Consider the following 72,089-nt stretch of genomic DNA (forward strand, 5'->3'; position numbering starts at 1 on the left):
GAGCCTACTTGGGATTTTTCTATATCTCCCTCTCTCTCTGCTTCTCCCCCACTTACACTCCCTCTGTCTCTCTCTGTCAAAATAAATAAATAAAGTTAAAAAATAAAATAAACACAAACATTTACAAGGAGGAGAGTTCCCAAGAACTATCATATGGGTCTATCTTAGGGATCCTGGAAGACCAGATTACTTACAGCCCATATCCCTTGGCCAGCCAGAGATCTAAAAATTCTGGTATACAATGTTCCTAAAACGTAAAATGACCTTGCAAAATTTTCAGGAAGACTGGAAAGCTACCTTCTAAGTTGTAGGATTTCAATTAGAATTGAGCTCTCTTTACAACAAACAGAAAGAAAAACAAAAAAGGTGAATGCTGTGAGTTTTCAGAGAAAACAGTCTCTTGAGAAAAGAATCAGTCCCTTTGAGCAGTAACCTCAAAATAACACCAGGAGGAAAGAAACACAGCAGCTCCACTTATCTGAACGTAAGACTTGAGGAATCCTGCCGAGGAAACCCTGAATCAGGACTACCCAGATTCCAGTTGAGGTGAGGAAGGAGAAAGGATCTCTGAAGAAATCTGAGGATATAGATTTGCTCACTCTAGAATCGTGGAATTCTTGACCTTGATGAGAAGAGGCATCAGTTATGCTGCTTGGGTTTTGTAAAGACCTCAAACCATTCCAGGGACAGTATGGAGATTTGTTTAAACCCTACATACTTACTTTTCCAAACGAATTCATATAAGACTGAAACTTCTCTCTTCCTCTGCTCTGTCTCTATTTCCAATGCTGAACTCACTGCAAAAGGTGAGTTAGCCAGGTGCAAAGGAAAGTAGAGCTAGCACTCCAGAGATCATGAGAAAACTGACCACAAAGAGCTAGAATTGAATCAAGGCAGGAGGCATCTTACAAGTTCTTGAGAAGTCACCCCCTCAGCTGCCAGGCCCCATACATCACCTTTGCCCCCACTTCTTCTTTTCATTGCCAAGACCATCAACTCCAGCAGTGAGGGGCTATATGATAGTATGGCACAACTGGAGGCCTGAGATGGGGCTGAAGTTCGCTGAAGACACTAGACTACAAATAAATGATAAAACATGAAAGGCCAGGCTCCAGGAAAGCACTCCTCATAAATCCTCTCGATCTGGATTGCTCCATCTAGAAACAGATTAAGTGTAAAATACTGATTTTGAATGGGGTCCAGCCAAAAGTTATACAACTTGAGGGCTTTCTGGAAGAGCTGTGTACTTTGAAAGGAAGTGGGTTAGGAAATACAGTGCTGGTGAAGGACCCTAGAGGAGCAGGGGATGCAATTTCATCAACCAAGTGGAATATTTCAAATCTACCTGTAAAAGGGTATCCTTCTGTTACAGAGTGGATGCTAATTCTTATGGTTCAGATGGTGTATTCATTGTAGGGGACCGTGATATCATAGGTCTGCTGTAATGGGTAGATGTTTGTTTTTTGTTTTTTTTTTCAAGACAGTGTATTTTGTGAGATGAGAGGGAGAACAATTTAGGGTTGCAAAATACAAAGTGGTTTAAAGTTTGGAGGCAGAAAGAATTATATATGACTTTGGCCATTTCACGGAGTCACTCAAGTCTCAGATTCTCTCCTCTGTGAAATGGGGATAATTATAGGATCAATGTCCAAGGACATTGTGAGGATTAAATGGGATGATGCATGTAAAGTTCTTAGCATGATGCCTAGAAGATACTAATTGGTCTATAAATGTTAGTTATCCATCATCCCAAGGATCATAATCACCATCGTTATTCACCAGGGTCAACAATATAATCTGTAGTGTTCTGGGGGTAAAGAAGGTAATGCAAGCTGTGAATGGATTTGTTCATTTGATGAAACTTGGTAAGTTTATCAAGAGCTAATAAGTTACCTAGAAACCAGTATTAAGAAGAAGGATTCTGGGGTCTGAATAATGAGTTTCAGATGAACGTTGTATCTGTCCTTGGGTAGCAGGGCAAATGGACTGACAGACCAGCTCTTGAGTGCTGAGGAGAATGTGATGTCACTAAGAGATCACTCAATCGTTCTTTCATCCAATAAATATTTATGAGCACCTACTCTCAGCTCCAAGCACTAAGCTCTATTCTTGGCCATACAGCTACAGTGCTGAATAAGCAAACAAAGCCCTTATCCCCATGAACTCACTGAGAAAGAGGCAGGAGCTGAGGGAGGCAGGCAAAGACCTAAAAATGTGCCTGCAACCAGGGGTAAAGTGTAGTTATCATGGGACATGCAGGAACCTATAAACGCTCTCTGCTCTTTCAGTGGAGTTCTTTGAATGGGAAATCCTGGAGCAGTATGAAAGGAAAAGTAAAGAAAGACTTTAGAGCCCGTCGAACTAGATTTGAGTCTTGGTTTAGCCTAGCTGTGTGCCTAAGGTCTCTGAGCAGCAGTTCCCTTGATTTTAAAAAAGTACAGCAATAATTTCTTTCCAGACTATAGCAAGAGTTAAAAATGACATGTCAAGCACTTAGTTTTATGGCTAATATATAGTATGAGTTCAATAAAGTAAAGCTACTTTTTTACTTATGAAACTTGTATTTTTGGTCATTATTTCCTCATTTATTTCTTTTACTTTTTAGAAATGTTCCTTTGAAAATATCAGCCTGTCTCAGCTGAGGAAGGGGAAGGCATGGACATTTGCCCAAGCTTCAGGGGTGCAGGGAGCCATGAGGGTAAGTGTCTAAGAGTTAGCATGTGCTGACAGTGAGGTGCTAGGCAGAACCCTGGAGGAAATTTTCAGCCTTGGAGGAGGTTGTATTTTGAGGAGGAGAGGACTCCTCATGAGCCCCAGGAACAATGCTGGACAGAACAATTGGTCACAGGCACAGATGCACCATGATAGCCTTCAACAGAGGACTTGCCCACACAAGTTTCACTTGATCCTGCAGCTCAACTTGAGAGGGAGATCTTTTATCCCCTATGATGCTGCTTGCACATAAGAATTACTACTTTGTTCTTGCTGCTGTTGTTGCTTAGTACTTTGCTGTTCATGTTGCCAGTTTGTCTTTTTAATTGTTGTGAAATATACATAAAATATACCATCTGAACCATTTTTAAATGTGCAGTTTAGTGATATTAAGTACATTCACATTGCCATGCAATTATTGCCTCTTTTGAGCCTCAATGTCCCATGACTGGTGGAAGCTGGACCCCAGTGTCAGCACTCTTGCTGCCCTTCCCTGCAACCTAACTCCTAGCCCCAAGGATGACTCTACATTCTGTTCTGAAACTTTGTGGTGTGTTTCTGTCTGCATAACAGAAATTGGTTTGGGCACAAAGGTAAAGCTGGGACTGCTATGCTCCTCACCTTTCATCTGGTGCACAGTCTGTGAAATTTAACATCTTTCACCTGCTTCTGACACACATTTACCAGGATATGACTCAAATCAAGCTCCACTTGGCTAACATCTGCCTTTCCAATCCTGCCTAACTCGACAGGGAAGCTAGTATCTGGCAGAGGGAGCATTGTTGGGTTGCTGTTCCTGGCGAAGGAAAGCAGGGTTTGCTGCCTAACATAGCAAGAGACAAGGCAGGGCTCCTAGTTCTTTTCCCAAGGCTTTTGCTAACGCTCTGTGGGGTTTTTCAGGAAGTCACTTTGTGCTTAGCTATCTGTCAGAAATAAGAATAACAAAATCATTTTCTGTATAGTTCCTCTGTGGTGATTCATGCAACCCAAAATACTTTCAGGTCCTCCAGATTCAAAATGTTTGAGAATGGTTAACCCTATTTTAGAAAACTGAGCTGATTTTTAATTATGATAGTGTTCATGTGGATTTAGTGCCTGGTAGGTGCCAGCCACTGTGCCAGGAATGGAGGTCTCTGGATGACCCAAAAGATGGTTCTAGGGCCAGGCTTTATCAAGAAAGATGAGAGATGGTGAGGCCTCTTGGACTCTTTCCAAGCACCATGACTGCTAAGTTCCTCAGGGGCCCATTAAATAGGGATGCTCTCAGGACAAATAGATCCCTTAATGTTGCCTAAGACTTTAGCCTCGAAAGCTGGACTAGCCTGCATGTGAAGTTCCCGAGTCCTTTTGTCACTCTTACTTAAGGCTGAGGTCCAGAGAAAATGCTGGGCCACCCCTTCTATGTCCTCTTCCCCTAATGGTATATGCTCCCCAACCTGTCCACTCCAACAGCAGTAAGCAAAATGGAGATACCAAAAAGAGGGGGACAGGGAGGGAGCCACTCTGAGGAGATGTCACCCTTCACCCCTCTCACCCCAGTGCTTTCCCACCAACCCCAGTGGCTCTATTCTACCTTCACTTGTGTTGGATTGCCTCCTACCCTGCGATTAGGAGGAGGTTCCCAGCCCCTTTTTTGAGTTTGTTAACCAAAAAGTCTCCTAAATCTCTGACCATGGAATACCTGGAGGATTATCAGGAGAAATAAGAGTCTCCCCACCTTTAGGAAACTTTAAGGAGGCTTAAGAAATATATTCTATGGTTCTTTTCCTTATAATTTCTCAGTGGTGAGCTGGGATGTTAGCTAAGAACATGTAAGACATTTTTTTTCTGATTGCAACAAATGCTTTCAGTTCAGGGATGAGAATTTATCAAGGTCTATAAATTGTACATTAAATGCTCATGGATTATATAACATCAGCTCAGAAAAGAGGCATCATGTCTAATTTTATCCCATCATATCAACTAATGGAAATACAGCCACTGGATTCCATTCATTCCTGACCATGGATATTCATTCTCTGGCTTCCTTGTCAAATTCTACACTGATCTTCATACCCAATTCAAGTACCCAAGTCTCATGCTTTTAAATATCTAATGAAACAGTAGCCTTTTTTTTCTATTACCTCAGTCCCTTTGCCTTGTTCAAGGGTCCACTCAAGTTCATTCACCAAGTAATTAAGTCAACCTCATGAAAGCATAGAGACCTAAGCCTTCAAACTTCTAATCAGTCATCTGCACAGGTAGTCACAACTCAGAGAATGTCTCTCAGTACTAAAGAAGACCAGTCTGCTTGGTCCACTTACTGTCTTATTATTGGATCATAGAGGATTCAATATGCCTGAATAGCAGCAATAGTAAGAAAAACTTAAGGATTTAATTTCCTGAAAGGTTAACATAGAAGTGAGGCTAAAAAAGAAAAAAACTAAAAGATTCTTAGGATATGAAATACAGAACATAGAAGCCATATCATCTGTGCCACTGTCTCTTACTTAGCATTGCTGGACTACACTTGGAAAATACCTTGATTCACTTTCAGATGTCACCCTTTAAGAGAGTTGCTGATAATACATAGGACTCACTGAAAAACCAAGACATGTAGCCTCAATAAAGAAGGTAGATAATGTCTTGGGATGGCTAATGGGGCAAAAGGCATGAAAGAAATCTTAAAGACTTGTCTGATGAATGAGAGCAGAACTGAGACCTGTGGGTAGATACCACCTTCCTGACCTATAACAAAGTTTCTAACAGAATTGTCTGAAAATTGAGCTGGTTGTTCCTTTTCTCGTAAGATGTTTAAACAGCCACTAGAGACCACTTGACATAAAGATGATTTTCATGTTGGGAGATAGGCCTAACTAAATGAGATCTAAGCTTTACACTAACTCATAGGCTTCCCTCCACCCCCATATTATGGATAAATGGATGGTTGTCCAGTCTTACTCATAAAGCCATTCCTAGAGTAGAAAGTAATATTTACAAAATGGCAGCTCTAGGAAAACAAAGTTTCTTGGGATTAGTAATTGAGATGGGATGGAGGGAGATGAAGAAAGATTGAGGTGGGCTTACTAACAGAAGAGGGAAGAAGATACATTACAGGGGAGGAAATCACAAGGCATGCGGATGGAATGTAAGTTCCCAAGAGTTTGAGTGAGTTTTGATGGTCTGGAGAAGAACTTTATGAGGGAACTTTCTCCAATAAAATGAAAAGACAAACCCCATGGAGGAATTTTCTGCTCATAAACCAAATCCTGAGAATCTTACCATGGAGAGCTAAATCCCCATCTGGCCTGTTATCCCATGTCATTGGGCACTTGCTGGATATTTTTGCCTCTGAGTCAGAGTGACTGGTAGACTCCCCTGAAATATCTTTCAGTTCCACCTCTAAAGGGACTCCCCTCTTCCCTTACCTTCTGTTTATTTTCTGTAGGCCCAGAAACCAAATGAGAACTGAGGAGCAGACCACCACAGAAAACCAAGACTCTGAAGACTGCCACTGCAGCTTGCCTAAGAAGGACATAGACGATGGAGTCTAGGTCCAATGCCTGGGCTTTGCACAATCTGCCCCAAAGGCTGGGCCAACTCTGACTAACCCATGTTACTCACAAAAGGAATCCTCTTGCAAAATTATAATATGGTTTAAGAATTGACAAAATTATAATATGGTTTAAGAATTGATCCTTCCTCCATGATGATAAGCCACCAATCCTACTCTTAGCCTATATCTTACATTATAGTTTAGGAAAGGATGCTCACAATATGCTCAATTCATGATTTCCTATCTTAGAATAAACAAGAGGCAGTGTTGTCTAGTAGTTTAAAAGTGCTGGGTCTGGAGGTATGCTGCCTGGGTTTGAAATCTATCTCTGTCATTTGCTCACTATTGACTTTGAGCAAGATACTTAAATTTCTGTGCCTCGGTGTCTTCATCTGTAAAAAGAAAACAACAATTGTATGTACTTCATAAGACAGTTGTAAAGCTTAAATAACATAATACCAGTACCTTATTCAGCATAATGTCTGACACTCAGGAAGTACTAAAAATATGTTAGCTACTATCACATTATTTTAGAACTTGAGAGATAATAATCACATAGACTTACCCTGCTGACCATGCTTGACTACAGAGGTGGGTGGCTCATCTGTTCCCCTAGTTGAGTTAAAGGCTATCTTGGGTCTCCCTTTTTTTGACCCCAAGCATACTTTACAGGAGAGTAAAATCTGTTATTATTGTTTTTGTTGTTGCTTCCTGACTTTGTAAGAGAGCTTCATCTTCATTTCATGTTGATTTTATTTGATAATAATTATTTTAAAAGGCTTTAGTTTTAATGTTCCTTGCCCCTTATCACCTCTTTCATGTACGTGGGAAAAGGCAGACTCAAAAGCTAGAAATGAAACTTGGACTTCTTCAGATGAGGACCTGAGAGCCAAGACAGGTAAGGCCACATGTCCAAATACCCATACTTAGTGACAGAGCAAGACAAGAAATTGATCCTGTTCTTACATTATTTTAATAAATTTGTTAATTAAAGGTACTCTTAGAAGTATATAAGGAATTATTTGTTAAGTGACACATTTCTCATACACATAAATACATCTTTACATAGAAATACACATTTGATACAGTCTTTAATAACACAGATATACATGGGGCACCTGTGTGGCCCAGTTGGTTAAGCATCTGACTCTTGATTTCACTCAGGTCATGATCTCACTGTCATGAGATCAAGCCCCACATCAGGCTCTATGCTGGGTGTGGAGTCTGCTTAAGATTCTCTCTCTCCCTCGCTTTGTCCCTCCCACTCCCCTCGTCAAAAAAAAAAAAAAAAAAAAAAAAAACAGATATACAAAATCATGCATATACATGTGTGTATTATTGACTGAATACAATCCTTACCATGAACATTTCCATAAAACCCCTCACAGCAATTCCTGGCCAACCCTCTCAACTGCTTGGCTTAGAGACAGAACTGAATCCATGCCTTTTCTACCATTAAGTCAAAAGTCCACCAATAACTGCAAGATCTGCTGTTTCCCTCCTATTGTCTGGCTTAGTCTCCAGGCCACACTGTAGGAGGTGAGGAAAAGGAGATTTCTAGTCTTATGCAGAGCTATGCAGAGGGATGAGGGGCCAGGGCTCAACTTTTCGGTCCAATAGGAGGATCTTGCTTCAAAAGATAAATCTAGCTTTCTTACCTAAGATCTGCAATTTTTCTCAAGCCCCACTTCTCCCCAAAATTACCAAGAAGTCTCAGACAAGCTTCTGAAGTTTTAATCATTCATTTATTAAACAAGTCTCCATTGAGAACTCAGTAGGTACCAGGTACTAGGAATACACTGGGGAGCAAAACCAAACCAGACAGAGTAGGGAGAAAATAGGAGCATCAGGAGACAATCCAGGCAAAAATGTGAAAAGAGGAAACGTGTTAGTAATTGTTTTCCAGGCTTAAGCCTGATCTCCCCACTAACTCCCTATCACCCTTGTCTCCTTTTTATTGTAAAGAGCTTCCTCAAGCTTCCCTTGGCCTTTTGTTTCTTCCTTCATCAAAATGTGATTCCTGGGAAAATAATTTGATTTTTCATTTATTTATTCAACAAATATATGTTGAACACCTATTAGCAATTACTGGGTACTGCAGTAGGTAAAACACTTCTCGTAGGAGTGTTTGCATTTCAAGTCTTCAAAATTTTTTTTATGCTTTGTTTGCTGAGCTGTAATTTGTATACCATAAAAATCATCCCTTCAATGTATACAATTCAGTAGTTGCTTGTATTTCACAAAATTGTGCAACCATGACCATTATCTAATTCCAGAATATTTTCATCACTCCAGAAAAAAATCCAATACCCACTAGCAGTCATTCCCCAATCTTTCCTTCCCACACCCCCTGACATCTACTAAATAATTTTTTTTTCTCTGTGGATTTGCCTATTCTAGACATCTCACTGAATGGAATCATAGACTATATGATCTTTTCTTCATTCTTTATGGCTGAATTATATGGATATATCTATCATACTTTGATTATCTATTCATCAATTTTTGAGCATTTGGGTTGTTCCCATTTTTTGCTATTAGGAGTAATACTAGCATGAACATTTGTGTACACGTTTCTGTGTGAACATATGTTTTCAAGTCTCTTGGCTATATAATTAGAATTGGAATTTGCTGGATTATATGGCAACTCTGTGTTTCACTTTTTGAGGAAATGACAATCTGTTTTCCATAGTCATTGTACCAGTTTACATTTCCACCAAACAGATATGAAAGTTCCAAGTTCTCTAAATCTTCACCAACACTTGTGATTGCCCATTATTTTTATTATGACTAGCCAGCCAGTGGGTTGTAAGTGATGTCTCATTGTGGTTTTGATTTCTATTCCCTAATAACTAATAATGTTGAACATCTTTTCCTGTGCTTGTTAACCATTTATACATCTTTTTTAGAGAAGTATCTATTCAACCCTTTGCCCATTTTTTAATTGGGGTAATTATCTTTTTATTATTGAGTTGTAAGTTTTTTTTTTTTTTAATTCAGGATAGTAGATCCTTATCATATATACAATTTACAAATATATTCTCCCGTTCTGGAGGTTTTCTTTTTCACTTTCTTCATTGTGACTTTTGAAGCACAAAATTTCATGATTTTTATGAAGTCCAATTTTTTCTTTGTTTTTTTTTTTGTGTGTGTGTTCTTGTTTCATATGTAAGGAATCATTATCTAATCCATAGTCATGGGGATTTATGTCTATGTTTTCTCTAGGAGTCTTATGGTTTTAGCACTTACATTTAGGTCCAAGATCCAATTTCAGTTCATTTTTGTATATGAGATAAAGTAAGAATCCAAATTCATTCTTTTGTATGTGGATATCCAGTTGCCTCAGCACCATTTGTTAAAAAGACTACTCATTCCCCATTCAATTGTCTTGGCAATCTTGTTGAAAATCAAACAAATGTAAATTTTTGTTTCTGGATTCTCAACTCTATTCCTTTGATCTATATATCTTTTCTTTTGCAGTCTTCATTACCATAATTTTGTAGTAAGTTTTGAAATTGAAAAGTGTGAATACTCTACTTTTATTCTTCTTTTTCAAGATTGTCTGGGCAATTCTGGGTCCCTTGCATTTACATATAAAGTTTAGGAACAACTTGTCAATTTTTACCAAAAAAAAAAAAAGGCAGCTGAAATTTTGATTGAATCTGTAGACCACTTTGGGAAGTATTATCCTCTTAGCAATATTAAGTCTTCCAATTCACAAATGCTAGATGTCTTTCCATTTATTTAGGTATTATTTAATTTTTTTCAATAACATTTTATACTTTTCAATGTACAAGTCTTCACTCCTTTTGTTAAATTTATTCCTAAGTATTTTATTCTTTTTGATGCATCTATAAATGTAATTGTTTTCTTAACTTTACCTTTGGATCGCTAATTGCTAGTGTATAAAAATATAATAGATTTTTATATCCTACAATCTTGCTGAATTCACTTATAAGCTCTAACAGTTTTTTTGTGCATACTTTAGGATTATCTATATACAAGATCACGTCATCTGCAAATAGAGATAGTCTTGCTTTTTTTCTTTCCATTATGGATACCTTTTCAAATCTTATTTCTTTTTGTGCAGTGGAGCATTTTATCCCTCTATAAACTGAGTTCAGGCATCAAGAATGTATGCTTCATTAGGGCAAGAATTTTGTTGTTCCCTGCTATAGATATAGCACCTAAACTAAGTCCTAGTACTTAATAAGTATTCACTAATATGTGTTGAATAAATGAAACAAGAAGCAGATTGGATACTTTAGTCCAGGGCTTTTCCCCAACCCTGAAATCACACCCAGGGTGTGGCTTATTCTATCTCTTATTTATATACACATATTCAGTTATAATGCCTATCCAATGTCTGGTGATTAATTAACACTCAAAAGTTATTTGTTTAATGGGCAAATAAATAAATAAATAATGTATGGCCTGACATATGGGAGTGTGTAAGACCACATGGTAACACCTGGTATAGGAAACACCATCTGCAGAATAGTTTATTATGCCATCAATTTCATCTTAGTGTATGGCAAATAATGTCCCTAAGATCACAGTGACAGTAAAACTCTGTCACTGAAATTCCAATAATTCTACAGTGGTTACTTGTGCCCACAAAATGATGCTGTTATATAATTCCTTTCATTTATATCATTTCAACAGCAAAGAGTTGGCTTGGGCAGGGCAAGGGATGGCAAGGCATCTAGGCTGTCCACAAGTGCCCCAATATGCTGGCCTTGCTGTCTTGCTTCTTCCACTTTGACTCTTGCCTAGGAAATACTCTAGGTACATCTGGAAACACAATGAAAATACTTGGCATAGACACCATGTGAAATGTCAATGAGGCCCAGGTGGGTGAGGGACACAGTGGGTGGGAGGGTTGGGGGGCTGGTGTTTTGCTTTATGCTCCTACTTACTTTCTCTTCTTTTAATGAGATCTTCATTGTTCCTAATGTCCCACCCCAAAATCCCAGGCTCTCTATGTATTACAGATTGAAATCTATACTCACCAAATATGCATTTAATTCTCTTTTACTCAGGCAATTATTATATAAACAATTGCATTGTTATTGGAAACATATTTTAAGATTTTAATGACCATGAAAGAGATTTATAGCTATTACAGACTTGCTAATCCTCAATAAATATGTTTTTAATCAGGCTAACATTTTATATACTATAACTATCTTATTAATTCGGGGGTGGATTCTGTAGCCTTGATGGAAAGTGCTGCAGTTGATTTGTTTTCCCTGGGGTTCTTTAAGTTACACTTTAAGTTTGGAGATTAAAACAGGCAAATTTTCCACCCTTCAAAAATCAAGACTCAGGAATAAGATTGAGTACAGCAGTGACAAGAAAGAGTAGGCAGCTCAGAGTAGTCAGGAGAAGTCTGGACTGAGAATCAGGAAATCAAGATCTAAGTCTGTTTCTACTACTAATTAGCTCTGTGGCTCTAGCCAAGTCACTTAACCTTTCTTAGTCACAGCTTCCTCATTTGTCAAAAGGGGATAATCACACCTAGTCTGGCCACACATTTTTGTGGTGGGGAATCTGATATGTGGGTGTATGAAAAAAATACTATAAAATATTCCTACAAGTGTGGGGTCTAGAGAATCCAGGCTCAGCTTCCACTTATTAGCAGAACCACCTTGGACACATCATCTAACCGGCTGACTTTCAGTTTCTTCAATTGTACAATATAAGCTCAAATAGTAACGGTAATAGTAGTAGTGCTAGTAGTAGAAGAATAACAGTAATTCCTATTTTTTGAGCATTTGTCAAGTTTAGTAAGATGATATATTTGAGCCTTTTTATAAGACCTAGCACATAATAAGCACCAAAAAAACTATTCCTTTTCCACTGTCTATCCATCAGGAATGTACACACTTCCCTGAGATGAAATACCTGAGAAACTTCAGAATCACAGAGTCACCCCATATTCCAACAGAGAGAAATAGGCGTGCTATGGTAAAGACACCACCAACAACGTTTTCCTGAGACTCAAAGCCCATTCCCCTGACATTGCATCATTTCCAACACCTCTGGTCTCTCTACACCTTTCCAGAGTTTTCAAACTTCACAGCAAACTTGAGACAAGCCACCTCACCAAGCTCCCCAGACTGAGCAAGAAGACACAGAGAGTATATGCACATTAACACAGACCCAGCAAAAAGGCAGTGTGGTGAGGAATAAACACCAAAGCACAAGCAGCACTCCAGACTTTATTATGCTTTTAGTTCTCTTGACCGAATAGGGCCCTTGCCCATGGCCATCCCACCCCTCCCTTACCTCCCAACATACACATACATTCCTCTAGGGACAAACAGAAGAGAGATTAGCTACATAAACCAGGCAGGCTTGTAAAACAGCTAAAGAATTAAATACTCGAGAAAGTTTTGGCCAAACTGCTGACCCATTTCCCGCCCTGCAAAGCCCAGGAAAGGAGAGGGAGGTAGAAAGAAAAATAAAGAACAGGGGAAAACAAAACCAAATTATTAAGTTCTTTTCATTAAACAAATAAACTCCATCTGACAGGCCCTCCCCTGGAGTCCTGGGGTGCCATCAGTCCTGGGAAATGACTTGATAAACATACACACACACACACACACACACACACACACACCCCAAAGACTCCTTGGTCTCCACTGTAGTGAGAGGGGCCATTTAGCTCATTTCCTTTACTCCAGACAAATTCACATCAGAACTGGAATCTAGATAGAGAAAGAGGGGAGCTGAGCAGAATTTTGGTACCAATGAGAGCATGGAAGTGGGACCCAGTACATTTTGCTTGGCCCTGACACATATACTTCTAATGTGGTAACACCGAGGCCTCAATGTCAAGCACCCTGCTGGCCCTCTCCTCTTGAAAAAACTGTAGCCCACTCAAATACGGTATCTGTTCCCTCACTCTCCACCCATACCTATTAGTCCATCTGCATTTCTTAATCTAATGGCATCCTCCACCATCAGTGACCAACTCATAAAGCTAAAAGTGTCTGACTTCCTCCTCTCTTCCTTCTTTCTCATCCTCCAGATGCATTTGACTGCCAACTCCTGTCCATTTTACTTAGACATGTCTTCCAAAACATATCCACCTTCTGCAAGTAAGTTACCACCAGATTAATCCAGGGTTACATCAGGATTTATTTTAAGTATCAGTCCTCTTATTAATGTTTCTACTATCCAGCTTTCATCCTCCATGTCATCTGCCACAATATCGTATATGCTATTGTCCTAAAAAAGAAAGAAAGACAGAAAGAAAAAAAGAAAGAAAGAGAAAGAAAAGAAAAAAAAAGAAAAGAAAGCGGAGAAGAGAAAAGAAAAGAAAGGAAAAGAAAAGAAAAAAAAGAAGAGAAAAGAAAAACATCAAATAAGGTCATTTCCTGATAAAAGACCTTCACTGGCTCAATGCCACATTAACAGGGTACCTCTGGCCCTTTGCAATATGACCTCTATCTTCCCCTGTGGCCATAACTCCCATCTGTTTTTGCCAAGGACCCACAAGCTGCAATTTGGAACACTCTTTCATTGCCAAGCATCCCTTTCCATGGTTCTTGGCTTGCTTTGTTTTCCCCCTACCTGGAATGTCCTTGCTTCACCTCTGCCCAGTGACCCCTTGCACATCTTTCAGGACCTAGTTCTAAAGACACCTCTGCCATGAAGTCTTCCTTTGCTCACCAAAACAAAGTTAACCCCTTCCTCCCCATTCTGTTCATGTCACTATTCGGTCATGGGTGGTAATTCTCTATTTCTTTTTTTAATGTTTATTTATTTTTGAGAGAGAGTGAGTGGTGGAGAGACAGAGAGAGAGGGAGACAGAGAATCCCAAGCAGGCTTCATACTGTCAGTGCAAAGCCCAACATGGGGCTCAATCCCACAAACTGTGAGATCATGACCTGAGCTGAAATCAAGAGTCAGATGTTTAACCAACTGAGCCACCCAGGCACCCCGGTAATTCTCTATTTCTAATTTTTCCCCCCACTAGAATGTGACTTTCTGAAGTCTATTCATCATGTTTAATTCATACTTGCTTCAGCATGTGGCCTTTTTGAGCATTTTTACTAAATGAACAAAAGGGAAAATTAATGAGGAATAAGCAAGTCAGCAATGTAGACTTGGGTAAACGACTACCCTCTGTGGGTCTCAGTTTCATCATCTGCGCAGTGACGAGGTTGAGTGAATAAGCTGTAAAAATCCCTTTTAGCCCTCACATTATATGATTTTATGAGTTTTAGCTGAGAGATACTGGATAACTGGACTTTTCTGTGTGAGAACTGAAGCAGAGAGTTGTAAATACATAAAGCAGTCAAGAGTCTTCTGTAAACACAGAGGCACAGGGGCACTCGAGAGCAGACAGGTTTATGCAGAGGTAAGCCAGATGTTTTAATTAAGAGCACAGCAATGTACAGTATCCAAACATTATATTATAACTTGCAATCTGATATGGCTGCATAAATCCAGCTCCAATCCTTCAGAGGAAAAAGGATGGAAGGGGCCAGGAAGAAATAGAAACTGCCTAAAAGCAGGTGGGAAGGTAAGCAAGGCAGCAAGTGTGGGTGAGCAACCATGGAGTTTCTCCAACACAAAAGCCTTCCTTTCCCACCTTATTTTCCAGGACATCCCAACACAAACATAAAACTTCCACTTCAGCCAAACTATTCTACTCTCTCTCCCCAGAACCCAGTGTTCATGCTCCTATTTGTTCTACTCCTCTTGCTTAGAAAGTCTCTGTGGCTTCTCTCTGTCTATATGTCCAAATGCTACACATTCTTAGTGACCACCCTGTTGTCCACTCCTTAACCACTTAACCCAAAGTGATCACTTTCCTCCTTTTCTAAAACCCTATAACAGTTTGAGCTGCTAAGAAAAGCATTCACAGGAATATACCAAACCACAGTGTTGTTGATTTTTTAGTTTTGTTTTGTTTTGGGATTTTGGGATAAAGCTTTCTTATGCACCTATGTTCTCTCCATGAATACTCTGAAAGCTCTTGTGGACAGAAGTGAAGTTTCTCCTTTCTGCCAAGACACCCACCACAATGTCTTGCACATAAACACAAAGTACATATTTATCAGTTGATTTTGTGTATAAAATTAGGATCACTTAAAAGAGAAAAACTGCAGGAAAAGTGAATGGATAAGATTGTGTCTTACAAGAGGATTTACCTGAACTAGGATGATTTGGAGCTTGGTTAAGACTCAAATGTGAGACTACAAGGAAAATAATGAAAGAAAGAAATGGAAAGGAAAGAGGCAAAGAGTGTGGCTCCAAAGAGCAAATAGGAAAATGAAGTGGGGGGAGGATGAATAATAGTTTCAGATAAACTCTGGGACCTAGTTAAGAATGAAAACAATTAGTGTCAATGGTGTCAGGTCACATATTACTAGACACATAATGCATTCCATTTCAGACAAAGTCATTTTTCTATGTGTGGAAGACTGTAATGGGAACCAAAGCAAGTTTTGTCAGAAAATATTCATTTGGTCACTAGAAGAAAGAGAAGCCTTCAGAGGAAAGGAACCTAATCATTATATCCAGAGATGTTTGAGAAGAAGACTAAATGAAAAACATAATTTAGTTCCTATTGCTTGTTCCAGAAATGTTGAAAAGGAGGAAAGAAAGGAACAAGGGAGAAAAGGAGGAAAAGAAGAGGGAGGAAAATAAGGTCTATCTTCTAGTTTTGCTATAAGATCCAGTGGTGGTCATGTCTTCTGTTTCTCCTCACTTCCTTTCCAAAGCTCTGCTCTTAATAGGCACTCAGCAAAAATACTACCCAACATGCCATATGGAAATTTATGAAAAACATGATTATGTAGAGTATAAAACCTAAAGGAAGAATCTTAGGATCTTAAGAACATTGAGTTAATGGTCTTTCTCCAATTTTCTTCACACTGTGGAAAACAACATGCTTTTTTTCAATGAGATTACCCTGTCATATGTCTTGACAGGCCTGGCATTAGGGAAAGCACCATATCACCAGCATGGATTAATGGTCTCCTGTGAAACATTTGAGATGTTTTTCTTTAGATGGAAAACAATACTATTCTATCTTTACTACTTGTCTGGGACATGAGCAGAGGTGTCCTTATAAGGATGAGAAGGGAGGCAAATAACAGAAGCCAAGGTTTTCTTTCTGCCAAAACTTTTAAATTCAGAAATATTGATTAAAGTGAACATCAAAGGCAGAGAAGGGGAAGGAAGTCAGAAAAAGTTCAGTTATATATGGAAGAAGGAAGGGAGTACCCCTAATCACTTTACTTCAGTAATGATGGAAGCACTATGCCTGACTAAGAATGGATGCTTATTGTGTATTTGTTGGATGCATGGATGGATGAAATAGATGAATGGATGGACAGGTAGACAGGAATTGTGGGTGGTTAAGTGGATGGATGGATAGGTGAATGAGTGGATGGATAGATGGGTGGGTAGGTGCATGGATGGATGAATCCATGGGTGGGTAAATGAGTGGAGGGTGGGTGGGTGGACGGGTAGATGGATAGATGGATGGATGGATGGATGGATGAGGAATGGATAGGTTGATGGGTGGACAATTTCTGGGAATTATACCTCTATGTCTTTAAGACACGGGTCACCTTCCTAAATCATTGCCCAGACTACTGGCCATAGGGATAAATGTTAAAGGAATTATTTCAAATAACTGCTTATTCTGTGATACAAGGAAGAGTAGTACTTCAATTACCTTTAGTTGTCTATTTTTGATGGGTATGGATATACACATCTAGTGCCATAAAGATATTTTTACATGTTACTCAGTAACCCCACTTGTAAGAATTTATCTTAAAATTTTTTCTCAAAATAAGAAAAGAACTTATTTATATAAAGGTGATTTTGAAGCATGTTGTATAAAATTTAACAATTATTTAATAATTAACAATTATTACTCCATCTTCACAGCCTCCAACACATTAGCCAAAAAAATATATTGAGCATATTTGTTTTCTCTTGGTGTGTAAGATAATTAGCACAAACTTAGCCATTTAACACAATACACTTCCATTATTTCATAGTCTGCATGTGTTGGAGCACAACTAAGGTCTCACCAGGCTATAATCAAGGCATCATATGGGCTGCATAATCATCTGGGGGCTCACATAGGGAAGAATCTAATTTCAAGGTCATTTAGGTCATTGGCAGAGATTGCTTCCTCAAAGACACAAGACAGGACCTCTACTTCTCACCAGCTGTCACCCAGAGGCTGCCTCTAGACTCTTTCCCACAGAAAGGCACCCTCCAGAGGCAATCTGTGTTGGCCTCTTTCAGACCCCAGCAGAGTCACCCATTCTAGCTGGCATCCCACATTTTGCCTCCTTTATCATAACCACAACTTCACTTAGAACCTTTACTACCTCAAGCTTCTTGGATCTCTGGCTTAGCTTCAAACGCAGCCACTTCTTCCAATTCAAGAAGCCCCAAATATCTCCCTATAGTTCCCTCCTCTGGGAGAGTTCCTCTCCTCTCATGGCCTTTTCTTCTGCCCCTTCTCCCTGTTCCCCAAACTCTCTCACCCCTCTTCACTTGATTAACTCCTACTTGGTCTTAGTTTCAATGGCACTTCCTGATCCCCAAGCTAGGATATCATCATCTAATAAAATAATCTCTTAATATTTATGGGTTTAATATTTATTTCCTCTATGGAGTTACAAACTCTATGAAAGGAAGTAGAAAGTGTCTCTACTGAACTCTCTAGTTCCTTCCCTTGCTTTCCAATTACCCCTTTTGTGTTGCATTCTGAGACTGTCTTCCTTTTAGAATTTCTGCTTCACTTGCATCCAGAGAAATCAAAACCTATAGCCTGTCCTGAGCTCTCTTTTTAACCCGACCTGCTTTTCTAGCTGACAGTTAGATCTTTTCACTTCAATGACTCACCTGCATCTCAAATTCAACTTGTCAAAAAGTGTCCTCTCCTTTCCTCCTTGGTTCTTCATCTCTCTTTCATTTAACTTCACCAAAACCACCCAGGTCCAAAACCTCAGAGTCACCATCAGCTGCTCCCCATCTGTCCCTAAATTGTCTCCTGCACCCAATCCTTCTCATGTAACTCCTAGACAGCCTCCTGCATGACCCCCATCTCCAGACCCTAATGACCACTTACCAGGTATCTTTCTAGAACACAGTTCCCTCTAGCACACGATAATCCATAGTGACCATCATTTGCCTAAAAACAATCAAAACTCCTTAAATGACATTACATGAGCCCCACAACCTGGCTCTCACTTGCTCCCTAGCTCCTTTGTTGTCTTACATTCACCCTCACATTCATTCTTATCTGGTTAATCCGGAGAATAACTATTTCCACAACTGCTCACCTCTGGGCCTTTGCTTATGGAGTTATTCCCTGCTTGGAGTGCTCTCTTCCCTTCACCCCTGCTTATAAAAAAAAAAAAAAACAAATTTAAAAAAACCTGCTGCCCTTCAAAGGCCAATTCAAATCTGAATTCCTTCATGAAGACTGCAGATCCAGAATCTGCTGTTTCCTCTGTGTTCCAGCTACAGCCCTGTGCCTCTCTTAGAGTACCTAGCATGGTTTTTATAGTAACTCCTTGGGCATGTCTAATCCCCATCACCAGACTGTGTGCTCCTTGGAGGTCCTGGTCATCTTCCTCTCTGCTGTGTCTCTCATGCTGAGCAGAGGGCATGGCCCATAACCAATGTGCTACAAAATGTTGTTTTGAAAAACCAAGGTTGGCCTAGTATGAGGCTTACTTTGCCTAGATTCTTGAGAGCTGCTCCTATTAGGTTGGAATGATTCAGACTTGCCTCTACCATGGCTCTACCTCCAAAAGTACAAACAGGAAATCCACAGGGAGGAAAAGCTGTGGTTAATAGAAAAGCAAGCTCCCAGCCCAAACCACCAGCTGCCTTGTTAAAATTAACAAGCAGCAAAGTGAAACATGTGGCTTAGGAGTAGGGTTTCTTATTGTTATTATTCTACACACACACACACACACACACACACACACAGAGTAATACATAGTACAACTTTCCCAGGAATAAGAGGGCTTTAATGAGTGGCTGGATGAACAAATGGAAGCTGAAAGTTGAGTTTGGAGTGCAGAATCAGTGGATTCTCTTTAAAACCCAAAAGAGCAGTATGAGGTGTTATACAGTGTGACCCAACAAAGCCAGACCGTGTCAAAGCCCCCAGAATAAAACGAAGCCTCCCACCCAGGCCCATGCAGAGACAGCACAGCTTAAACAAATCACAGTTTGTCTTCCTGCTTTCTCTTCTTGATATGTGTTCCAATCTCAACCAAATGGTTAGCATAGCAGTTAAAAATGGGAACTGCAGACTAAGAAAGACATTAGTCTTGTGTTGGCATCACAGGTCTGTCATTTCCAGGGGCTGTGTCTCTGTGTCTCAGGGTACAATGGGAATAGAATAATACTACTTGATTCACAGGGCTCTTGGCCTTAAATGAGATAATATATGCAAAGCAAATTGTACAGACCATACCTAAACCCTCAAATTATACTACAGTAAAAATCTTGTTAATGTGTCCACTCTGTGCCATACACTGCTGAGTGAAATTTAAATTACCATTTGGGCCTTACTTCTTCAAATTTGTTCCAGGTACATAAAGGGGAAAGGGTGGAAGGCTGTGGCACAAGCAGGACTAACATGGAAGGGTTGGGCACAATACTGCAAACTGTCCATGGCCTGGGGGCTGCCTTAGCACAGGCTGCTCCTGCCCCTTTCCTTACCTACTTTGCTTCCTTGGAAACTCCGAATGGCTCGGTCCCAAGGCAAGCTCTATCTTTCGAAGCAGGGTTGGCCCCAGAAGGAGTTGTTGCCAAATTCCTGTGCTATAGCACTCAAAACTGAAAATAGAACAATTCTCAGCTGCTTGGGCCTGTGAACACTTTTCCAACTGCATTCAGCAAGCAAAATTCCATTTCCCCAGTGGCGTTTGCACAGACCCCTGACACAACCCCAGGACTTCTTTTTACCCTCTTGCTCACCATCCTCTCTTGTTTCTTGTGGACATCTCCCTTCAGTCAAAATCAGTGGTGCACTGTGAATGTTTAACAAGCAACTCTCTAAGAGAGGAGGGAGGGAGCCTGGGTTTATGGTAGCACAAGCCATTTTCCATGGTGTGAATACTCTCGCCATGGAATTGGGAAAAATTCACCCAATTGGGTCTTGTGGTCTAGCGTGAGCTAGCACTCACACAATCTCCATCTACCCCTGCTGGCCTGCCTCCAGAGAAGACATTATAATTGCCCTTAATCTTCCTACAAACTTAATTTCTTCCAGGCCATTTGGAAATGAATCCTCCTTTGGGAGGTGAGTCCTAGTGTCAAGGACTCTAGGTTGTTCTCAATGCCAGGAGTATCCAGGGCTGCCACATGTGCCTTTCAGGCCATGCAGTCCACAGCTCTGCCAGGCACCACTCACAACCATTTTAATGTAAGTGATGGCCTGGAAATGTGTGCAAAATAAGCAGCCTGGACATGTCTTCTCTGGAGTCATAAGGCTCTCCTGGGTTAGGGGCAGAACAGAAAGGCAAGGCTTCCTAATACCCCCATTCCCAAGCAAATTCACAACCTCAGCAATGTCTCCAGCAGCTGAGAACTTGAAGCATTCCCCAAGAAAAATGATTGAATATGGGGTACCTGCCTGATGGCCTCAGCAAGTCGTAATTTTACTCTGTTCTCCAAAGAGTCAATTCACCTTGTGAGTTGCCCCTCTCCCCCACCTAATTGAATCAGTTCATTATTAATTCATTCAACAAACATTCAGAGAGAATCTCCTAGTTTTCAGGCATTAAGATAAACACTGGAAATGCATTGAACACAACAAGAAATTCACAATCTAGAAAGTGGCACAACCAAGCATGTCAGCAATTGTCTGTAGCATTTACAGAGATAAGTGCACACCAAAAAAGAAGCATCACTATTGGTGAATTTATATTTGTTAATAGCTAACATGTATTTAGTGCTTGTTGTGGCCCATGCCTTTCCTGAGCATTTTCTCATTGTTAATCATTACTGCAACTTTATAAGGCAGATATTATTATTTTCTTTCTTTTTCAAATTGTATTTAAATTCTAGTTAGTTAAGGGACACCTGGGTGGCTCAGTCAGTTAAGCATCTGATTTCAGTTCAGGTCATGATTTCATGGTTCATGAGGTGGAGCTCAGCACTGGGCTCTGTGCTGACAACTCAGAGCCTGGAACTTGCTTCAGATTCTGTGTCTCCCTCCTTCTCTGCCTATCCCCTGCTCACATTCTGTCTCACTCTCTCTTAAAAATATATAATATTTTTTATTTTAAATTCTAGTTAACATACAGTGCAATATTGGTTTCAGAGTAAAATTCAGTGATTCGTCACTTATTTACAACACCCAGTGCTCATCATGACAAGTGCCCTCCTTAATACTCATCACCTATTTAGCCCATCCCCCCCCCACCTCCCTCCATCAACCCACAGTTTGTTCTTTAAGAATCTCTTATGATTGCAGAAGAAGTAAACCTGGACCACGTTCTTACACCATACAGAAAAATAAACTTCAAATGGATGACAGACCTAAGTGTAGTCCAGGAAACCATCAAAATCCTAGAGGAGAAAACAGGCAGCTACCTCTTTGACCTTGATTTCAACAACTTCTTACTAGACATGTCTGTGGAGGCAAGGGAAACAAAAGCAAAAATGAGCTATTGAGACCTCATTAAAATTAAAACCTTCTGCACAACGAAGGAAACAACAAAACTAAAAGGCAACCAACAGAATGGAAGAAAATATTTTCAAATGACATAGCATATAAAGGGTTAGTATTCAAAATCTATAAAAAAAAAACTTATCAAACTCAACACCCAAAAAACAAATAATCCAGTGAAGAAGTGGGCAAAAGACATAAACAGACACTTTTCCAAAGAAGACATACAGATGATTAACAGATACATGAAAAGATGCTCAACATTACTCATCATCGGGGAAATTCAAATTAAAACCACAATGACAAACAACCTCACACCTGTTGGAATAGCTAAAATTAACAACTCAGGAAACAACAGACATTGGCAAGGATGCAGAGAAAGGGAAATGCTTTTGCACTGCTGGTGGGAAGGCAAACTGGTGCAGCCATTCTGGAAACCAGTTTGGAAGTTCCTCAAAAAATTAAAAATAGAGTTACCCTATTACCCAGCAATTGCACTATTTATCCAAAGGATACAAAAATGCTGATTCAAAGGGGCACAGCCACTCTAATGTTTATAGCAGCACTATCAATAATAGCCAAATTATGGAAAGACCCCAAATGGATAAAGAAGATGGGGGGGGGGGGAGGGTGTGATGGAATATTACTCAGTGATCAAAAAGAATGAAATCTGGCCATTTACAACAAAGTGGATGGAACCAGAATGTATTATGCTAAGCAAAATAAGTCAATCAGAGAAAGATAAATATCATAAGATTTCACTCATATGTGGAATTTAAGAAACAAAACAGATGAACATAGGGGAAGGAAAGCAAAAATAAGATAGAAACAGAAAGGGAGACAACCATAAGAGACCCTTAAATACAGAGAACAAACAGAGGATTCCTGGAGGGGAGGTGGGTGGAGGGATGGGCTAAATGGGCAAGGAGCATTAAGGAGGGCATTTGTTGGAATGAGCACTGCATGTTATATGTAAGTGATAAATCACTAAATTCTACTCCTGAAACCATTATTACACTATATGTTAACTAACTTGGATTTAAATAAAAAAAATTTTTAAAAAGAATTCCATGGTTTGTTTCCCCTTCTCTCTTTTCCTCCTTTGTTTTGTTCTTAAGTTCCACATATGCATGAAATCATATGGTATTTGTCTTTAAGACTGATTTATTTCACTTATCATAATACACTCTAGTTCCATCCATGTCATTGCAAATGGCAAGATTTCATTCTTTTTTATCGCTGAGTAATATTCCACCACACACACACACACACACACACACACACACACACATATATATATATATATATATATATATATATATATCTCACATCTTCCTTATCCATTCAGCAGTTGATGGACATTTGGGGTCTCTCCATAGTTTGGCTATGGTTGATAATGCTGCTATAAACATTGGGGTGCATGTACCTCTTAGAATCTGTATTTTTATATGCTTTGGATAAATATCTAGTAGTGCAATTGCTGGCTCATAGGGTAGTTCTATTTTTTTAACATTTTTTATTTATTTTTGAGAGACAGAGACAGAGCATGAGCAGAGGAGGGGCAGAGAGAGAAAGGAGACACATAACCCAATGTGGGGCTTGAACCCACAAACTGAGATCATGACCTGAGCCAGTCGGATGCTTAACCAACTGAGCCACCCAGGCTCCTCTAAGATAGTACTATTTTTAAGTTTTTTTAGAAAACTACATCCAGTTTTCCAGAGTGGCTGCACTAGTTTTCATTCCCACCAACAGTACCTGAGTGTTCCCTTTTCTTTGCATACTCACCAGTACCTTTGTCTCTTGTGTTCTTAATTTTAGCCCTTCTTACAGGTGTAAAGTGGTATCTCATCATGGTTTTGATTTGTATTTCCCTCATGATGAATGATGTTGAGCATCTTCATGCATCTATTAGCCATCTGAACGTCTTCTTTGAAAAAGTGTCTATTCATGTCTTCTGGACATTTCTTAACTAGATTATTTGGTTTTGGGGTGTTGAGTTTAGTAAGTTTTTTATGGATTTTGGATACTAATCCTTTACCCATGTGTTGTATGCAATTATCTTCTCCTAGTCCATAGGCTGCCTTTTATATCATTGATGGTTTCCTTCACTGTGAAGTTTTTTTTTTTATCTTGATTAAGTCCCAACAGTTCATTTTTGCTTTTGTTTCCCTAAGACATATATTATTATCCTTCACTTATGTATGAGGACATCAAGGCTTGAAGACATTAAAAACTTCCCCAAGGTCACATGGGTACAAAGCCTAGAGGTGGGTCTGGCTGCACAGAACTTGCTCTTAAACTCTGGGCTACACCAGATCTCTAAATCTCTTAGAAGCTAGTAGTGGTGGCTAATCTTTGGCTCAGCTGAGAGCCAAATATTTCTCTGCATCCTCCAGGGGCTGCTAAGCTGTAGACTAGTCAGATGGGACCCCAGGAAGAGACAGCCCAACTGCCCAAGGAACATGTGGTCCCATATGTGGGGCAGACTGTAAGTCATCCAGGCCACTTCAAGTCACCCCACCTCCTGGAGCCCACCCCAGATGCTTCCTTGGAAATTCTGACTTCAAGGTCTTAAATAGTAGTTGAGCACTATTTCTGGAAAGACACATGGACAGCCAGCAGAGGCCTTACTTTCATATTTTTAATAGGTTCTTGTTTTCCTGAAGAAGTCACTAGAGTAGAGACAAGATTTGAAGTTGAGGGGAGAACAAAAACTTCACTGCTAGTAAATTGTTCTTAATTGCCCTCTGAGATGAGACAAATGTGGAATCTGGGGACACAATGCCCTCAGGAAAATCTCAAGGGGCTCCAACTAGCCTGATTCCAAAGATAGTTAACAATCTGTCACTTTGGCCAGCTCTAGGTCCAGATAAGTTTTCTTTATTCCCAATTTGGCCAATCCTTCCACTTGCTTCTCTTCCTAGTTGTGTAGAGATATTGGAGAGAGCATCTAATCTTGTTCCCCTTGGGTAAGAGAAGAGAATTCAAGAAGTGAGGGAGGATCTCTCAACTTTCTCTGAGGTCAGAAAACATGCCCTTATCCATTGCAGTCTTTGGAAAATAACAGCACTAACTTCCCTGTGCTTTGGTTTCCATGGCCAGTCTAAAGAAATCCAGGCAAAGTATCCAGGGCCTGAAGTAAACACACAATAAAAAAAATTATTAGGAAGAGAGTTTGTGTGTGCCATAGGAATTGAAAAAATCAGGACATAAAACAGCCTCTTCAATGTCTATCTGACTGCACAAAGTAGCATAAGGCTTAGGACCTCTTTTTCCATTCCTTCTACTGACCTCTGAATTTCAGCTATGCTGGAAATCCTATCCTACTTCAAACACCTGATAAGCCTAAGAGAGTTTCTTTTCTGCACATGGAGAGATGGGAAATAAATGCTCGTGAGTCTGAGAAAAGGTGGGCAGGGTCGGGAGAAAATTCAAGGTGGACGTGTGTAGTGGAGAAGTTTTGAAAACTCTTCATGCCAGCAATGCTTCTGATTAAATTGTGCCCACACAACATCCAACCATTCCTGGTCCAAAGGCCATGGTTTCTTGGACAAGGCCATCAGGCCCTGAGCCAGTCGGGCTATGGGAGCAAGTTCCTTCTGGCAGTAGGTTTGCAGGCTGCACAGTCCCTGAGCTCTGCAGCCAAAAGCCATGTGGGGACATGGCAAATCCAAAACTCTCAGCCCCTACCTGGAAGCCACAGCTCACATCTGGGACTCAAGGAAGATTGCCATTAGACCTCTGGCCATCCTCCCTCTGGCCAGCTCTGATCTCTGTTGCTGGGAGGTGCTCAAAGAATGTCCTTGGTTTGCAGATAAAGGACTTTCATTGGGTTTTGTAGTGTCTTGAAATGATGTTCTCTCACGTCAAATAATAAAACAAACTTTTTTCAAGGAAAGGCAAAATGCTGAGGCTGGGACAGCATTTAAGGACACCACCACCAGACCTCCTGCTTCCCCTGTCACCTTGCATGGATGAGTGGAAAAGTTGGGCTAGCTCAGGCCGACTTGGATGGAGGGTGTCTGTCAAGCTCATGCCCAGGCTCTGCTGGAATATCCCCAGTTGGGACACCCGCCTGGCTGGGCTGCCCTCCTTCTGACCCTGTTTGTCTTATTTTCTCCAAAGAGCCCTGGACAAAGAAGAGATAGTTAGAAATCACTTCTTTTCTGAGCTTGAGAGCTGATAAAATTAGGGAAGTGAGGAAGAGCAGGAGTGTATTTGCATCTCTCCCCTTAACCCCAACTGGCTTCTAAATCCAGTTGCAAAAGATGTTCTAAGAGTACATCCTGAATGTTCTGAGATGCTGCATTCACCAGCCCAGAGCCTAAGCCCAATTCTATCAGTCCAACATCTGGAGGAAGCTCCAGTCTATAAACTTTTCCTTTTCTTAGGGGAGGGAATCTGGGGACATAAGATTCCCTGTCCCTCAAAGAGGCTCAGTTGAAGCCTACAGACAATTTTCTCACGGGAAGAACATCTTTCTCCTTTTAGAACCCAGGGCCAGGGCTTCCAGATCTGCCCTCCCCATGCTCTGTATGCTATTCTCATTTATTTTTAATTTCATCTCAATTTTTTTTTCCATCAACAACAGTCTGAAATTCATTGCAAGGTCATCCCCCAGGAGGCAGAATTAGGAATCCAGGAGTGCTGATAGAAGGGTGTATTAAGACTTGGGGTTCCAGAGCAAGTGGTATTTGGATTTAAGTTCATTCCCTCCAGAATTTAGCATAGAAAAGTCTTGAGCAAGCTTCCCAGGATTCTAAAACCAGAATATGGCAAATATTCTCCAAATAAGTTTCTCCAAATAAGAGATTGGACTAGATTATCCTAACACCTCTTCCAGCTCTGAAATTTGTTATTTCTAGCCCTAACTTGGAGTCCTGGAGTCTTTTCATTTCTTTATTTGTCCCTATCAGAGTTCAAGACTAAGATCTACCAAGAGCAGGAACTCTACCTTTATAGGGCTCTATACAAATGTGCTATATGCTATATGCAAATATATATTAATACGTACTTCAGGATGATTCATCCCTATAGGCAATTATCTCATGCCTATTCACAGGGCCTGGTGCTAGGCCATTATGGAGACAGGCAATAAGAAAACAGGAAATCTCTCTTTTGGGGAGTTCAATCCCATGAGAGAGACAGGACCATTCATGAGCAACTGACATAAGACAAACTATTCTTGTTGCTATAAGGGAGGGATCAAGAAGGCCAGAGAAAACAACAGGAGAGGCCTTAGGACAGGCAAATGAATTAGGAAAGAAATAGGGCACAATCGCATTCTCAATTTATGGATGTTGTTTGGACATGAGAAGACAGTGGGGACAGAAGGGGCAGTGAGAGCAAAGTCATCCTCAAGTGGCAAGAATGTTCATGAAAGCATGAATCTGGATGAGGATTGGGAGCAAGATCAGGAGAATGATATGAGGTTGAGAGGGAAAGCAGAGCTGAGAATGGAAGGCCTTGAATACCAAGTGGGGAAGAATTAATTCTTTTAAATGTTAGTGATGTTGGCTTCTATGCTACCTCCACATTTGAAGGAATCTGCTCACTACCCTTGCCTTCTGCGTCCCCAACCTGATAGGATTCCAAACCATCCATACCCTGGGATGGAATGAGCCTCAATCAGAGCATCATCCAACACACACTTCTCTTTTCACATGAAACTCCAAGACCATGGAAAGCCAAAGAAAATGACACTCCAGAACACAATCTCCAATGGGGACCTTAAGCTCAATAATCCCACTCAAGGGTAGTCACTGTGTAAGAGTGAAAAGCTAACAAAACCAATGGGGTGGGAGGGGGGGTACTCAGGTGAGGGCAGAGCCACTTTCTTGGCCTGAGATTCGGGGTGTGCTGGCTGCTGGCTCCTGACTTGTTCATTTTGGCAGATCACAGACACAGCACTGAGACTTTCTTGATGCTCCCACCCCCAACCCCAAGTTATAGATCAGTTTCCAACTAAGGCAGCTCCAGCCCAGCCCCTGAGGAAGAGCAGCCATGGGACAACTGGTCAGAAGCTACTTCCACAGGGGCCTCTCCCACGTGCACTGAGCACAGTTATCTCCAAGAGTGATTAGAATGTAAAACAGCTTCCTTCCCCATTAGCTGCAAACTGGCCCATTTGGGCCCTGAGACACCCCAGATCCAGGAAACCCAGGGCTCAGCTGACAGCTCAATTAGAGTGGATACTCTCCCCCACCCTCTACCTCCTGCTTCTGCCTTTTATTTTTTTTGGCAGCAAAGCAGGGGGGGCCTTGAGGTCGAACTTGTTGAAAGTGCAAGAGAGAGAAAATTATTCTCATCTGAATAAATAGAGTCAGCTGTTGCCAGAGGGTGAAATCTACCCATGGTGAGTTCCCCTAGATAAGCCAACAGTGTTGGGCTGCATGGGCACTTGAACTCAGGCCAATGCGATCTGGGTGATTCTGGAGATGACTGTTAAGTAGATGCCACACGATTCATCCATGTGGCTTTGGAATGCCCCTGAGGGGAGTAAGATGGCAGGGGTGGGGATGGTTGGGTGCAAGAAGGGAGATCATGGGCCACTCTTGTGAGTATTCAGCACACACTGGCCCTCCTTCCATGTCAGTGAGGGAGGGAGAGAGGGAGTGGGTACCTGCCACCATAGAAGCCTAGTTCACAGGAGGTGTCCTTGACCCCTTAGCCATGGGGCTGTAGGTGGGCTCTCTGAGAAGAGCTTGGTGCAGTGAGCTGGTGTCCTAGATGCTCCTCAGTGATCTGACATCCTGGGAACATGCCCGCACTGCTTTAAGGACATCACCCAACCAGACCAAACAACCCACCTGACCCAGGAAGTCAGAAAATTTCTCCATTCTAAAAGTTGCATCAAGTGTGCTCAGGAAAGGGAAGTAAAAGGACAGAGATGAAGGAATAAATGGGGAGTGAGGGGGAGTGAGTGGAAGAAGAAAGAAAAAGGGACCATATGGTAGGTGAGAAAAAGTGCTGGAGTTAAGTCCGGAGATGAGTTTCAGTCCCTGCTCCTTTCTGAACTAGCTGGCTGACTTCAGACAATCCCCTGACTCTCAGGTCTAAGAGAGAGGCTGGAGTGCATGTTATCTGAGGTCCCTGCACACTCTGAACCTCCAACTCTGGCCCAGTCATGAAAGAGAACATCATCCTGGCCACCACTTCTGGGCATCTGCTCCCAACACAGCCTCCTAGACTTCCCTGCTCCAGGGACTAAGAGAAAATTCTTCTCATGCTGCCACACATGCTAACTGGGATAAGCCAAATCATATGGAAAATGCTTTTTCTGCTTAGTGGAAAAGCATGCAAGGAAATGAAGACTCAGACAGCAGTGTTTCTGTTTCAAAGGGGCTGGGAAAACCAACAGGCAGGCCACTGACAGCAGTAGAAGCATCCCTTGCACTGAAACATCTTCCAGAAAGAAAGGGGCCATCTGATAGAGTGCTGGTTGCTGATAGTTTCCCCATCGGAACCAGCTTTATGCCATAATAGCAATTCCTTACATTTATGTGGTGTTTGACAGTTTCCAAGGCACAGCACGTTTTTGACTCCACTCAATCCTCACAGCCTTTGAGTAAGAGAAGTGGCATCAACCGCATCAACCTCCCCGTGCAGATGAGAAAACCAATACCAACAGATTAAGAGATGTCCTGGGCTTCTACCAGAGCATGTGCTTATCTACCATAGGGATCATCTTTGGGGGTGGGTTGAGGGCAGACAAAAAGAGAGAAGGAAGTGTGACAAGTGCAAAGGACCAGGGGGAAGGAGTCTTGGGTCCCAGTTCAAGGTACATTTTATATCCCTGTTTCTCAATATCCCCTCCTCTTCCCCCAATCCTCAACATACATCAAAAATGTCAGTGCTCCCTGGTCAGGATATGCAGCTACAGACTAACAAAATTTCATAAACAGTGAGAAGGGACCATAAGGATTATCCATCAATTGGATTGAACCATCAATTGGATGGTTCACCTCCATTGAACACAGTGCCCGCGGCACTGGAGCCTCCAGTGAACCCAGTGAATCCAGCACTGGGTTCACTGGAGGCTCCAGTACTGCGGGCACTGGGTTTCCCCCTTGTCATTTTACAAATGGGGAAATTGACGCCCAGAGAAGTGAAGTAACTTACCTATGGTCACACAGCTAGCTAGTAGCAGAGCCCAGGTTAGAACCTGCTATTCCTGCCCTCTAGTGACACTGGAGCACTTAGAATGCCTGGCCAAAGAGAATAACCTGGGAGGGAACTGGCAAGTTCCAAATGCAGCCAGACCCTCTGCATTCTTTTCCCCTCCTCTCTTGAAGTTGTACCCCCGGGCCCATGTGCTCCACATCAACATTGGAGACTGAGCCAGCAAGCCTTCCTCTCATATGGAATGACTCCAATATTCACGTCTGAGGCACTAATTCCAATTGGAAACCTCCTGCCAATCCAAACAGAGCAGGCTAATCAGAAAGCTTTTGTTGTTTTCCACTTGTTTACAGAGCCCCACTCTGGAGGCCTGAGCCCATCTGACATAACTCCAGGTCTGGTTCCAGGGAAGAGCTTCTTCCCAAAGCAGTGAGAGGCTGTCTACAAACAAGGAGTTCTCTCTAAATGGTCAAGGGTCTCTTCTACCTCTCTGGAGCCTCAATCATTCCTTCCTTCCTTCATTCAGTGATGATCGTACATTGGGCCCTCTATTTGTCAGGACTTACACTAGAAGCAACACATGTGGATAAGGCAGAAAACCACCTTCTAGTCTTCTTTCTTTCTAGCTGCCAAGCAAATAACATCTACATCTTCTGGGCAAACTCCAGAGTCTAAGAGAATTGACTTCAGAGTTACGAAACCCAAAGGGATGGCATTCTAGCCTGACAGGTCAGTGAGACCTGGAATCACCACCTCAGTGACCTAAGACTATAAATTTATTAAGGACAGGGAATATGCCCACTCAGAGGGAAGAATTTATGGAGAAGACAAGTCCCAAACAGATCTCAAGAAAGAAAGATTTAGGTAGATGGAGCCCTCCTGGGGCAGGACTAGGGGAAGGAAACTAGTGTGTGAGTGAGTGCTCACTTTGTTTCTTTTGTATTCAGAAAGTTGCACAAGCTATCTCCTTAAATCCACCCACAGTCATACAAAGTAGCTATTATATAGATTCCCATTCTATAGATGAGGAAACTGAGGCTCAGAGAAACTAAGTGATCTATCCATCTGTGATCATAGTTCAGCTCCAGGCCTGTGTGACTCCAGAGCTCATGCTCTTCTTTAAATGTCTATTTATTTATTGAGAGACAGAGAGAGAGGGAGAGAATGTAAGCAGGAGAGGGGCAGAGACAAAGGGAGAGAGAAAATCCCAAGCAGACTCCACACTGTCAGCGCAGAGCCCAACAAAGGGCTTGAACTCATGCACTGTGAGATAATGACCTGAGCCAAAATCAAGAGTCAGACCCTCAAGACTCGGACTAAGCCACCCAGGAGCCCCATTGTGCTCTTTCCACTGCACTGTGCCTGGGAGAAGAGCTGAAAGGAGGTTCTGGTGCTGATTATTGCAAAACTGTACAAAAAAGCAAAGGACAGCCAAGTTGCAGAGTCTGCATAAGTTTTGTTGTTTAAAACAGTTGTTTGCTCACGGCATTTCTAGGGTCCATAAAGCCCTGCTTTTCTTATCATCACCATCACCATCAGCAGCAGCAGCACTGTGATGAGACACCATGTAATGAACAATAACCATCTGCTAGGGACTAAGCTAAGGTAGAGTTCCATTTAATTCTCCCAACAACCCAGAGAGTTTAATCATACTATTACTGTCCCCATATTACAGATGAGAAAACTGAGGCACAAAAGAAAACCCACCGAATCACAAAACTACTGAGCAACAGCTAGATACCAGCTCAAGCAGTCTGGCTCCCACCCTGTCTTCTCAAATATATTGCTTATTCTTTGAGATTCCATCTGCAGGGAATGGGGGTGACCTTGCAGATGTCATGAAGACAAAACCAAAGGCAGACTTTACAAGTAGGAAAGTACTGATCTGACTGGACCATCTAAGGTCCTGAAGTGGTCATTGTGGAAGGAAAGGATGCTCCAAGTAGGCTTCAGCCTGAGTCAATATTTGGAGGGAACAGTTCAGGAGTTGCTGGATGGTGGAAAGAAGCCCAAAAGGAGAATACAGACATGGGCAGCCAAGGGAAAGAATGTGCAACCTCCAATCCATGGCTCTTGCAGATCCAGCCTCATTCTGCAACTTCTCAAGCACCCCAAAGGCAGTTTGGTCTCTACAGAGTTCTTCTGTCCCTACAAGTGATGGATGCCAGACGCCATATCCTTCACAGGAGGAAATGTATCTTGGAATATGATCTCTCGTTAGAGTACATGTTGCTGCTTTTATAGGTTGTGAGTGGAATCCCACAGACTCTTGTCTTCCTTCCCTCCCCCTCTCGCCTCATCCATTCCCAGCTCGGTGTTCCTTCATAAATCAGCAGCCCAACTGAGCCAAGTTCTGCTTCCCACTTTTTAAGTCTGAGGGCATTTATTCCTGCTGATAAACTGGATTTAGACAGCTTCGCAAACCCCCGACTGTGGCCAAGATTATGAAGGTGAAATATTCATTGAGCTCTGTCCTGTCAAGGAGAAGAATGTACAGTACAGGCTCACACTGGCGTATTTCCACACATTACTGTCCAAGGGAGAATTACTTTTGTCAGGGACTAGAGCTGAGTCTGGGGGTTGGCTACAGATATAAATCAGGATTATTACATTGGTGCTTCCACCAAACTCCCAGAAAGGGGAGGCAGTACTGCAAGGATTCCATTGTAACCTGTAGGTTCACCATAACAAATAAGGCCTTTTGACCAAACCCAACCATCATCCCAGGCAGCACATGACCCGATACAGACCGTAAAAAGGCCATGCTCCTCACCAATTCTGTAAAGAATCTGGGACAAGGCTGGCACCCCTCATGCCTTTGTAAAACAGGGCAGGCCCAAGGGTCATGGTCCAGAGCCCAGGCCATCTCACAGCATCTGCCATTTCTTTCCTTTTGCAGGATCCTGGCCAAGTTTTACTATGGAGTCTGTGTGAGACACCAGGAAATGGTGCTTGTCAGTGGGATGTGCAAGACTGAAAAATAAAACTGGAGTGTTTTGTGGGGGCAGGAATGGGAACAAGGCCATTAACGCCTTCCTCCCTTCAGATGTTGTGAGCTGCTACTACTAGCAAAGCTTGGGCAGGAGCACAGAAGCCTGTCTAGCACCACTCTGAGGACCCCAGTGTTGGAGAGAAGCAAAGCAAGGGCTCAGGAGTCTGATTCCCAAGCCCATACACCCCTAAAGCCTGTGCTGTCAGACACTACTCTACCAGCCTGCACTTTTCTCATACAGGGAGCAGGCCTTCATGATTGATGCAGAGCAGGTGAAGTCACCACGAGAAGTCTGGGTACCTCCCGGGCCATGCACATTTACCTTGGCATCCACTCCACATTCATCTTACTGGCATGGCTGACATCACAAGATGAGAGAAATACCACCCCCCAGGGTAAGATGCAGGAAAGCCCGCCTGACAATGAGCAGTTGTCAAACAAAGCGAGAGTAAGCAGGGTGGGGGAACACAGAGTCGTGCATGCTCTGGTGGAGTCAAATCCCACTTCTGCCAATTGCCAGCTGTGTGGCCTTCAGCAAGTTACTTCCTCCCTCTTGAGAGTCAGTCTCCTCATCTGGAGAATGGAAACAGACAACCTACCTGGTCATGTTATGAGGTTGACAATGCAACTAGCATTGTCAGTGCAGTGCCTAGCACACTCAGACCATCAGCAAGTCCTTTCTCACAGCTGAGCAAAGGGGGAAACAAGTTCCTTCCCACCCCTGGCCCATGCCAGTCTGCATGCTTGGTAGACTTGCTGACCATTAGACTTTTTGGTTTTAAGTTTGTCTTTGTAAGACTTTAATGGTGTCTCTCCCTCAGACATTTAACAAGTCCTCTGAAGCCAACACACTCCAAACTGGCCTGGTGACCCCCAACTCAGCAAGGAGCCCGGCTTCCCATATGATGTCCCTCCTCCTCCCAACCCTCACTCTGCCCTCAGCACAACTAATCTGCTTGCCTTCGCTGAGAACATGCAGGCCCTCCACCTAAGCATCCTGCTGGTCCCTTAGAAAAAGTGATGGGAAGGAATCCTCCTGTCGGCTTCACAGAGATTATTTTACATTGGAAAAGTAACATATTACCATATGCAAATAATATAAAATTCAGAGTACAAGAATTTATTGTACAATAGGCAGTAAGTCTGCTGTGCTTTGTAATTGCTTTTCAGATAGTACATATGTTTTACATACTCTTCTAGATATATGGTACATTTCACAATTATCGAAAATGTTTTTAACAGTCCTGTACTCCAGACCCTCGATCTAATTTCCCAGAAGCGACCACTGTTAAAAGATTTTTGTGTATCCTCTGGAAACTTTCTGTTCATATATAAACACTCATACTCAATTATTACACAAAAGAGAGTATTCTGTACACACCATTCTTTGCTTTTATGTTTTGCTTAACATTATATTTTGGACATTGTTTTAATAGCAACACATATAGAGCTACCTTATTCTTTTTAATGGCTGCATGGGGTTCCATTGCTTAAATGCCCTGGAATTCATAGCCTGATCTCTAGTGATGAACACTTGAGTGGTTATAGTAGGTTTCTTGTTCATGGACATCTGTTCATACGTGTCAGGCATTTGTAGCATCCATTCCTAGAATTTTGAATTCCGAGTGTCAAATTGCTTTTCCAATAAATTATATTCATTTACACTCTCAGAGGTGGACTGGTGCTTGTTTCTCCACCTCACCAACATTTTCTACCATAATAGTGTATATCAAACTAATGTATACAAAAGTCTTATACACCATGAAACTCCATGTATTATATCCAAAATGGCACCCTGATTGCCACCCTCTTCCATGAAACTTTTCATGATTTGTCATTCTCCAGCCCAATGTGATTGTTTGCCTCCTTTGATCCCCTATAGCACCTTGTTCTCTCCTTTCTTGCAGTTCATTTGTACTGCTGTGTACTGCAGGTCTATACATATTGGTCTTCTATCATCTATCAGACTGTGAGACTCAACTAGTTTGCTCAGTTTCTACCTCCTGCAGCAAACTTTATAGCCCTTGCACAAGGCTTGCAGAGTCAAATTTAGATCCTACCAACCCAAGTTTCTTGGCTTCTGACAGCCTGGCCATTGCAGGGAGGGGAGGGTCTGAGGTTATTGGGTAACCTCAAGGTTCCCTCCATAACATCCTGTAGAATGCTATTGGTATCCAACTATTTCTTCTCTTGCCCCAGGGTTTTTCATGAGAGGAAGACTATTCTGATTTTTAACTGGGTTCATAATATGCTTCCCTCGGTATGTGAGCCCCAGCAGGAGTAAGACATTTTATTGTGGTCATGTGTTTAGCAGCAGGTGGCTTTATTTGGGGGAGGGAAAAACAAAGAGAGTGAATGCTTTTCTTCCTTTACTCCATGCTGTTCCACAGACAATGTGGGCAGACCTCTAAAGGGAGTGAAAAGCCAAGTCCTGCCCACTCTCCCAGCTACCAAAGCCCAGTACTAACTTGTGCTATGCCTTCAAGAGAGGAGCTTCTAGTATACCACAGTAGGAGCACTAGATTTAGAGTCTCACCACACAACTCTTTGAGCATTCCTGTGCTTGTCTCTTCCTTAAAGTGGGGACCACATTCCTCATTGGCTTGTGGTGAGGATAGAGGTAACAATAAATAGCTTTTCAGAGCTTAAAAAAGGTTTTCAGAAACAAGTTTCACTGATGAAAATTAAAAATAAAAACACTGTGCCCACTTTCCAGCTGACTTGACCCACACACCGCAACACAAATCCATATTCCTGAATCTGGGAAGGGGAAGCTAGTGTGGAGTTTCTCTCCTCTTATTTCATAAATGGATCCAGAGATGGCAAGCACATGTGTTCCCTGTGCTCCTCCCATGCCATCCAGGTCCCCAGTAGGGCCAACCCACTGCCTAGCCTCGGAATTGGAAGGATGGCACCTACCAGGCTAGCTAGGGAAGAGAGGGCCCACTTTTCACCTCCATCAGCCCCTCCAACAGCAAGGAGAGACCAGGATGGTGATGGTCACCAAAGCCAGGGTGACTGCCAAACAAGAATGCTTGGAAATTCTCCCCAACCCCACCTACCCTGTGCTTGTTTTCCTGGAATAGTCAGGGCACCAGAACATTCCAGCCTGTGTCTCGTGTCAGTACAGATGGGAACCTTCACAGTCCTCCTAACACAGTCCCACCTCCCTCTGTACTCCACCCAAAGTTCCCCAACCTGGAAGCCACTGTTCTGGGAGTAGGTGGGTTGCCCAAGAGAAGGAGCAACGTAGCCACGGTGGTACCATTACAGACACTGCTGCACTAGGTAGGCTTTCAGGTCATTTCCCTTCATTTCCTTTGTCCCCTACCCTCCTTTAACTCTTGAGAATTTTCTCCCAGGCCAAACTCACTGCCACTCCCTTTATTTAATACACTCAGTCTCTCCGTGTCTCTTCTTGTCTTTGTGTTTTTCTCTCTTTCTCCCTCCGCTCCCCTGCTCTCCCTGTCCCACCTTGTTATCTTTCTCTCCCTCTCCTCCCACCTCATCTCCATCTCTTTCTCCCCACTGTGCAACCTTCCCAACCCCCCCCCAACTCCTCCATCCCACCAGCCCTCACTTCCCCAATGCCTCTCCCCTCCCCCATTTCCATCATTTTCAGACTTTCTGAAATCCTCATATGGGAAAATTCAGCTTCCTGCTGGGGGTCGCCATTTATTAAAAGGGTAGTTGGGGTGAACGTGTCTCATTTATCAGTCCAGGGGACTCAGAATGCACAGCCAAATGACTACAGGCTTCTGAGCATCCCCTGCTCAGTAGCTTTCCACCCTCTCTGCCTCCTACTTTCTTCTGCACAGGGAAATGCTATAAATCCTTTCTTCCTTATTTCGCAGACACTCAGCACATCCTTTACCTCTGAACCCTATTTACAATTCTTTAGCTCCTATTCTGGAACATAGTAACTCAGGGAGACCTGCCCAAGAAGAGAAAGCTCTGTGCCAGATTGGAGTGAGTTTACCATGATAGGACGTATTCAACCAGAGGGCAGAAGACAAGTTTTCATAAAGAACAAGCATCAGATGGAAAGAGAAGTGGGGAGCAGGGGAGGGTTGGCCTAGGGGAACTTTTAACCTTTAAGACCCTTCTGAGTTTCCATATTTAAAAGTTGCAAGGTGCTCATCTTGGTGTTGCTACCATCTTGCAGAGAGCTGAAGTTAGATCCTCATGGTCCCTAGAGAAGGAGCCATGTCTAAATTAGAAATTTCCCTCCCTGCCCCTTTCTCCCAAATGCCACTTGCTTTTATGGCCAATTTGGCTCTCTTTATTTCTATGAAATGCCCATAGAGTTTGGGGGTGACAGTGGAGGGACAATGCTTTTGGTCTTTTTTTTCTTTTTCATTCTTTTTCTTTTTTCTGTTACAGCACTTTCATATCTATTATCTCATTCTTCTCAAGAAACTGACTGTGTAATTTGAAGGTGAGGAGCTTCCAACCCTGAAATGAGGACAAATCCCTCAGAGATGGAGCTAGAAAGTTTATTGCCAAGACAAAGAGGCCAGCCAGAGATGCTGAGCTGGGCAGCTGGCACAGAGCAAATGAGGCAGGGGATATGAAGCAAAGGGAAAGACAGCTCAGAGCAAATTGCAGGAGCAGGGTGGTCAGGGGGTTCTGCTTGGATTGCTGCATATAGATGGCCTGAGACCCCAAACAAAACTTCCAAAGGAATCCCTTGCCCTTCATTAACTAGGAAATAAATCTTTCACTCCCCCTCCTCTTGTGACCCCTTGCTCTGCAATGCAGAACCTCCTGAAGCAGCATTTATTGTCAGGAAGAGGAAAGGAGCATCTGTCAGGGAGTGACTCCCTTCCTTTCCATTGCCACCAGTGCTTCCTCAACACAGACCAGAGTCATGGGGGTGCTTACTCTTGGCAAGCTCAGTAACCAATCCTCAGCCAGCTGTACTTCCTTATGGTGACACAATGTTAGACTGAAGCAAAAACATCCCAACACCATTTACTCTTCTCCGGGGGTCTATAGTCAAAGTCCTTTGCCTTAGCAGCTTCTTTTGATTTTATTGGGATCTTAAGGACCTCTGGGACAGTAAAGATGTCTGTTTTGATGGAACAAGAGACAGAGGCAAGAGTCAAACAAAAGGCAGTATTGATAAGGGTTGAAGCACTGGCTTTGGAGTCAAAGAGGCTCAAATTCAAGTCTCTTTTACTTTGCTGTGAGTGTTGGGGCATAATGCTTATATATCCAGAAGAGATTATGGTAAGGGTAATAGTAATGACAACCTCATAGCATGGTGATGATGATTCCATGAGATACCACATTTGAAGCACTTAACACAGCACTTGACACAGAGTCAGTAGTCAACAAATGAGAACCTGAAAAACGATAAAGTAGTATTGTCCCAGAAAGAAAGCCCTTGTCTATCAGTTCCACAGGTCAGTGGCTGTGTAGGCTTCTAGAGTTTTTGAGGGTCTCCCCTAGAATCCTAAGAAACAAAAGAAATATTGGTAGAATTTCAACCAGGAATCCATTCTTCTCAGGGCATGTAAGATACAAACCCTCTCTTTACCTACAATCTTAGACTATTCACAAAGACTCAAAAAGTTGCTGAATGTAGTCTCACAAGTGTTTACAAAAAATTAGACTTCTAGTCCAAAAACATTTTTAATTTCTTTTACTTCAAAAATATTTGAAAGCAAATTGACCTTCCCCAAACAATAAAATGGAAACATATTTTGCAACAAAGATAGTAAGAGTTAATGCCTGGGGTTCAAAAAGATTATTGTTTGGAAATACTTATTGTCTCCTCTCTCCATCTCCATGAGCAGAGTATGCATCCTTGCCCCTGGGTTTGGGCATGGCTGTGTGTGACTTGTTTTCACCAATGGAAAGTTAGCAAGTTCAGTAACCCAAAAGGTTAAGAAGACTTATGCAGTTGAACATGTTCTTCTGTGCTTCTGCCATTATCTTGAAAAGAACCTGCCAAGCTAGCCTGCTGATCCCATGAGAGGGATGAGAGAGACACATGGAGCAGAGCTGCCCTAATTGGGTCCAGCCTGTACCAACTAACCTAGAGAGGAATGAGCTAAACAAATGTACATTGTTGTATGAGATTTTTGTGGTTTTTCATTTGCATTATTACTGAAGCAATAATTCAATGGCATAGAAATTGTTATGATTAGCATAAAAATGGAGATCTGCTATAACAAAAAGCTAAAATATATGGCATTGAAACTGGATAGTAGGGGGAGCCTGGATGGCTCAGTTGGTTGGGCATCAGACTTTGTATTTCAGCTCAGGTCATGATGCCAGGGTTGTGGGATTGAGCCCCATACCAGGCTCTGTGCTGAAGTGGAGCCTGCTTAAGATTCTCTCTCTCTTACTCTCTCTCTCTGACCCTCTCTCCCACTCAGGTGCTCTCTCTCTCTCAGAAAAAAAAATAAAGGAAGAGAGAAAGAAACTAGATAATAAGTGAAGAACTAGAAAAATGGCAACTTGTATTACACAGTGGCAGAAGGTTTGGCAAAACTACATCCAGTCATAGCTTGGAAGACAGCAAGTGTACAAATTGAACTTGTGAACTGGGCAGAATGTGGAAAACATGAGTTGACTTTTTATGTTGTATATGATAAGATACTATTAGAAAAAAAGACAAACTTAGAAAAGAGCTGATCAATTTGCACTTGGAATTTAGAAAGAATATATGTCTAGTTTCTCTATCCACTGAAAGCTCTCAAATTAAAATGTAGCCTAGACCAAACTAAATTAAAGCATAGACCAAATATAGGAAGCTGCCAATATAGCACAGTGGGCTCAAGATAAAGACCACCTCAATGGTGTAACACCTTCTCTTAGGACCTCTATAAGAATTAAGATAAGCTAGTAGAGACCCTAACCTGGACAAAAGAGATTCTAGAGGTCCTAGGGATCTTAAAGACATGATCTCTGTGGAAACCACGGAAATGCACCTCCCGTGTCTTCCACTGCAGGAGCATAATTGAAAAATCCAGTTACTATGTTCTGAACTCCATACCTGCTTCCACTCTAAGGCCACACTTCTGATGGGCTGTTCCCAGTGATGGAACATGGTGGAGATTCTAAGCAGGCTTGCACCTAGAAGACATGATACCTCTGACAAGCTACTTCAGCTGAACTTGTAACCTTGCTCAACTCTCTTAGAACCCTACTACAGACTAAGATGCCTCCACACAGCCTTTCTTCTTTTCCCTCCTACCTCAACAGGGGACAGAACTATATTACAGGCCAGCTTCTCTCCCAGCCTCCCACTGCTCCCTCTCCATTTTCTTTCATCCTATCTTGGCATCTGCTTCTCAACAGGACTCTTCTAATACAAGTGGCCACAGGAATGGTCTAAGAAGAAAAGGATGAATATTTGGGACTGTATCCCTACCCCCATCATCCCTGTTGGTAGATGAAGCACAGATATCGTCTGGTCATGAGACAGTGGCTCAAATTGCTAAAGATTCATCAGTAGTACCCTTGGGAACATCCCAGTGAAAAGGAGTGACATTTTTTAAAATATGGGAAGAACAATGTCTACAAAGACACAGAACTGGCTAATTGTTGCTAAGTTATAGAGATGCCCTGAAAAGGGACAGAGACTGAGGGGCACTAACAATGGCTAAGAGTGAGAGCAAGATGGTCTCCAGGGCAGTCCAAATGAGGCCCTCCTCCCCTGCAATGGATGATCAGATACAACTAAGTGTCAGTCTCAAAATCTAACTGTTAGAGTCGCAGAGCTCCAGAAACATTTGAATATTCAGCCAATGAAAATCTCTTATGCATAAAGGAGGGCTCTGGTGGGCAAAATCTGGGACCCCAAAATATGGTAAGGGACTTCTTAATGAAAAATATTGACCCTTCAGACATCCCCCCTTCCCCAGAGCTTGTAGGCTTGCAGAGGTGGCCCAACCTTCCCAATTAAAAGTGAACACTTTAGTGATGGATGATGCAGCAAGGCCCTCTCCCCACAGAGCAATAGGTGCTCCCTTAGAAGGTGACCCCATGCCTTCTCCTTCTCCTGGTTTCTAGGCCAATAACTAAATTCCTGAACAACCCAACTAGGGACATGCTGTGCCTGATAGGGGAGTGAAGAGACCATACACTGAAAGAATTGCAAAAATTAGTATTCATATACCAGCAGAAACCAGAGGAACACTCTTGGGATTGAGTCTGAAGACACTTGATCAAAGTAGCCAGAATATAAGACTGGATAAGCAAACATTAATTGACTTTAGGGCACTTTCTCTCATTAATGGACTTAGCATCCTAGGAAGGATCCCAGAGAATTGGGCAAACAGCTGCTGAGATGGCTCTTAAGACCTGGAAAGGCAGTGGCCACTCAGGGAATTGGAAATGCTTGAGTTCCCCTGGAATACAGCAGAGGAAGGCATGAGGAGTCTGAGGAATGTGGGTGAGCTGAAGTAGACAGAGTGGGTGAGGCCAGAAGACCTTCCATAAGAGGACCCCTCTTCCATCAGTCACTGAGAAGATTGGCAGGGGCCAGGGTTGCTAGATTTAGCAAATGAACTATAGGATTCCCAGTTAAATTAGATGGTAGAAAAGTCAGTCACAAAGCTGTGTTTATTAATTCATAGGAATAAGAGAGCACTGAAGAAAGAATCAATAAGGGTACTGCTTAATATCTATAACCCAAAAAAAGCAACATTAAAGGATCAGGAGGCTAAAAGCAAACAGTGAGGTCAAATAAAAAAACCTGTTTACTTGCTCAGTTTCCAGAGCTCATAAGAAGCATTGACTGGACAGATGACTGGATTCCCAGGAGAAAAGACCTTGCAACACCATGGCAAATATATAAGACATGATTCTCCAGAGTGTCCTTACAGCCATTTACTCAGGTGACTGTATATCAGGGAAAGGGAAATAACGGGAATTTCCCAGGACAAATGAATATAGGGTCTAAACTGACATCAATATCCAAAGACCCAAAGCATCATTATGGCTTCTCTGTTAGAACTAAGGCCTCTGGAGTCAGGTAATAAATGTCCTGGCTAAAGTTCAGCTCGCAAAGGACCCATGGGATGCACAGACTCAATTCACACAATCCCCAAGTATATAATTGGAACTGATACACATCACACACTAGATCCCTGGCTTATGGCATAAGAGCTACAATAATAGGAAGGGGTAATTGGAAACCTCATAATTTTTACTCTCTAACCCCCAGGCAAAGTATCATATCCCTGGGGGAATGGCAGGATGAGTGTCATCATTAATGACCTACCAGATGCTGGGTCTATAATGTCTCCATTTAATTCAGTGGTATGACCCCTGAAGAAACCAACAGATCCTGCAGAATGACTATATACCACCATAGACCTAAATGCCTAAGAACCCCAACTGTAGCTGCTGGGTCCAAAATAACCTATTGCTAGAGTACATTAATAAGGCCTTAAGCTATATGACCATTGATTTTGCAAATGAATTCTTTTTTACATTCCAATCAAGAAAGAAAATCAGAAAGTTTGCATTTGTATGGGGCAGAAGACAATATTCCTTCACAGATTTGCCTCTACCACCCTGTGTCACAATATAACCCAAAGAGATCTGACTGCCTTAGCCCACAAAATATCACACTGATCTACTACATCAGCACCTCATGCTGACTGGGAAGGACACGAAAGAGGCATTGGGAAGACACATGTGCTCCAGAAGAGGGTTATAGAACCTGTGAAGATTCAGGGATCAGTCACCTCAATTAAGTTTTTAGGGTCCAGTAGTAAAAGGCATACCAGTATATTCTTCTAAAATAAAAGACAAATTGCCACATCTTACATTTCTAGCAGCCAAAGTGCCTGGTAGGCTTTTTTGGGTTCTGGATGCAACACATTCCACCCCTAGAATATTACCCTTCTCCTTATGCTGGGTGACATTGGAGGCTGCCAGCTTTGAGGGGGTCTGGAGCAGGAAAGGCCTCTATAGTACATCGAAGCCATGGTGCCAAAAGCCTTGACATTCGAGCCACATGATCTGGCACACCCTTTGGTGTTGGTAGTGTTAGGGCTGGGAAAAGATGAAGCATAATAGGTATTATGGTGAGCCCCAGTGGGAAAATTACAATGCAGGCCTTTGGGTTTCCAAAGCAAGGCTACACCATATGCAGTAGGAATTTATAAATTATTTGAGCCCAGTTCTTAGCAGTCCTGGTAAAGACAAAATGCTTGACCTTGGAACACCAAGTGACCACACACTCGGAGCTGCTCATTATAGGTTGTGCTCCATCAGACTCACCAAGTTATAAAGCTGATGTGCCCAGCAACAGTCCATCCAAAAGGGAAAGGATATTTCTGAGACTGGGCTTGAGCAGGACCAGAAATCATAAGTATGCTGCATGAGCACGTAATTCCATGTCACCCACCAATACTCCACCTCCACCTGTAGCAATCACCGCACGACTATATGACTTCCCATAAATCCAGCTAAAAGAGAGAAAAACCCTCAGTTATTGCAATAGGCTGAAAAACAGATCCTCAAATATATGTAGATCCTAATCCTTGGAATCTGTAACTGCTACCTTTTTTTCTCCAGTTTTATTGAGGCATAGTTGACAGATAAAATTGTAATATATTTAAAGTGCACAATGTGATGGTTTGATACAAAAATATATTAAAAATTGATTCCCTGGATTAAGTTAATAAACATGTCTATCACCACACATGATTACCCTTTTTTTTTTTTTTTTTTTGGTAAGAGCACTTAAGATCTACTCTCTTAGCAAATTTCACGTGTATATAATACAGTATTATTAACTATAGTCATCATTTTATACTTTAGATCCCCAGAACTTAGTCACAGCTGAAAGTTTATGCCCTTTCACCAACCTCTCCCCAGTTCCCTCATGTCCTATCCTCTGGTAATCACCATTCTGTGAAAGTTACCTTATAGGGAAAAAAATATATTGCAGAGATGATGAAGTTAAGGATCCTGGTATCAGGTGGGCATTAAATGCAATCACAACTGTCCTTATAAAAGGGAAGCAGATGAAGAAAGCAATGTGACCACTGAGCCAAGATGCTTTGCTGCTGGCTTTGAAGATGGAGGAAAGGACTACAGGCCAAGGAATGCAACTTTAGAAGCTGGAAAAGGCCAGGAAACAAATTCTCCCCTGGAACCTCCAAAAGAAACACATCACTGCCAGTACCTTGATTTTAGCCTGGTAAGCCTCATCGCAGACTTCTGACTGCCAGAACAATAAGAGAATAATTCATGTTGGTTTAAGCCACGAAACTTGTGATAATTTGTTACAACATCAAGAGGAAACTAATTCAATACCCTTCTCCCTTGTCCTTGGATCCCAACAGCCACGTTGTGCGGAAGCCCAGGCCATGCAGAGAGGCTACATGAAGGGGTTCCACCTGACAGCGCCACTAAGCATCAATGGCAGACATGTGAGAAAGTTAGACTTCAGGTGATCTGAGCCCCAGGCCTCCAGGGGAATAGAGACATGGAGTAGAGACAACTTGCTCTGCCATGCCCTATCCAAATTTTGGACCCATATAAACCAGATTTAATTACAATTGTTGTATTTGAATAGCTTTAGGTTGTTGCATCGCACCATGTAACTAACACATTATTAAATAAATAATCTAAGATCAGACAAAACCTTGGAAATAACCTAAATGTCCAGTCAAAATGGTAGCTAAATGAATTCTGATGCTCCACATCATGGAATATTGTAAATCAATAATGACATTTTTGATAAATGGTTCATGATGGGAAAATTCGTATTTTCAGCACATCTTTGAGGATAGAGCTATATGCAAACTTTTTAAAAAGTCAATAATATTAACAAAAAAAGTCAACAATATAAATGAGTGCTTATTTCCCCTATAGCCTCACTAACTGAGTTCTTTCTTTTTTGTCAGTTTCACTGATAAAATGATACTTCATTTTTCACTTTACATTTTTTATAACTGTGAGGTTAAGACTTATCCAAATGTATGTAGACTTTGTATATTTCTTCTTTTGTGCACTGAGTATTCATGATTTTCCCCATCTTTGTTGCAGCAGTCATTGCTTTTCTTACTAATATACAGAAATTTTTCTATATGCAAGATATCGTTCCTTTGTAAGAATATTGCAAAATTCTCCCAGTTTAAAAAAAAAAATCCCAGTTTTGTCATTTGCCTTTCATTCTATTTCTTGTGTTCCTCTTATCTTTTAATTAAGCCCAAATGTTGTGAGCACCTAAGGTTTGGTTTGTGCTATGGGAGGTACAAAGGAAGAAAATGTACAATCTTTGCCACTGAGGCATTAGAATTGTAATTGGGGGTGACAGTCATACATATGTGAATTATCAAGCAAGGAAGCCTCTAAGCCAGCAACTAAAAGTAGAATTTCATAATCAAACATATTTGGGAAATATTAGGGTAAACAAAATTCAAAGTATTTCTTTACCAAGCACAGCTCAGAACATTTGGTACACTGAAGTGTACTGGTTTTTCAGACCAGGGAGGGGTGGGAGGATAATGGGGAGCACTGTAATGACCACCAGTATGTGCCACTTGAGTTTGGGGCAGGCTTCCTGAAGGAGGATGAACTGCGTACTGTGAAAGCAGTAGAGACTTGTTACACACACACACACACACACACATGAAGATATTATAGGGAAGGGACCGGGGGAAGCTGGAACAAGGCAGAACTAACACAGATAACAGGGATCCTCAGAAAATGGATTAGAACAGGACATAAGAAGAAAGGACAGGACTATCCTATTCATCTTGTTCTCACTGCCTGTCTTTCTTCATGCATTCTGCCCAATTTCTCTACAGGAGAAGTGATCCGAGACTCTTTCTTTGGCCCATGTTGTCTTCACCCTGAAATTTGTCAGCCCTTAAGCCCTTTGCCATGGGGAGTTGCCCAACCAGACAGGAGTCCCTGAGGGAGGAAGCTCTGGGAAAGATTTCCTTGACAGACTTAGCTCTGTGCTCCTTCCCTTCCCTTCTATCCAGGTCCAGTCATGGAGTTCTCTGGCACCAATGCTTCTCAAATATTTGCAGAATGCTCTCCCACGCCCCTCAGTTGGTGCTGAGGTCAAGCCAGCAAGTTCTGCTCATTTAGGTTTTACCCATAAATCATTCTCTCCCTTCCCCTTCAATGCTTCAGTGGTTCTTCCCGCCCATGCCTGTGGAGGCTTCTGAAAGTTTGCTGCCTCCCTCTAGTCTCCAGGGAAAGACCTGTTCCCACCACTGGCTTCTGAGAAACCCAGGCTGCAAAGCCTTTCCCTTGAAACTCTGATACTACTTCTCTACATCCAAACAAGAGCAGCAGATTGAGCTCACCAGATGCCCTGATGTCACCTTTTTGGCTCCAGAGATGCTCAAACCCAAATACCGGACACAGGAATGGACCTTATCATTAGACATAGGGCAGAGTCACAACGCCTGTGTTGCATTCTTGGCTCAGCTTACAATTTGCACAAGTCATTGACTCTTTCCTGTTGGGACATGACTTTCCTAATCACACACTACCCAGCACTCAGGCTTCCTATAATGAAGTCTAAATGGGCATCCATCCATGGTGTACTGACACAAGGCAACATGATGAGGAAGGTGACCTCCAGGATGAACTCAAGAATAGCAATTCTCACCACATGGTCTTCTCTTTCCTGATGATCACATTTCTTTCAGATTAATTTTCCTTGATGCCAGAAGGAAACAACTGAGAAAAGAGCATGAATTATATACCAAGTCCTAAATCTGAATTGGTCTCACCCAGAACTAATCCTAATCCTAATCCATAGCTACTCTTTGCCAGAGACTTGCTAAATAGTCCTGCTAAAACTATGCAAAGTAAATAATGTACCTATGTTATAGATGAAGAACAGAGTTTAAACAGTTGAACAGTTTTGAAGTCTCCTTTGTGCTTGGAACCGTACTGCTTGGCCTAGATACATGGCAGAATACTTCTCAGTATGGCTAGAACCAATCTGTCAGTTGGTCTGTGTTTTCTGACTTATCTGTTGTATTTGTTCAGGTCCAGTTGTTAAGACTAAGCCTTTGGAATTCATCACAATAGACAAGAGGAGAAGGACAAACCATAACTATTAACGGTATCGAAATATCAGAATGGGATAGGAATCGATGAAAGATGGAATGAAGGGAAAGGAAAGCATAGACTCTGCCCTTCAGCAGCCCTCAGCCTTAAGGAGTCCTCAGCACCTGCCTTAATTTTGATAGTTGACACAAGGGCCCCTCCACTGTCCTGGGTTGGGGCAGGAGTCTGAGCCTAGAGCCACCCCAGCCAGGCCTCAGGACCAATGCTCTTCATCACCCCTGCAGGCCCCTGGCTGTGAATGCACAAGAGTCCCTTTGTTGCCATCACACTGGGATCTTTTATTCTCCCTAAGACCCAGGAGCTTCTGTGTGCACAGGGCCCGCCTCCTCCCTTCTCAAGACACTTTGATCCTTCTCCCATTTGAAATCTTGCTGACTTTTCAACACTCTCCCAGACAATCAGGGTGTTTTTTTTTCTTCTTTTCAATAACCAAGCTGTTCTCCTTATTTCTCCTCTAACAATTCTGATCAAGAAGAGTTCAAGAGGGCAGATCCCAACAAAACAACAGAAGCATCACATTCAGTTGGTCAGGGCTGGGGTAAATGTGGAACACCTTCCACCGGCTCAAAAATGTTTGTTGAAAGGAGAAATGAATACATAAATGAAGTGCTAAGGGGAAGTGACACCAAAAACCAGGAGAAATGTATAAGGTGATTTCTTCCATGGACAACGGTCAACTCTGGACTTCCAAAGTAGTCTTTTTCTTCATCCTTTCTCATTGCCTGGCTCTCCCATAGCCTCTCTCTCTCACATTTATCTTTTCCTCTTCATCTTCTCTCCTACCACCTCAGTTCAGATTATCTCACAGCTGGTGTATATCTGGGGCCTCTTTAAATGGTCTCTGCTTCTCCTTTCAATCCCTTCCATCCATCCTGCATATCACCACCAGTTCAATCTGTGTGAAGTAGCTTTCTGACTATGTGTTACCTCCCTGTTCAAAGGTTTCCCATGCTTGATGTACAAACATCTTGTGTCTCGTGCAAGGTCTTTTGTGATCATTCTGTCTATTATCACTTGCTTAGAGTCAGCAGGGTATAATAAAAATTGTGTTGGATAAGATGTCATGGGCCAGGGTCTTAATCCCCAGTCTGCTTTTCATAGCCATAGAAATGCGGGCAAGCCATGTTAACCTTCTGGACCTAGTATTCTCAACTGTAAAATGAGGAAGATTGAGTTTGATGATCTTTGAAGTATCTCCCAGTTCTAACATTCTGTGATCCCAGGAAACTTACCACTTCTGCCAAATTGTTGCTGACTCACAAATATTCCTCTTACTGTTCTAACTTGGCTTTTCTGAACTTGTCTTTCTCCTTTTGAATGGCCTTCCTCTCCTCCCATCCAAACCACATATATCCTTCATGGCCCTCCTATAGTACCACCATCTCTGGAAACTTCCCTGGCCCATCAATAATGAAAAGAGCTCTCATTTTTCTGCTTCACCTCCCATCACACAGATAATGCCTACCACACATGCCTGGAAATATTGTTAGCACTCAGTGCATATATACTTTGTTTGTCTGACTACACAGTAAATGCCATGTTGTAAAGTAGGATGTCTTATACCCAGAAGGCACCTTACAAATAGGTGACAATCTCTGGTGGGAAGAGCATTGGACCAGGAATCAGAAAAATTGGGCTCTAATTTCCAATGATCTTAGGCACTGCATCTATGTAGACCTTAGTTTTCACATCTGTAAAATGAGTGCTTTGGATCAGGATACTAACTCATCTCTGAGATTCCATCCAGATATGACATTCTGTGATTTTTTAAATAATCTCCAATCCTTCTTGGAATGTGACTTTTCCTTAGATCTTACCAAAGCCCTTTTTCTGGCTCTTAGGCTGAGCAATAGAAGTAGGAGGTTTCAAATAAAGTACCTCAGTCTCTCACCTACCCTGAGCCATCTCTAGAATAAATTGGAATTCAACTATAATGAATGGCCACAAGATGGATTTCCAGATTCTCTCAGATGGCTAAATTATTCTTCAGAAGCAGACTTGGTTTCCCCAGGAAAGACTGGCTATTTGACATTGAAAGTATTTTCAGTGTATTCCTTACTCTTAAAGCTGCTTACAGCCATCCATAACTTTAATGCCAGTATCCTAATGAGAAGGGTTGAATAAAGTCCCAGAATATCCCCCTTTATAGATGGGCTCTTACACAGTAACCAGTATTCAGTTCCTGCTGGTATTTATAGAAACACAATTATTTCCATAGTTATTGGTTTTAATTAGAGCTAGAAAAGTGCTGGGGAGCTTTCAAGACCAAAGACTTATATCTTTATTCAGAAAATGGAAGAAAACTCAACTATCACAATGATCATTTTCACCTGCTAATGACACTGTCACAGTATTCTAATAATCAAAGAATTATAAACTTATTCTCATTCCCTGACTTGATACCACATATTCATACACATACCACACCTCACCATAACCCATTAATGGCTCTTCATCATATCATTTTAGGCAAGACACTGCACTTTGTCAAGATTTCATAGACATTAGTAAAATGTGCAGTGGAGGGAAATGCAATGGAATGTACAAGGAATTTCTATGCTAAGTGCCCAGTTCTATGCTGACTCATCTGCCCCTAGTCTTCCCTCCCTAGACAATTATAACAGCTATCATTTATTGACTGTTTAAGAAGAGCCAGCACACTTGAGGTGGGGATTATTATTATTTATTTCTGGAGATGGGAACTGAGGTTTAGAGAGAGCTGAGAGCCCAATCTCACAGAATAAGTAACAGGGCCAAGAGTCAAATCCAGCTTTCTGTGGCTCCAAACTCATGGTTGTAACCACTTTGAAACATAGCCATACTCATATCTTTTTGGCCTCACAGGGTGTCCCAATCCATTTCACTTTCTTGGATAAGTACAGATGGCTAGGATCACCCAAAGTTTGCCATAAGTAGTTTCTTAGCTATTCCTGGGAACTTAGCAAGAAACTTCAGCCAAGGTTTCTCAAGGCCACTTAGGAACATAAAGTTCAATTTTTTTTTTCTTGATTTGGAAGAAAGGATCATTTTCCATCACTAATACCTGCCTATTCCCACTTCCCAGTCTGGTCTCCATAATGAAAAGGCAACAGAGTGCTAGTTATCTACAGTGGGATGAGAAACTGGACCCAAGCCAGCAGGTTTAAATACCTTCTGTCTGATAAGGGAAGGTGTGGCTAGGAGGGGGAAGGTGAATCATCTGACCAAATGTTCTTTTGTCTGCAGGATGAATGTGGCTATTAATGCTGAACAGCCTTCCTCTTCCAGAAAACAATGGACCTCCACTGAATCACTGACTCCCTTTCAGGCATCTCCTTTTGGCTGTCTGACCAACCCCATAGTTGAGACTCAAGCTGTTGTCCCTGGCCCAGTAACTGGTACCCAAGCCAGTTGAGAGACTTGAACTGGTCCCACAGCCTGTGACTATATACAGTGCTCTGAGCTAATCCTTTGATGAAGAAACCAGAACACCAGAAAAGTTTCAGGAAAAATCTATTGGTGCAAAATGGACAGTTCTACCTTTTAGATGTCCCAAGTTCCCACATAAATCCCCACATGACCAAGGTGGTCCCAAATTGAGATTTAAGACCAAAGCAGAAGTCTTCATTTAGGCCTTCCATAACATATGCTCTAAAGATTTTTTATCATGGCTCTTAGTTTGATGAGAGTTACCAGTGCTAACAGACAAATGACAATTTTATTCTTATTTGACTATTGTTCTTTGGGTGTGTAGGGCCATACGAATGTCAGAAGGCTTGCTGGGAATGTGATTAGTTAGGCAGGATTTAGGCGTTCTGGGTAGGTACCTTCTTTGCTACCGTACTGTCGACATGTCATTACACCCTTACCCCAGCATCCAAAACAATTGTGTAGAAAAATGTGGTTTTTAGATGCCTAAGCCAAAACAATTTTCAGAAAAGTGAAGAAATTTTAGGAATACCTTAATTAGCTTACTTGACTCATATTTTCCTTTTCCAAATGTATGTACAAAAGTAATTTATGATTTTTTAAAGACTACATCTATATAAATCTAAAAGAGCATTTTTAATGGAATAAAATACAAGTTTTAAGTAATGGGGGAAGAGAAGGAGTTTCATTCACAGTTTAGTCCTAAATCAGATAGCTAATCAATGAGAAAGCCAAGACAGGAATCAAAGACCCTCTTCCTCAGTCCCAAGATCTTTTTATTGTGGATTCAGTCCACTGGGGGCTGACACCGGATCTCCACATCAGGTGTCACTCAAGTGCAGCCGTTTGCTTGAAGCTCTGCTGGAAGCCTACCTATCCTGCTGGTTCCAACCCTCAGCAAAGAGGACAGTGAATTTCTACAAATGCATCCTACTTCCAGGGTCAAGAATTATCCTTCTTCCCTCTCAGGCAATCATTCAAGGTGACTTAAAAGATGTCATTCAGCTGGCCTGTGCACCACAGAGGAACCATTAGAGCCTGTGGGTCTCAGTTCCCACCTTCTTCCCTAGGATGTTGTGTCATGAGTCCCCCACTGGGAGTTGGTGGGGGAGCAGATCTCACCTGGGCAATCAGAAAAGAAGACAAAGAAAAGTAGGAGGCAGAAAGTGCTGGTGTCTAGAACTATTTGACTCCTAGAGATGGTAGAAGGCCCAAAGATTTCTAGGACAAGATGGAAGGAGTGTTAGGACTTTGCAAGGGGTGGAAACTTATCCTTTCTTCCCTTCTAGGTTCTTTAGCTGGTCTAATAAGTAAATTGACATAAGACAGATTAACAAGAGAAACAAACTTAATAACATTCTTATGGGAGACCCACAGACATGAGAGGCTTTCTCTAATAGTCAGGTAGTTGAGATTTATATGTCATCCTGAGCTAAAGACATAGGCTTAGGGGTCTGGGACTTCAAATGAAAGGAAGACAATTCACAGGAAGAAGAAAAAGAGCAAATGTTTGGTAAACAAATGTTTGCCAAACTCTATAGAGAAGTCTGTTTTATGTAAAAACAAACACAAAAACGTTATCTTTGGTAATAGCTTTCTTCCTGGTATAGGCTTCCTATCTAAATTCTTTTCAGCAGTTAATAGGGAGGGTAAAAAGCCCTTTTTGAGTCTATTGAGGCTTGGTTTTCTTCGGCTCAAAATAGTCCACATGCCAAGGCAAAACATTCTAGGAAGTCTTGCCCTGAACTTCATCAGTTCCCTCCTCTGAAACTTCCAAGGGAGTTTCATATATTAAAAGCTGAGCTGGTAGATTTCTCCATTATGCCATTTAACTAATTTCATAGTCTTGAAAATAGGTCAGTTTACTTAAACAGTGATGTCTCATTTTAGGAGGTGATGATGCAGCTGGGATCCCAAAGTTAGGCCTATATTGTGCAAGAAATAAGGTACTTAACAAGACATTTCCATGGAAACAGAGGAAAAACAATAGTCAATTATTGGAACAAATTATAAACCACTTTCTGAGTTCTGAGGTTAGCCTAGATGTCAAGGTCAAAGCATTTTCAGATGGAGTGAGGATAAGTGGTGGCCACACAGCCACAGGTATGAAGATTATACGAGCTGTTGCGGTAATTTCTCTGTGGTTTATATTAGCTTGTCCAGCTATAGCTTGCATGACTTTGGAAATAGGGAAGTTTTAGTTCTTACTGATTCCAAGTCATAAGGGTGGAGAACAATTAGGAATATTAATTTGGAGGATTGTAGCCAAATATTTAAGGAAAGTAAAAGAATTCAGGATCTAGGACAGTTTACAGGTGGAAAATGAAACCCCAAAGACAATTAACAGACTAGAATCTAATCTCCATTGAGTGTGTATTACAGTTTCTACAGAAACATAATTTTTCTCTCTACAGTTCACCTCCATTTTTATTAAGGAAAACCATAGTAAACTACTTTGTTTACAAATTGTCCATTTCAATAAAATTGGCTTGATTATTTATATAAGCACAGCAAGAATAACAACTAACTGTATAGAATCTTTTAATCCGTTTTGCTGGACCTTTTTATAAGGAATCTCAAATTGGACTTTTAACAGCTTCTCAGGGCTAAGCAGGTATACTGAAGACTTGCCATCAAATTTCATTTGCAATACCTATAGATTTGCGTAAATTTCTCTCTTCTTGAGGTCCTCAAAATATCTTGAGTTTCCTGGGCCTGCCAGGAAGTATCCTTCCTTATTCCCCTAGTGGCTGCTGGGAACTCTACAGAGTTCCAGAGGTAAGGTACCAGACTGGTTTTTTAAGGGGCATTACTGGCTCAATAAAGTCAACCCTAGTTCCTTAAAGCTGTCTGGTCATATGTGAGTTTGTGTGTTTCTCTCTCAAATACGATATCCCAGTCAAATCCTTGGTGATATAACCAATATTTCCAAGTATGTCCTGTTACAAGGACAAGTTCTTACTGAACATACGTAAATAACTATATTGCCATATCACTGAGAGTTCCTGCATTCTGGAAAGATTAAGCAGACAGAAAAAGATAGATGTTTCATCTTCGTTCACAAAGGTATATTTTATCAAATTGTTCTAGGTCATAGGTAGCCTAAGGAAAAAAAAGAAAAAACATTATGGGGATTGGATGGAACCAGACAGCACAGGAAGTGAAAGAATTTGCCAAGGCAGAACAAAGGAGATAGAAGTTTATTGAATACACTGCAAAGGAGCACCAGGCAGGACAGCAAAGGATAGACTATCTGCCACAAAGCTGTGGTGGGGAGCTATAGCTAAGGGTGGGGAGTGAGGAGGTATGAGAATGTGTGGAATTTTCCTTTTTTGGTATCTGTGCCTGGTTGTAAGTAGCCCATTGGTCAGCTAGGGCCTATGGACATTTGGAGATGGGTTGCCTAATGAACCTGTTTGTACTCAGCCCTGTGGTTACTGTGAGCCCTTTACCTGACAGGTTTTCATTGCTCAAGCCTGTTGCCTAAAAGCAGCCTCTAAAGGTTTCCTTAAATCTGGAAAAACAAAATATTTTTTAATGTTTATTTATTTTTGAGAGGTGCGGGTGGTGGGGGGGGGGGGGTGGAGGGGCAGAGACAGGGAGACACAGAATCCGAAGAAGGATCCAGGCTCTGAGCTGTCAGCACCGAGCCTGATGCAGGGCTCGAACCCACAAGCTGTGAGATCAAGACCTGAGCTGAAGTCAGCCACTTAACCAACTGAGCCACCCAGGTACCCCAAAACATTTTTAAAAATCAGAAATGTTTCAAGAAAGTCATAAAAAATTATAATCATCCTCCTCAATTCAAATATTCAGTCCCATGTTATTAATATTTGTTCTACTTGAAATCATTTTTTTCCATTAGTTCTAGAAATTCTCACCCAGTTAAGTTTTCCTTATCGTAAAGTTACCAGAAACCTGTCTTTTAGAGTACTTTCCATGAGTCTCCTTGGAGATGAAGCGCTTTTGCAAGCACTTACAAAAGCATCAGAGTGAAAGAATAACCATCTGTAAATGACAAGACTTAAAAATGGCCATGATTAAAGATCTGATGAGAGTTTATTACAATGCAATTGGCAAGGAAATTTGTTTATTTCCATGACACATAGCATTTTAAGATAATAACTGGAATTTTAACTGATAACATTATATTAGGACATAGTAGATTTCTAGGAATTTCCTACAATCTGTGGAACACTTATATATCTACACAGTACAACATGAAGAAGGCTTAGTATTCTTGCTTGACAATACATCTCATGCACTTTAACTTTGCCAAATAGGGTAATTAGTTTAACATCTTCCTTTAAAAAAAAATAAGGAGAGGGAACAAATATTTTGCGATTATACAGGAACCCAGTATAAAATTCCAAAGTTAGTTTGAGGTCAAAAGACTTGATTGGAATTTGATTTGAGAGAAATTTGTCAAAAATATCAGATATTTTTAAACTCTTAGTCAATTAGGATCATAGGTCACTGTGAAACAATACTTAGTTATCCATTTAAACATAGTAACAATTAAAGACCTCACAGGCAAGTATGGAAAGTTTAATTGTTGTTAAAAAAAAAAAAAAAACTTTAGTTATATTAATAGAGAAGACTCAACTTTCTTAAGGAATCAAAGATTTGGCAAAGACACAGAAAATTATTTTGACAAGACACAAAATCTTTGTTTCCTAGGTATATTATATTAAAAGGTAAAGAAAAAATGTTATAAACTCTTATCAAAAGCACACTAATAATTCAAGAAACTTTATCCTTTCAACATACAGAAAACTAAATTCTAATTTTTGCACAAACTTATTAACATTAAAACTTATTTAAATTAATTAATTTATTCTAATCTTGCCAGCCTGACCACACATTAAAATTATTTCCAAAGATTCATTTTCCACAACCTTCTACGACTTTATTATATTCAGATTTTGTTCTGTTTTTCCTCTTTCTCATTCTTAAGGACAAGGTTACTTTCTTTTCCCTCAACAAAAAGTGAATTTCCATTTCTCATACCTTCTGTTACTGAAAACACACATCCTGCTTTCCTTGAATTTGGAGAAGTGTCCCCTATTTCTAATTACGTATATTAGAATTTAACCCTTAAGAACCTTAATTGTTAGTGAAAATTAAAAAACAAACAATTATGAACTTTTACTTTAACATTCTGTGGCCTGGTAATTTACAAATACTTTTTATAATTTCTGAAAACATGTTTTCCCATAGTAAATTTTTGGTATGGCACAGCCTATGTCTACTAATAGACCCAAATATTTTCAGTTACCATGTAGAGAAAGCTAAATATAAAAGAAAGCTTACATTTAGTAATTAATGTTTTAGCTTTATCTTATTTGAAATGATCTAGATAGTCAATGAAATTCTATCATTGAATTTAACTTAGGAAAACTCTTATCAGGAAGTCACCAAAGAGATTTGGGTAACTATTTTATTTTATTTTTTTTAACATTTATTCATTTTTGAGAGACAGAGCATGAGCGGGGAAGGGGCAGAGAGAGGGAGACACAGAATCTGAAGCAGGCTCCAGGCTCTGAGCTGTCAGCACAGAGCCCAACGTGGAGCTCAAACTCGCAAACTGCAAGATCATGCAAACTTAAACTAGTTTTTATTGACCAAAAATTATCCTAAATCACGTGACTTGAAAAATATTTGGGTTAGTTTCTATTATGGTTTTGAGATTTAGAAATACAGTAAAACTTGGTTGCAAGTAACCTGTTCTATAAGTGTTCCACAAGACAGGCAAACATTTGTAATAAATGTTAACTTAATAAACAAGCAATTTTTTGCAATACAAGTAGTACCTGACATCAATATCACATTATCACATCGCAACTGAGCCAATTGTTGTCCTCTCTCTCTCTTTCTCTCTCTCGCTTTCTCTCTCTCGCTTTCTCTCTCTCTCTCTCTCTCTCACCCTGCAGGATTGTGGTAATCTCCTATGCTCAGATGCTCAGATGCTCAGTCTCACACCATGGTGTTGGCAGAAATTAGCGATTTTTCAGAACATTGGAAGGTGCCCACAACTGGCACTAGTGTATTTGTCACTTTAAAGCACCTAAGGAGAGTCCTTTGCTTTTCCACACAAGAGTAAGCTTAGGAATGCTTTGCTTCATTCTAGGTCAGGCTTCCTGTAGATATAGACCCTTTCCTCTGCTGCCTTATTGCCAGTTACTTTATATGCAGTATGCGACGAGAGTTTATTAATACTGTGCTGTAGTCAATATCCATTGGTGATAGTGAAAGTCATACTACACAATAACCCTCCTCTCTTGTCTCCCTTATACCAGCTACAAAGGTTTTCAAAGGTAAGTACAGGTTAATTTGTTTCTTTTTCCTTACATTTTGTATTTTCTTTGTTATTTTGTGTTATATTACAGTATTGTAATCATTTTTATGTGAATATTTTTGGGTTGTGGAATGAATCATCTGAGTTTCCATTATTTCTTAGGAGGAAATCCACTTTGATATACAAGTGCTTTGAATTACAAGAATGTTCACAAAATGAATTATGCTCTGAAACCAAGGTTTTACTGTACTTAATTTATAAGTGCTTTTTTTTTTTTAAGCCTGTTAAGTGGGTCTCTTTACAAATTAATTTCGGCAACACCATCTGGAGGTAGAAAAATACCATATCTATAACATACATACAAAAGATACACATAAACATACTTATAAACATGGAAATCTTATAGCTTTCATTTAAAATTTTCAGCCATGAATCACGTATAAAAATATAAAACTTACTAGTTCAGAAATACTAGTTGGAGTAAGTTAAGTTTATCCACTCAGATGGCTAAAACTTTTTACTACAAATGGAGAATGATAAGGGAGCATAAGGCAAGCTGAGGACAAAGCATAGCTAACAAACCTATCCCACCCCTGGTGGGTATGTGTGATATTCCTCAGGTACTCCTTGCTGCCCAAGAACAAAGGAAAGGGGAAAACAAATGGTTAACCTAGAGATCACAGGACCTGAGTCTCCACCAGTTTACAAATATCTTAGTAAATTATAAGAAAAAAGCAATCTTATCAATAGCCTAATCTCCAGAAACTCCCTACTGTTCTTAATGATAATGCTTTGCTAGAGGGAAAAACAACCTTAGTTTGATAATATCTAGGCCTCCAGTAATCTGTGAGTCTTCTTTAGCATATGGAAATCCCTTTAAGAAACTTCCTCTTTATCTCCCCAAGCTCTATAGTATATAACCAGTCACTCTTCACAATCCCACTGTAGCTCTTTCTGCCCACAGGTCACCTTTTTACACCAAAAATGTCTCAAGAATTCTTTCTTGGCCATCTGCTCTGGACCCCCATCTATCCAAAATCCCATCAGAGAAGACTTTAAGATTTGTATTTGTTTTTGACAGGTGATCTTAAGGAGACTGTAGTATAGAATCTGGGCAAGAGAGACTTTTTAGCAGTTTGTATTTTTTGAAGGCCTCTTCTTCCCCACCCCCACCCCCAAAACTTTTTTTTTTCAGTCTGGGCAGAGTTTTAATTACCTCCTACAGTGTTTACATTTCAAAGACAAGGTAAGATTTACATCTTTAAGAAACAGAAAGAATGCATACCTTGGGCCTAGAGATTAGGTTGGAGTGCTGGGTGTAAATCTTGTAGCAAAAGGGAAGCTAAGACAGGCAGTAGGGTGTGTAAGGAATTTTCTGGGGAAGGTGGAGGAATTTTGGAAGTTAAGGGAATTTGCTGAGGAGATGGAGCCAGACTTTAAGAAGGGGAATTTACATTGGATGTGGACTTCAATTTTGTTCAAGTTTAATTTCTGCTTTTCACCTTGTTAAGGGAGCCCCCAAGGCCAGCCACTATACTTGTTTGTATCCACTCTTTAATTTGGTCTTTCCATAGATACCAATAAAATGATTGTTTAAAATGAAAGCTGTCTAAAAAAAATTTTTTTTTTCAAATATACAAGCTTCCTCAATTCAAAAAGGTCCATTCTCTGGTCATTGGAAAGTGGAGTTTATTAATCTCAATAGCGACTCAAACCCATAAGTTTTTTGCAGCTTGACCAGGATGCAAGAGGTGTCCCCCAAAAGTGCAAGACATGTAGCCCTCATGAGATCCAGCAAGTTCACTCTCAAAGTTAGCCTAAGAGAGTGAAGGCCTTTGTTGTCACCGGTGGTAAGAACTCTGTAGTGAAAACAGTGTCTCTGGTCTCTCACAGGAATGTGAGAGTTCTTTAAAAACCGCTTAAAAGCATAAAGTTGAACAAAAATCAAAATGGCTGCACAAATGCTTCATTCAGCTAAGCTCGATTTAAAAATTTTTTATGTCTATTTATTTTTTAAAGGAGAGAGAGACAGCAAGCCAGGGCGGGACAGAGAGAGAGGGTGAGAGAAATCCATAGCAGGCTCCATGCTGTCAGCTCAGAGACCTCCCCACCCCCACCCCCATGCAGGGCTGGAACTCACCAACCAGGAGATCAGGACCGAACTGAAACTAAGAGTCAGATGCTTAACCAACTGAGCTGTCCAGGGGCCCCTAAGTTCAATTTTAGAGTAACCATTTCCTTCTCTTCCACAAACCTCCTCTCCTCCTTTCTCAGCCCTTTGTTTCAGGAAGTGGCACCACTCTAAAGCCATGACAAAGGAGGCAGGTAGCAAGGACACAATTCCTGTGAAAACTAGCTAGATCCTATATTTCCCTATAAGGTCCCCCAGCCCCTTCCTCTGGGAGGGCTTACAGTTTTTGAAGGCCACAGCCTGCTGCAGCCTCCTTTGCTCAGCAAAGCAATAAAGCTATTCTTCCTCTATCCCAAACTGTCTTCCTATTACATTTTGGCTCCAAAGCATGAAGGTTCATTTTCATCAACACCTTCAGTCACAGACTCACTAATCTGTGACACCAGACAGACACTTTGGGGGTAGGACACTACTAACAAGACAACAAAGGTTGAGACAACAAAGGCCATTATAGACTAGGACCCCTCATGACAAACTCCCCTGAGAGCTGACATGGCTGAACAACAAAAAGTGCTGCTTGTGGCTTCATGTCTCAGAATCCCAGTCTACTCAACTGGCCACAAGATGCCTACAAGTATATGCAGTTCCAGATGGCAGAGACCAGAGAATATTCTCACTGGTCACAAAGCCGATCTCTCAGGACATAGAACAAGACAAAAGGAAATATTCAACTGGTTTTTACACAGGGGACCCACAGCAACATTCATCTAAATAGATGCTGTTCTGGTGAGAACCAAAACTCACCAGTCTGTGAAGCTGGCTCAAACAACAGACTTATAGGACCTATGCCACTTGCGTTCTACCCTGTGATTTTTTCCTCCATATGACACAATAGACTAAGACAAAAGAAAACAATGATCATTTCTGGGAGGAACAGGATGAACGGAAATCAAGAGTATTCATAACAAATCTTTACCAAAGTTGTTATGCCCAAGGAACTAGCTCACAAATATTTTCTGCTAATCTAAATTTAGAAAAAGAAAAAGATTCACACATTTTTTGCTTCCAACAGACCCACAGACAGAGATCTAAGAGACTGATGTGGTAAGAATTCTTACCTTCTGCCAGCTTCTGTGAGAGGTCCCAGGATCTCTTACCTTCAGCAGCCCTGAAGTGAGCAGTGGCCAGCCACTGCACAGCCCGATGTTGGGCACCAAAACTGCAGGGGAGAAAAACTTTTCTTTCTTCCTTTCTAAGTTCTTTGGCTGATCTAATAATTAGCTTGACATAAAACAGATTAAAAGAGAAAAGGAAATTTAATTATGTACCAATGGGAGCCCCACAAAGACGAGAGGCTCTCCCTGACAGCCAAGTAACCAAGGATTACAAGCCATCCTGAGTTTAGGAGAAGGGAATAGGGGTCTGGAACCAAAAGGGGAAGAAGACAATTCACAGGAAAATGGGAAGAGCAAATGTTTGGTAAACAAATGTTTGCAATGCCATATGGAGAAGTCTTTCATATGTAAAAAAATGTATATATAGTTATCTTTGGTAATAGCTCCCTTCCTATTTAAATTAATTTAGACAATTAAAGGGGAGGTAGGAGCGCCTGGGTGGCGCAGTCGGTTAAGCGTCCGACTTCAGCCAGGTCACGATCTCGTGGTCTGTGAGTTCGAGCCCCGCGTCAGGCTCTGGGCTGATGGCTCGGAGCCTGGAGCCTGTTTCCGATTCTGTGTCTCCCTCTCTCTCTGCCCCTCCCCCGTTCATGCTCTGTCTCTCTCTGTCCCAAAAATAAATAAAAAACGTTGAAAAAAAAATAAAATAAAGGGGAGGTAAAAAAGCTCCTGAGTCTGCTGGGCTTTGGTTGTCTTCAGCTCAAAATAATCTGCATGCCAAAGTGACACATTCTGGGGCCACCTGCCCTGAACTCCATCAACTTCAGCTGAGGTCAGGGTTTGAATTGTGCAAACCCCTCAGGATCTTGGAACATTGGCCCAAGGCTGTGGCTGTAACATATCTTACAGCTTGTCCTTGATTTGCTGCTGTCATGAAATTCCTTGGAAATCTTAAATCTTAATCTTAATCTTGGTGGCTTAAGGAATATGAGGGGAAAGGGAACAGATATGGCTTTTGAGCCTTGCGGTTGTCTGGAAAGACTAGGTTTACACTAGAAAGTTTGGTCATCAAGGTACAGACATGAGGAAACTGGTCCATTGTTCAGAGAGCCAAGTAATAAAACCTTCAAAACCCTGGAAAGTAGCATACTGGAAGGATCCTGAACTTTGCAAACAGTACTAAAAATCTAGTCCTAGCTCTACCATTTATTAGCCATTTGGCCTTGAGAAATTTCAAACACCTTGAACTCAGCTTCCTCATTTGAATATAAGGATAAAAATAAACACTTGAAGGGGTGTTGGAGGACAAATGAAATAATGTATGTAAAGTGCTTGGCTCATAGCAGGTGCTCCCAAAATATTTGTTCTTTCTTCTAAACCTTAGGATTCCAGCAGTGTTATGTTTTAAAACATCCTTTTAAACAATGGAACCCTTTGTAAAATTGTCAAGCATTCTGCCTTAGAAGCTGTGAGATTTACAGGATGTAATCGGATATCGTTTTAATAACTATATGAATTGTGTGGTCCTACTGGTCAGGAAGAATATGGAAAAAAGATAGAATTACATCAATGTCAAAAGTCATTGGAGCTAGATGGAAAAGAAATTAATATATCCTAGACAAAGGAAAGCAAAATCAAGTCATGTAGCAGCCTGAGTTGGTTGCAGGCTTCCATGACTAGTCTCGTTGGAGAAGTGAATAAAATGCTGCACCAAAGATGGCCAATGGGGCTAAAACAAGCTCTGGTCTCTAGCTTAGAGACCCCTCCTCCGGGTTCTTCTTCCTTTGTCTGCTGTGCATGCAAAAACCCCCACAGATATGGAAGCTGGTGACTATAAATCACCCTCCCCACTTGCATTTGATGCTCAGATCTTTGGAGAAATGGTCTCCTCTGAGCCTGCCAGTGTTAAATAAATCTCTGATCCACCAAGATCTCCAAGTGCCACTTGGTTTTTCTGCCAGCATTCCAGCCTGGTTCTGTAACAAATTTGGTTCCCTGACCAAGAAACCCAACTGCACTGGCTCATTGTTGCCACCAGTTTGGGAGAATGGCGAGACAGTGACAGAATGAGGGATCGCAAGGTAAGGGGCGCACCCTGCCTGAATTTCGGCAGTCTCCTGCTCAGTTGCCTCAGACCGGCCCCCCTCCGCCATTCCCGCTGGACTTGAGGAGACTTGGCAGGTGAGGACCTGAACCAGATGTCAGAACTGGTAAGGCTGGGGCCCAATCTAGTCAGGCCCACTCGCAAGAGTGGAAGGGGGACCTGATCACTCCCCGAGACCTCAGAAGTCTCACAGGTAAGGATTCTGTGGGAGGGAATGTAATGACCAATGGTGTGTAAGTGAGTGTGAATATTCAACTTGGTCTAGCTTGCCTGCTGAGTTCTAGTCTGTGGCTCCATGGGCAGGTGCCCTTGGGGTCCCCAGGGGCCCACGGAGTCTGAGTGGGCCTGTCTGTGATGCCATGATGGATGGCACTGTCTGTGGTGATGTCAGAGTGGTTTCTGATTATGGGTCACAGGGCTAGGACCTCTGGGGATGAGCGTTGCCTGGGTTCCTTTGGGACATGGCCAGGCAGGCATCTGGCTGGTCTCCTCATTGGAGGGGTGCCCTGTCCCTCTGTCTTTGTGACTCTGCCTCACGGGAGCATTGTGGGGTCGGGACAGAGCAAGGAGAGCCAGGCAAAGGTTTTAGCTGCTTTATCTGGAGACTCACCCAGGGAGTCAAAGAAGCGACCCACCACTCCCCTAATGTTCCACCTCTTCATGACTCATTAGGCTCCCTCCCCTCTCCCCTGAGCTTGAAACTCCTCCCCCCATCTGTCTGGCTGCCACCACAGCGCTGCTGCCACATCCGCCCATTTCTCCTCCCTTTCTGGGGAAGAGAACCCTCCCCCACAAGGACCTGCAGCCAGATTTTGCCCTCGGCCAGGTGCAGGCACCCTCCAGATGCCAGCATCCACCAGTACCAAGAGGCTTTCCTCCAGGGGGATCAGAGCAGAGGGCTGAGAAGGGCATAAATATGCACAACAGCAAGTGGGGAGACCCAGAACCTCCTTAGCAAGGGGTCAATGAACCTACTGCAAGGGGAAAGGACATTAAAAAGAGTAAATGTCCCAACCAGGGAAAATCCCAAAAACCCAGCTGAAATCAGGAGGAACCTCAAGAAGGGGACCTTATTGGTCTAGCCAAGATAGAACCCGACTGAAAAGGGACACTGACTCTCTCTCCCTGTTCCTCTGCTTAATAGATGTGAGGGATTTCCCCTCATTCCCAGGTTAATGGCTATAATTGGACACAACTGTGGTTAGTCTACCTCGGGACAGGGACTTTAAGGAATATTCCCAAGCAGTTGCTGCTTCTGCCTTCCCCTCCCCCTCAGGTTTCTGCTCCAACTTGGGTGTGGCCCTATAGCATCCTCAGTGTCTCAGGCACCATTGGTTCCTCCTCCCACCCTGCAAGTCAAAGGTGCAAAGTGCACCCCCCTTGGACCACCCATTTCAGATATCTCCACTGGTGCCCAAATGAAAATTGACAATGGGGAAAAACTGATTGACTTTTAGGTGGATGCAGGTGAAACATATTCAATGTTTAAACTAACTTAAGTTTATTGGCCCTGTCTTTAAAGTTATCAGCAAAGGTCAAATAAGCTCATGTTATCTCTGTTGCAATTTGTTAATGATAATTAATTTTGTCTGTCTCAAAGTTTTCATGGGTAATTGTTAAGGTAACTTTCAAGGTCCTTGGTAACCTGAAACTTTCCAAATAGGCTGGAATGCTTAAGCTTTGATTATTGAACATAGGTTTGTGTTTTTAACTTATTATTGCTGAGAAATTAAGGTTATTCAGACCTATTGGAAAACATGCTTTGTACTTAATTGGTTCATGAATTTACCATCTAAAAAAATTCTGATGTAAACACCTCTCAACTAGTTACTAAGTCCTCAGTTGGAGACTAATGTTTCCTAAGAGTTAAAATTCTGCTAAATGTACTTAAGACTGATGAGAATAAAGAAAGCAACCCTGTATGTAGGAAAGTAGGAGGTATATAAGAAAGATATAAGGAGTGGAAATACAGTTTTGTTGAGGGTAGAAGTAATTTCATCCTAAATGAGGCTGGTTATTTGGAAAGAAATGGCTTTGGGACAAAATTTAAAGGCAAAAGAAAATTGTAGGAGGTTGAGATGAATGGAATTTTAAAAGTACACTGGTATAAGGTTGAAATTCTGCTTTTCTCTCTGCTCAAATGACAGTTTTCTTGAACTGTTGATCTGCTCTTGATAAGACAATGCAAACAAAGGTTTATCCTCCAGGAAAATCAAAGTTTTAGGTTTCATCTTTAGTAGGTCTTTGATTACTTACTTAAAACTTCTCAATGTTAAAGAAGCTAGGTTTTGATAACAACTGTATAATGCTATACATTCACCTTTGGGACCTTTTATTGCCACTTTGGTTGAATAAATAAAATTGTAAGATTTATAAGGATCTGTAATCCTACTTAGGATGCACTTATGCTTTCTGGGGTTTTAACAAACTTCTCAGGATTTACATGGTAAATGAAGTCTTCTTGACCAATTAGGCCCTTTTATTTGGGACGCTAAATTACTTGGAAAAGCACTGTCATACAATGGTAAACCTTGGGTTGTATTGCACAGGTAAATGCTGTAACTGCCAAAATATATGCAATTCCTAAAATTTTAATGTTTTGATATAAGGTCATCTCTTAATATTCTGATTACCTGAAATGTTATGTGTCACAGAAATAACAGAAATTCCTTGTCAATCGCATCATAATGAACTCTCATCAGATCTTTAACGATGTCTGTTTCTGAGATGTTGTCATTTATAATCATTCTTATTCTCTCACAAAACATGTTTCTTCAAGGAGATTTATAAAAAGGACTTTGGGGACAATACAAGTATTCGACATCTTTAAGATTAATATTAAAATGGGTAAGAATTTCCAGAACTAAAAAGCTTCATTCAAATTGAACAAGAATTAAGAACATGGGATTAAATGAACTGAGGAAGATTATAGATTTGTGATTCTTGTTGAAAATCTTGCTAGTTCTCTAATGTTTCCTCTTCCAGATTAAGGAAAATTTCTCTTAAGATATCTATGATATACAAAAAATGTCATAAAGTATGCATTTGTAAACTGAAGCATTTATCTTTTCTCTCTACATAATTCCCCTGAAATTCAAAACCCTCAATGAGTATTCTTTCTTTCATGGAAATTACAATTGTTTGCATAAGTTCAATAAGAATCTGTTCATCTTGTAACAGGTCACCATTGGAAATACTGGTTATTTTACCAAGGCTTTGACTAGAATGTCATATTTGAGGATGACATTCATAGACTCAGATATGACCAGACAGCTTTAAGGAATTAGAGTTGGCTTTATAAAACATGGAGCCATAAAGTCCCTTGGAAATGTTGGCCTGGTGCCTTAAGGTCACTTCCTGGCAGGTACAGGAACCTCAGGATATCTTGGGGACCTCATGAAGAGGAATTCGCCCAATTCTACAGGTATTGCAAGCCTGTCTATGGCAAGTATTTGGCTTGGCTTCTGGTCTAGAGAGACTACTAAAATTTCAACACTGAGATTCCTTATAAAAGATTCCAGCAAAGCAAACTTTAAAAGATCCTCATGATCAATAGCTATTCTTGCTGAGCTTATGTAAATAATTAGGCCAGATTTGTTAAGACTGGATTTGTTCTACAAATGCATTGGTCTCAATTTGGCTATCTCTGGAAAGGGGAGGGGGGTAGAGAGAACAACTATGTTTCAACAACGCACCGTTATGGATGTTAAATTCTAGTTATGATTGCCTTTAAATGTTTGTTGTTTGCCTAAACTAGACAACCTGAGGTAAACTTCAGAAAATTGTCACAGTATTTCATGTATAGGCAATCTTTTGTTCTTGTTATTCTATGGGGATAATAATAAGACCCCATGGGCATATGATTATTTAAACAACTGGAAAACAGGATGGATCTCTAAATATGCAAACCATATCTTCCCTAAATCTGATCTGACAGTTACCAGAAACCCACCCCTTTCAAAGACTTGGAGGTGGACTTTACAGATATACAACCAAATAGAGGATTCAGTTTCAGTTATCACCCCATGGGTCCATGACTCCAGAGCTAAGAAGACCAACTCAGAGGAACCCTCAACCTGGTGAAGTGATCCAGATCCAGTCAACCTGCTTAAATGGACCCTTAAAAAGACACTGGCCTCTGAGATCTTCAGCCCTGCTCCAGCCACATGCAAGAAGCTGGCTGGCCTGTGCACAGCAGAAGCTTGAGGAATCAATATGTGGACTGAGCCCAGGGGTTAAGATGCACCTCTGCCAGCCCTTGCCCCTTACTGGTGTCATAGTCCTGATCTTACTGCTTACTGTTGGCCTGATAGAGACTGCTCCAACAAGCCGGACATGGTACAAAAGATGCATGCTGGGTCTCACATACCTCCTCTGGATGGGAGGATCATTCAGTATTGCCTGTATATTACGATAACCTCTCTCACCCTCACAACTGCCACTTAGCCACTTTGCCCCCAGGATTGTTATATGACAATAAGGGGGGTCAAGGGTGTTCAGTGCCTTCACCTCCCTCCACCAAGATTGCTACAAGGGAAAAACACCCACTCTCTGTCAGTCATCTGTACCCCAAGGACTAAGTATTAGACCATAGAGATAACCCAAAATGTCAGGAACCCATGTCACAATAAGGGCCTCCAGAGAGGGAAGCGAATTTGCTATACTTACATTCCTCAATGGGGGATCTCAGCCCTGGGAGGGATGCAAGACAGGGCCCTTCAAAAGGTTATAAAGGACACTTGGGAGAGGGTAATATAAGCCATAAAGGTGACCACTCCCCTGGCACCCTACCAAGGTTTGAAACTTTCAGCCCTCAATCAGATGCTTACCAATTCCCCACTCCAGCATTGGGCCAACACTACACTACAACTCCTCCATAAAATAGATAAGCACACCCAAACCTGCTAGATGTGCTTGCCCCTCAGCTGGAGGGCTTACTTAGCCACTCCTATCCCTTTGACCTGGAACGCTCCTGAAAATCTCAAAACCAACATCTCTGTCTTAATTGGACCCCTGGCCCCTGGGATCCATCTCACAAATGCCAACAATCTGTACATTCCCTGAAGGTATGAACAGTACCTCTCTATATGGAAGAAATAGAACCTTAAAGAGGAATATAACCCTATGTTCAACCCCTGGTGTGTTCTGTTTTCTAATTTGGCCTACCGATGCTTAAAGGTCAACTGGACTCAGACATGTTATTCCGCCTTCCTAACCCCAGAGATATCTGTGTACACTGAAGATCAGTTCCTAACAGCTTTTAGCCCCAAGTTTGGGCTAAACAGGCAATCCTGCTACCCGTTCTGATAGGAGCAGGAATTGTGACAGGAATAGGAACCAGAATAGGGGGCATAGGTTCATCTGTAGGACTAGACCATAGACTATCTCAAGAGCTAAATGAAGACATGGAATGGGTGGCAGATCCTCTGGTAACCTTACAAAGCCAAATAAATTCTCTGGTGGCAGTGACCCTCCAAAATAGGTGAGCCCTCGACCTCCTCACTTCAGAAAAAGGAGGGACTTGCATCTTCCTGGGGAGGAATGTTGCTATTTCATAAACCAGTCAGGAATAGTTACAACTAAGTTTAAGGAACTCAAGGAACAAATTCAACGTAGACAACAGGAAAGTATCAATCAATAGTAAGGGTGGGATCTCACAGATTGGGCATCCTGGCTTCCTGCCCTCTCCATAATTTTACTTGTATCCATCGGCCCCTGTATACTGAATGCCATGGTATGTTTTATTAAAAACACAGTTGCTCGCCAAACTACTGCATGTATCTTAGCCTTCCGAGGGTACCAACCTGTAAAACTAAAAGGTGATGCCTACTAAAATTTTTTTTAAAGGCATCAAAGGTGGGGGGTGGGGGCAGAATGTTGGAGTAGTGAATACAGTACTGCACCAAAGATGGCCAATGGGGCTAAAATAAGCTCTGGTCTCTAGCTTAGAGACCCCTCCTCTGGGTTCTTCCTTTGTTTGCTGTGCACACAAAAACCCCCACAGATATGGAAGCTGACGACCATAAATTACCCTCCCCACTTGTATTCGGTGCTCAGATCTTTGGAGAAACGGTCTCTTCTGAGCCCACCGGTGTTAAATAAATCTCTGATCCACCAAGATCTCTGCGTGCCACTTGGTTTTTCTGCCAGCATTCCAGCCTGGTTCCATAACAGTCTGGGACAGGGCTTAGAGAAATAAAATGAGTGTAAGCAAGAGTGATACCCTAGTAAGTACCCATGTGGTCATACCAGCTTGTGCAGCCCTGTATACAAGCTCAACCACTTATAACATGATGAAGTCCTGGTGTGGGCTACAAATAGGGCAGGCAAGAATCCAGGCTACGCTCCTAGCTAAAATCTCTGAATTTTCCCTAAACTGCTTGGGATGGCATTATTATTTCCTTAGTGGATATTATCTTTCAACTCTGGGAAAACTGAGAATTAAGAATAGAAATGTTTAAAAGAATCAGACTCAGAACATTAATATTTACGCATTAAGAGTAAACTTGTGCCTATTTGGTAGTATAAGTATTTGTAATATTCAAGAGAAGTTGTTTGGCCTATTATAAAATATACCTACATTGGGGCACCTGAGTGGCTCAGTTGGTTAAGCATCCATCTCCTGATTTTGGCTCAGGTCATGATCTCATGGTTCATGGAATAGAGCCCCAAGTCACTATCAGGGCAGAACCTGTTTGGGATTCTCTCTCTCCCTCTCTCTCTGCCCCTCCCCTGCTTCCGTGTGAGTGCACAGACACATGCATTCTGTCCCTCCCTCTCAAAATAAATAAACATAAAAAATTAATAAAAAAAAAACAAAGATACCTCTGAATAATAATTTCTGTACATGAAATACTTTCTGTTCCTGAGGGCAAAAAAAAAAAAAAAAAAAATCTCCCATTTGGGGAAAAAAATGAAATCTTAAGAAAGAAATCAGAATAAATAAAGCACATACTGAACTGAAAGAGAAGAGGGCCTGAATCCAGCTTGCTGATCTACCTCTTGGCTGCTCTCAATGTCAAGCTGATGCACATCCCAACACCACTGCCACCCTCTCCCCACTTATATTTGGCTTACATCTACCCAATGGGGAGAGAAGGTGTGTATCACAGGGCAGGTCAAGGTGGGGGGGGGGGGGGAGGAACACACCAAGAAATGTAACAATAATCAATTTTGAATTCATATAGAATTCTGAGGTTGTATAATAATCTCTGAGAACTTAGAAAAAGTACATAAGTTCTCTGAGGTAGTTTCTTCTTTTCTAAAGTGGAATTTTTTAAATGCCTATGCCAAGGGTTATTAAGAAAAGTATATCCTGGGGTGCCTGGCTGGCTCAGTCAGTTGAGCATCTGACTTCAGCTCAGGTCATGATCTCAGAGTTTGTGGGATCGAGCCCCGCATCAGGCTTTGTGCTTACAGCTCAGAGCCTGGAGCCTGCTTCACGTTCTATGTCTCCCTTCCTCTCTTCCCATTCCCTACTCATGCTGTCTCTCTCTCCAAAATAAATAAACATTTAAAAACATTAAGAAAACTATATCCTGTATTTTCTTAACTTCCACCACTAGCCACTGGGAGTATGGTTGTGAACAAGACACAAATAGATAAAATGATGATTGTGCTTATGATTAGTGCTCAGTCAATGGCTGCTACACCTGCAGCTCATCATCACATGGAGAAAATCAACACTGCCATTGAAGTCAGAAAGATCTAGGTTACAGCTCAGCAATGCTACTTATTAGTCATGGAACTGTGGCCTCTGAGCCTCAGTTTCCTCTTCTGCAAATAAGGACAATTGACTGCAATACAAAGTAGTTGAGGGAATCAAACGAGATGGTGTGTTTGTAATAACATCTGGCACAGTGCCCAATGTATATAGGAAATTCTCGCTGTATTGTATATCATACAGGTGTGTGGCAGGTGGCAAGTTTCTCCTACCCCACTGTATTGAACAAAAACCCCAAGTACAGGGTGAACCTCAGGTCAATGTCTTGTTGACCTCCAGGGATAGAGAGAATTTTGGAATTGATGTTGTCCAGGAAGCCTGGCATTCTCTCCTGTACCCATGGCCCCAAATGAACCTGAAGAGCCAAGTCATTAGGCTGGAACAGTTAGACAAACATCTGGTTCCAGTCAAAGTTTCTCTTCATTTCACCTCTTTACAAGTTCGTATAAAACAGTACATCTTGGGGCGCCTGGGTGGCTCAGTCGGTTAAGTGTCCGACTTCGGCTCAGGTCATGATCTCACGGTCCATGAGTTCGAGCCCCGTGTTGGGCTCTGTGCTGACAGCTCAGAGCCTGGAGCCTGTTTCAGATTCTGTGTCTCCCTCTCTCTCTCTGACCCTCCCCCGTTCATGCTCTGTCTCTCTCTGTCTCAAAAATAAATAAACATTTTTAAAAAAAATTTAAAAAAAAATGCTATATCTTACCTGCCCACTGCTAACCCCAGCTCTTTTTCTTCCAAAATTTCCTGGTGGAGATACTGTCTGTGACCTCACATTGCACTCATTTTTCTAGGCACCTATGTAATTTCACACACCAAATTCAAGAGCCTTCTAGTGGCCTAATAGTGATGGGTCTTTAAGAGTGGTGTCTTAAAAAAAAAGAGTGGCTGGTCAGTCTAGAATTCACACCAAACCCCTAGCAAGATGCTCCTAATATCAGCAAGATACTCCCCAGTAAAGATACTTCTTTTTAGAGCTTCCACAAGCTCTCAACTTGTAAAAGCACAAGCTTCTCACCCAAGTAGCTAAAGTTTGAGCCCTGGGATTCTTAGAGCAACATTCTCAACAGTCCTTTGTGCCAGAAACATATTGCTGTGTTCCCCTGGTGGGAGGTATAGGGGAGGAAAACTTTCCCTTTCTTCCCTTGTAGGTTCTTTGGCTGGTCTAATAATTAAATTAGCATAACACAGATTAATAGGAGAAAAACAAATTTAATTTTCTACATCCAGAAACCCTGAAGCTATGAGGCTCAAAGAAAGTGAAGCAACTGAGGTTTATATGCCATCCTAAGCTAAGGAGAAGGGGGAAGGAATCTTGAGCTTCAAAGGGAAAGAAGACAATTCACAGGAAGGTGGGAAGAGCAAATGTTTGGTGGAAAAAAAAAGTTTATTGTGCCATGCACAGACAATAGAACACAGAGAGGAATCTGACCAAACAGGCCCCTTCCCCCTACCCCAGTCTACCACACCTAGCCCAACCTTGAGATTATCTCTGGTGATAGCCCTCTTTGGGACCAGATCCCCTAACTAAATTCTTTTAGGCAGTTAAGGGAGAGGTATAAAGCTCTTCCTGAGTCCTTTGGGCCTTGATTGTCATAAGCTTGAAATAATCCACATGCCAAAGTGGCACATTCTCAGGTGGCTTGCCTTGAACCCCCTGTCAAAAGCAAACCCCAGAGGTGCCTGGGTGGATCAGTCAGGAAAGCATCCAACTTTGGCTCAGATCACCATCTCATGATTTGTAAGTTTGAGCTCCACATCAGGCTCTGTGCTGACAGCTCAGAGCCTGGAATGTGCTTTGAATTCTGTGTCTCCCTCTCTCCTGCCTCTCTCTCTCTCTCTCTTAAAAATAAATAAACATTTTTTAACTGTTTAATTATCTTTTAAAGATATCTTTTAAAAATCTTAAAAAGAAAAAATCAAGCCCTCAAATCATGGAATATTTAGACTGTGGCTACCCTATCAGGTTTCTATTCTTTTCCTCTCCTATTTTCCCCCCTTATACACAAAAGGAGTGATCCAATCATATATCCAGAAAGGCTGTCCTGACACCTGAACCCTCTGAGCCAGGAAACTATTTCTTCTGCCCAGAGAGAGGGAGAACTTATGATGGATGTTTGTTTTGCTGTCTGCTTCCAATCACCCTTCCAGTAATGATACCTGGAATTTCCTCTGAGGAAACCCCTTTCCTTTCTCAGTCC

The sequence above is a fragment of the Panthera onca genome, chromosome D1 (assembly GCF_046562875.1).
Source record: "Panthera onca isolate mPanOnc1 chromosome D1, mPanOnc1 haplotype 2, whole genome shotgun sequence".
In the NCBI taxonomy this organism is placed as follows: Eukaryota; Metazoa; Chordata; class Mammalia; order Carnivora; family Felidae; genus Panthera; species Panthera onca.